Source organism: Procambarus clarkii, chromosome 64, assembly GCF_040958095.1.
Source record: "Procambarus clarkii isolate CNS0578487 chromosome 64, FALCON_Pclarkii_2.0, whole genome shotgun sequence".
In the NCBI taxonomy this organism is placed as follows: Eukaryota; Metazoa; Arthropoda; class Malacostraca; order Decapoda; family Cambaridae; genus Procambarus; species Procambarus clarkii.
In genome coordinates, this window is record NC_091213.1 from 810,537 (window position 1) to 882,625 (window position 72,089).

General features: G+C 40.9%; 1 protein-coding gene across 1 annotated transcript; it reads right to left on the reverse strand.

Moving 5' to 3' along the window:
* Nucleotides 1-14,948: 14,948 nt before the first annotated feature.
* On the reverse strand, nt 14,949-48,867 carry LOC138354691 (uncharacterized). The gene is made up of 5 exons (XM_069309051.1): nt 48,795-48,867; nt 47,829-47,911; nt 19,580-19,712; nt 17,944-18,099; nt 14,949-15,946 (listed from the first exon to the last, which is right to left on the reverse strand). The coding sequence occupies exons 1-5, from the start codon at nt 48,801-48,803 to the stop codon at nt 15,842-15,844; spliced, it is 486 nt and encodes a 161-aa protein (XP_069165152.1). The 5' UTR covers nt 48,804-48,867; the 3' UTR covers nt 14,949-15,841.
* Between the last annotated feature and the right edge of the window lie 23,222 nt (nt 48,868-72,089).

The following is a 72,089-nucleotide window of genomic DNA, read 5'->3' on the forward strand; positions in this document are numbered from 1 at the left end:
TCTTTCCAATCATAACTCCCAGATCCCTTTCGCAATCCGACTTCGCAATCTCAACACCATCTAGCTCGTATCTTGTAACTCTATCATCATTACCTAGCCTCAGAACTTTACATTTATCAACATTAAACTGCATTTGCCAATCCTTTGACTATTTCAAAACCCTATCTAGATCAACTTGAAGTCCTCCTCCGAATTAATTTCCCTACCGATTTTCGTATCATCGGCAAATTTGCAAATGTTGCTACTCAAACCTGAATCTAAATCATTTATATATATTAAAAACAACAGAGGACCCAGGACAGAGCCCTGAGGTACTCCGCTAACAACATTATCGTACTCTGACTTAACCCCATTTATACTAACTCTCTGTTTCCTTTGGAATAGCCATGCCCTAATCCAAGTTAATATAGCACCCCCATTACCATGAGCTTCTATTTTTTTAATTAGTCTTTCATGTGGCACTGTATCAAAAGCTTTGCTAAAGTCAAGGTACACAACATCACAATCCTTACCACTATCAACTGCCTCAACTATGCTGGAATAAAAAGTTAGCAAATTTGTTAACATGAATGGCCATTTGTAAAACCATGTTGCGACTCATTTTTTAATTTATGTTTTTCAAGATGGAGACGAATTGTATTTGCAGTTATTGATTCAAGTAACTTTCCCACAATAGACGTTAGGCTAATTGGCCGATAGTTTGACGCAAGTGATCTATCTCCTTTCTTAAAAATTGGTACCACATTAGCTACCTTCCATGACTCTGGCACTCTGCCTGACTCTATTGATTTATTAAATATGGTAGACAGTGGCTCGGAAAGCTCCTCTTTGCATTCTTTAAGCACCCTGGCAAACACTTCATCCGGCCCTGGGGATTTGTTTGGTTTTAGTTTTTCTAATTGTTTAATTACATCCTCCCAGGTAACTGCTAAACTAGTCAACCTGTCCTCATCCCCACCCACATAGACTTGTTCGGCTGAAAGCATATTGTTAAGTTCTTCTTTAGTAAATACAGATATAAAATATTTGTTAAAAATGCTACTCATCTCCTTGTCATTATCCGTTATTTGACCTGTCTCTGATTTTAATGGACCTATCCTTTCCCTAGTCTTAGTTCGATATAACTGAAAAACCCCTTTAGGATTTGACTTTGCTTGCTCTGCTATGCGAACTTCATAGTTTCTTTTTGCTTTCCTAATCTCTTTTTTAACATTTCTAACCAGTTGTATGAATTCCTGTTCTAAACTGACTTCCCCATTCTTAATCCTTTTGTACCAAGCTCTCTTTTTACCTATAAGGTTCTTTAAATTATTTGTTATCCACTTTGGGTCATTAGTATTCGATCTATTCAATTTGTATGGTATACTACGTTCCTGTGCTTTGTTTAGAATATTCTTAAATAAGTTATAAGAACATTACAACAAAGGTAACTGCAGAAGGCCTATTGGCCCATTCGAGACATCTCCTATTTATAACCACCCAATCCCACTCATATACTTGTCCAACCCGCGCTTGAAACAATCGAGGAACCCCACCTCCACAATGTTATGCGGCAATTGGTTCCACAAATCAACAACCCTGTTACTGAACCAGTATTTACCCAAGTCTTTCCTAAATCTAAACTTATCCAATTTATACCCAATGTTTCGTGTTATGTCTTGTGTTGATACTTTTCATACCCTATTAATATCCCCTTTGTTATGTCCATTCACCCACTTGTAAACCTCTATCATGTCACCCCTAACTCTTTGCCTTTCCAGTGAATGCAACTTAAGCTTTGTTAATCTTTCTTCATATGAAAGATTTCTAATTTGGGGAATTAACTTAGTCATCCTACGCTGGACACGTTCAAGTGAATTTATATCCATTCTATAATATGGCGACCAAAACTGAACTGCATAATCTAAATGGGGCCTAACTAGAGCAAGATATAGCTTGAGAACCACACCCGGTGTCTTGTTACTAACGCTGCGATTAATAAATCCAAGTGTCCGATTTGCCTTATTACGAACATTTATGCATTGATCCTTTTGTTTTAAATTCTTGCTAATCATAGCTCCCATATCCCTTTTGCAATCCGACTTCGCAATCTCAACACCATCTAGCTCGTATCTTGTAACCCTATCATCATTACCTAACCTCAGAGTTTTACATTTATCAGCATTAAACTGCATCTGCCAATCCTTCGACCATTTCAAAACCCTATCTAGATCAACTTGAAGTGATAGTGAGTCCTCCTCCGAATTAATTTCCCTACCGATTTTCGTATCATCGGCAAATTTGCAAATGTTGCTACTCAAACCTGAATCTAAATCATTTATATATATTATAAACAACAGAGGACCCAGGACAAAGCCCTGAGGCACCCCACTTACAACATTTTCCCACTCTGACTTGACTCCATTTATACTAACTCTCTGTTTCCTTTGGTATAGCCATGCAATAATCCAGCTTAATATAGCACCCTCAATACCATGAGACTCTAACTTTTTAATCAGTCTTTCATGTGGCACTGTATCAAAAGCTTTGCTAAAGTCAAGGTAAACAACATCGCAATCCTTACCACTATCAACTGCCTCAACAATGCTAGAATAAAAAGATAACAAATTTGTTAAACATGAACGGCCATTTATAAAACCATGTTGCGACTCAATTATTAATTTATGTTTTTCAAGATGAAGACGAATTTTATTTGCTATTATAGATTCGAGTAACTTTCCCACAATAGACGTTAGACTAATTGGTCGATAGTTAGACGCAAGTGATCTATCTCCTTTCTTAAAAATTGGTATCACATTAGCAACTTTCCAAAACTCTGGCACTCTGCCTGACTCTATTGATTTATTAAATATGATTGACAGTGGGTCACAAAGCTCCTCTTTGCATTCTTTAAGCACCCTGGCTAACACTTCATCCGGCCCTGGGGATTTGTTTGGTTTGAGTTTTACTATTTGTTTAAGAACATCCTCCCTGGTAACTGTTAAACTCGTCAACCTGTCCTCGTCCCCACCCATATAGACTTGTTCGGCTGAAGGCATATTGTTAAGTTCCTCTTTAGTAAATACAGATACAAAATATTTATTAAAAATACTACTCATCTCTTCATCACTATCTGTTATTTGACCTGTCTCAGTTTTTAATGGACCTATCCTTTCCCTAGTCTTAGTACGATATAACTGAAAAAACCCTTTAGGATTTGTCTTTGCTTGCCCTGCTATGCGAACTTCATAGTTTCTTTTTGCTTTCCTTATCTCTTTTTTAACATTTCTAACCAGTTGTACGAATTCCTGTTCTAAAGTGACCTCCCCATTTTTAATCCTTTTGTACCAAGCTCTCTTTTTACCTATAAGGTTCTTCAAATTCTTTGTTATCCACTTTGGGTCATTGGTATTCGATCTATTCAATTTGTATGGTATACTACGTTCCTGTGCTTTGTTTAGAATATTCTTAAATAAGTTATATATTGAATCCACATCGAAATCCCCATTTACGTCACCTATCGCTGGGTTCATGTCTCGCTCCAAGACCGGCCCCCACCCCATACCCAAGACTTTCCAATCAATTTGACCCAAAAAATTTCTAAGGCTATTAAAATCAACTTTTCGAAAATCTGGCACTTTAACAGAATTTTCTCCTACAGGTCTATTCCATTCTATGCTAAATCTGATTTCTTTGTGATCACTGTTCCCTAGCTCACTCCCTATTTCGATGTCATTAATTTGTGTTTCCCTGTTAGTTAACACTAAATCTAAAATATTATTTTCCCATGTTGGTTCCTTAATGTGTTGCGTAAGACAGCAATCGTCAATTAATTCTAGAAAATCTTCTGCTTCACTATTCCCTGTTTTGTTCAACCAGTTTATTCCACTAAAATTAAAGTCACCCATGACGTAAATACTGTTAGATCTAGATGCCCTAGATATTTCATCCCATAGATGCTTTGCTTCCATTCTGTCTAAATTTGGTGGCCTATATATAACTCCTATTATAATATTATTTGCTTTTTCGTATAATTCTATGCAAATAGTTTCTGTGTGTGGCTCAGTTAGGATTCCCTCTTTGAGACTACATTTCAAATTGTACCTAACATATATGGCTACTCCCCTTCCTCGTCTAATATATCTATCTGTGTGAAATAGTTTAAATCCATTTTTTTGATATTCAGCTAATAGTTCTCTATTCTCTACATTCATCCACGTTTCGGTAAGTGCAATAATATCTATTTTTTCTGTGCAGACAAGAGCATTTAATTCGTTAATTTTATTTCTTAGACTTCTACTGTTAGTGTAATATACCTTAAGTGAATTGTTATTTTGAGGCCCTTCTCTTTCCCTGATCATTTTGCCAATTCCTTTCTCCCACAAACACGTACTTTTATTATCTCCTTCCTCCAAATCAATTCCCATACCTCTATCAGCTAACAGTTTAAACCCAAACAAACACCTCTAACCACTTCTTCCAACGAGTTCGCAACAGCAACAACCCCAGCTCTCGATAGATGCACCCCATCAGGAGCATACATTCCATTTCTTCCATAGAAGTGTTCCCAGTTGTCTATGAAAGATATTGCATTTGATTTGCAATATCTTTCCAGCCGGCAATTGACACCAAGTGCCCTCGATATCCATTCATTTCCTACTCCCTTTCTTGGAAGAATGCCACATATGATCGGGATTCCTCCCTTGCTCCTAACTAATTCAATGGCTGTCCTGAATCTCTGTATTAGTTCCTCACTCCTAACTCGTCCAACATCATTACCCCCTGCACTAATACTAATAATGGGTTTGTTTCCATTTCCTAAAAAAGATAACAAATTTGTTAAACATGAACGGCCATTTACAAAACCATGCTGCGACTCAATTATCAATTTATGTTTTTCAAGATGAAGACGAATTTTATTTGCTATTATAGATTCGAGTAACTTTCCCACAATAGACGTTAGGCTAATTGGTCGATAGTTAGACGCAAGTGATCTATCTCCTTTCTTAAAAACTGGTATCACATTAGCAACTTTCCAAAACTCTGGCACTGTGCCTGACTCTATTGATTTATTAAATATGGTTGACAGTTTGTCACAAAGCTCCTCTTTGCATTCTTTAAGCATCCTGGCAAACACTTCATCCTAAAATCTTATGGAAATCGACTCTCCCGGGACGCCCTAAGGATAGCAAATTCATTTGCCGTGTTGGAGGATGAGTGCTGTGGTGAGCCTGCAGTTCACTCGGAACAGAAATCAGCGAGGAGCGGCGGAGCGCAGGCCCCTCAAGCTGCTCAGAAAGTTAAGGAGGTACCGAAGCGAATATTGGTTGTGGGAGATTTCCAGGTGAGGTATTTAGACAGAACGTTTTGTGCCAGAGATAGGGGAAACAGATTAAGGGTTTGCTATCTGGGAGCTGGAATTGGTGATATTGTTGGAAACATGAATGATATTTTGACGGGAAATGGGAACAAACCCATTATTTGTATTAGTGCAGGGGGTAATGATGTTGGGCGAGTTAGGAGTGAAGAACTAATACAGAGATTCAGGACAGCCATTGAATTAGTTAGGAGCAAGGGAGGAATCCCGATCATATGTGGCATTCTTCCAAGAAAGGGAGTGGGAAATGAATGGATGTCGAGGGCACTTGGTGTCAATTGCCGGCTGGAAAGATATTGCAAATCAAATGCAATATATTTCATAGACAACTGGGAACACTTCTATGGAAGAAATGAAATGTATGCTCGTGATGGGGTGCATCTATCGAGGGCTGGGGTTGTTGCTGTTGCGAACTCGTTGGAACCAGTGGTTAGAGGTGTTTGTTTGGGTTTAAACTGTTAGTAGATAGTGGTATGGGAATTGATTTGGAGGAAGGAGGTAATAAAAGTATGTGTTCGTGGGAGAAAAGAATTGGCAAAATGATCAGGGAAAAAAAAGGCCTCAAAATAACAGTTCACTTAGGATATATTACACTAACAGTAGAAGTCTAAGAAATAAAATTAACGAATTAAATGCTCTGGTCTGCACAGAAAAAAAAGATATTATTGCACTTACCGAAACGTGGATGAATGTAGAAAATAGAGAACTATTAGCTGAATATCAAATAAATGGATTTAAACTATTTCACACAGATAGATATATTAGACGAGGAATGGGAGTAGCCATATATGTTAGGGACAATTTTAAATGTAGTCTCAAAGAGGGAATCAAAACTGAGCCATTCCAACGAGTTCGCAACAGCAACAACCCCAGCCCTCGATAGAAGCACCCCATCCCGAGCATACATTTCATTTCTTCCATAGAAGTGTTCCCAGTTGTCTATGAAAGATATCTCATTAGATTTGCAATATCTTTCCAGCCGGCAATTGACACCAAGTGCCCTCGACATCCATTCATTTCCCTTCGTCCATTCGACAGATTGGAGGAAGTTTCAGGAAGCTCTCGAAACTTGGCACCAAAACTACACTCCTCCTGACAACACCGAAGAAATGGAAAAAGGTTTAGTTAATACAATACATAGAGCAGCGAATCACGCCATCGCCAAGAGGAAAACAATTACCCAACAACACAAGGACCATTGGTATTACTGTGATAGGATCAAAGAGCTATATAACAGACTAAATCATGCACGAAAGAATTTCAGAAAAGATAGAACCGAAGCTAATCTAGGACTTCTTAGAGCTGTCCGAGATCATGTGCACGAAGAAACAGCAAAATTCAGAGAAGAAAAGTGGCTCGAGTGGTGTGCCAAGCTAAATCAGCATACGTCCTTGGGCGACATCTGGAGGCAGATCAACAAGGCCAAAGGAAAAACGCCTCCTGCTCCGCCGCACCATGTTCATCCAGAGCAAGAAGCAGAAAGGTTAGCAAATCTATTTGCTTCAAGAGCCAGTTCCACTCAACTTCCTCAAGCAACTCTGACTCACCAACGAAGACTTCAAGCAGCAAGGTGGAAAAAAATAGATGATGCTTTAGCCTTACCTGACGAACTAGACCATCCTCTCAATCTGAAAGAACTTCGAAGTGCTACAAAGAAAACTAAAAATACAGCTCCAGGCGAGGACAAAATCACTTACAACATGATAGCCAAGCTAGGAGAAAAGGGTGAAGAAGCCTTCTTGAATCTCATCAACAGAGTATGGGTGACAAGAACCCGACCACTCTCTTGGAACAGGGCAATTATAGTTCCCATTCCAAATCCTAAAGACCCAGGAAATCCAAGACCCATCTCACTAACAAGCTGTCTGGCCAAAACTGCAGAAAGCTACCAAAAGCCAAACTTCTTAACTATGCAGACGACTTTGTGGTCATCATCAATGGCAAAGGTGCAAGGAACCATGCACAAAAATGCCTAGATATTATCAGCAAGGAAGCGGAACGCATAGCAGTGAAAATAAACAGCAATAAAACAAAAGCAATGGCCGTTAAAATGAGAACTCAAGACATCAGACTGGCAATACAAGGACAAGAAATTGAGTGGGTTACCTCTTTTCAATACCTAGGAGTCTTAATAGACAACCAGTTGAAATTCACTCAAGAAATTGAATATCTTCGGCAACGCTGTAAAGTCAGAAACTCATCTTTGCGCTCTTTGACCAGTCTTAGAGAGGGTGCGTCTCTACCAGTACCCAAAATGTACTACGTTCAAGCAGTTAGGTCACTCATCGACTATGCTGCTCCTGCTCTTACATGCCTCAGTAATAACCAATGGGAGAAACTGGAAGTATCTCAAAATGATGCTCTGAGAATAATGCTGGGAGCACCTATATGGACGCGTAGAGAGAACCTTAGAATGGAAACAAATTTACCAACATTAGAAAATAGGATGAAACAAAGGATAGCCACCATAATAGGAAAACTTACTGGAACAACCGCCAGACTGTCAATCAAAGACAGCATACAGAGATCCTTTCAGAAAAACCTACAGTATAGAACAAGCTCATGGATGGATAATGTGGTCAAGATTTTAGAGAAAATGGACCTGAAATGGACCATTAAAAACAAAGGGGAAGATAGACCATATCAACACTTTCTACAGCCGCCTCCATGGGCAGAATCGAATCTAAAGATAATCATTGAAAGATAACCAGTTAAAAAATCAGCATGTGACCCGCAGAGGCTCAAGGAAGTAATAGAACAACAAATGGAAACTATTTCTAGACCCACAACGACTCACATCTTCACAGACGGATCAGTTGATCAAGAAAAAGGTTCTGCTGGGGCAGCAGTTTACACTACCAACCATGAAGCTTACTGGAGCATGAATAGTGGGTGCTCAACATTGCAAACAGAATTATATGCCCTGAAGGAGGCAATAAACTATACAATTGAGAATAATTTACATGATGTCATCATTCATACAGACTCTAAATCTTCGCTCCAGGCATTGTTATCCAGTCAGCACAGTGATAATATACAACTCACAGAAATTCAACATATAGGAAAAGATGCCCATAATCGAGGGCTGTCAATCACCCTAAATTGGATACCAAGTCACATTGGCATAGATGGTAATGAAAAGGCAGACTCACTAGCAGAAACTGCCACTGCTCTACCTGTTGTACAGGTTCAAATACCTCCAAGTTTCTCACAGATAAAGGAGCAAATCAAGAAGAAAATATTCTCAACTATCAAAAGTCGCTACAGAGCCAAAGTAGCTGAAGGAAGATCCACTGCGATATGGTACGAACAAGCCACTGGTTACTCCTCTTTCAAGCCTGACAAAAAGATATCCAGAGACATTGCAGTAGCCATACACAGACTCAGACTTGGTTACAAGTGCTGCTGGGAGGTAATGAACCCAATAGTTAAAGAGTGTCACATCTGTGAAACTGAAGCAGAGGCGCCACTATTGCACTACTTACTGGAATGTGAAGCTACTGAACCCCTGCGTATCAAACTCAATACTAATCCAACGACAGCATCTGCATTAGGTGCACATTCCACCGCGACTACAATGATTAGAAAATCATAGAAAGAGATTGTTGAGGAATGGGACTCATTAGTGAGCATTCTGCATCTACATCCGCCACCAAGATAATGTTAATAAAACAAGATTAAAACCTGTGCACTAAAACAGAAGCGATAAATAAGCAGGGAAAAAGGAGAAGTCTCCTCCTCCATTTTAAACTTAGACCCAAATATCACAGGAAAAAGGTTATCATGTATAACCAAACTCAATTACGGGCTCACCATAGCCCGTGCTACATGGACACTTCGCCCTGAGTAGCTAAATCTTTAACAACAACAACAACAACTCAAAGATGCAGGGCTAACCATAGCCCGTGCTACTTGCCCCGCTCCTGTGCCAGGTAAGTTACGGGCTCGCCATAGCCCGTGCTGCTTGGAACTTGTTCCGAGTAGCTGAATCTATAACAACAACAACTCAAAGATGACGGGAGACATCTCCCGTCCAAGGTTCAAGCGTTCCTTGAGGCTGTTCGGAAGATCGACCCCACCATAATACCTCACGATAATATGCTGGGAACGATATAGTCAAAAGAGAACCAGCTTGTTACTGTTGTTGACCAAATAAATATTTTACTCGAAAATACTCGCCTTGGTTTATTTTGGGCGCTAACAATGGTCTCATTTATGTCTACGAAGTTGATAAGGTTGACGGGTCGCTGGGAAAGCGTTCTCTGTACCATAATTGATCTTGTCAGTCACGAGCGATAAGGATACTGCATGGATTTCTGCACATTAGTTCCTGAAGTATTTAAACCGTTTATTCTAAGGATGTTCACTGATAATCAACTGTGTCCCAACCCGTTCCTTCGTCTGGAAATGATTCGCATTATTGCCATGTGGCCAAAGGAGTATCTGGAGGATGCCAATTCTCGCATGAAGGATGTTAACGGGCTGGTTGTATTATAGATTGTTTGTTGGTTGGTGTTGTTGTCGTCGTTGATCCTTCTCTACGGACAACCCAACCCACAACTCGGTAGAATGCTTATACCTCTCTAGGAGATCACACTAGGCGCTTCTGGCCCTTGGAGAGGGGCTCAACGTCACACATTTAGGGGATGCGGCTCCAACACTTAGCCTCGTTGTCACGTGCACACACCCACTCGAGCCGCTGTGACTCCCCACTCTCTCTCCTTATGAGATATGATCTCCTCAATCCCCATTTGACTTATTAGTATTACCTTCTACCCTGTTCACAGCAGTGGTTCTTGGTTCTTTCTCTCTCTCTCTCCTTCTGTACTATTTCATGGGAAGCCTCACTAGGACAAGGTCAAATACCAGCAAATTTGAATACATTTACTGGACAGAGCACATACACAATACATACACACATATAATAATAATGAGTCCTATACTCTATACTATTACAATCAGGTTGCACTCCAATACAACCAGAACTCTATCATCAGCTTATCAAGTGGTATCCTATCTTCTGATTCCCCACCTGATACTATCTACCTCTTCAAGTAGATCAAGTCTTATACTACACTGTACACTGTTGCATTATCATATATATATATGATAATGCAACATATATATATATATATATATATATATATATATATATATATATATATATATATATATATATATAAAAATATATATATATATATATATATATATATATATATATATATATATATATATATAAATATATATATATATATATATATATATATATATATATATATATATATATATATATATATATATATATGATAATATATATGATAGTATATTAATAGGGTATATATATATTATTAAATATGACCGAAAAAGTAAGATTAATAATTCTAACACGAATTTTCTCGATCTTTCGTACATTTCTTTTCACTGTTGGTGGTAATTCAAAAATCAATTCTCCAAAATTCATTTTTATTTCTAGTCTGACGCGAGACTTGAGCGCGTTTCGCAAAACTTATTACATTTTCAAAGACTTTAGTTTACACATACACAACTGAATAGAACTTACACATCTCCGATTTGTTTATATCTACATTTGAGTGAGGTGGATGGGGTGAGGTGGTATTAATAGAGTATTAAATTCATCAACACAAGACAGAACACGAAACAATGGGTATTGAATGGAAGTGATTGTAGAAAGCCTATTGGTCCATATTTCTTGATGCTTCTATATTGGAGCGGAGTCTTGAGGTGGGTAGAATATATATATATATATATATATATATATATATATATATATATATATATATATATATATATATATATATATATATATATATATATATATATATATATGTGTGTGATAATGCAACAGTGTAGTATAACATTATCATATATATATATATATATATATATATATATATATATATATATATATATATATATATATATATATATATATATATATATATATATATATGTGATATATATATATCTATAAACGTGTACAAAGAAAATCAGCATGTGAATGCAATAACATATATCAGTATAAATGTTCCTTGATACTCAACAATGATCAATCGATCACTCTATCAGTCCTAGAACACATACATCCGTGGGTAATCCAGCCTACGACTGTAACTCTAAACTTCAGTATAAAACACTCCTTGACATAAGAATGCAAACAACCACTCACCTCCCACTGCGTCTTGCATGCTAATGACAATCAAACACTATCAACTCCCTACAAGTAATCCACCAGAACTTCCCTTCCACCTCTGGAAGTTCACTACCCTGATATCTTCAGGTTCTTCCGGGCTTCACTACCAGGATCCTCTGCAGCTCCTCCAGGCTGCTATCATGAAGTTTCCTTGAGCAACTACGGTGCTTCACCCTTCTGCTAGGGTCCTCCACAGCTCTCTTGGCTGCTACACCATGAAGTTCCCTCGAGCAACTATGGTGCTTCACCACCTCTACAGAAGCACGTCACACTCCTCTTCACTGCTTCTCCTCACAGCTCGAGGTCCTCTGTTCCACTACCTTGGAGTCTCATCAACTACTCCTGTGCTGGCTTCGAAGTTCTCAGCAACTTCTTCCCCAAAGACAAACCACAGATTGTCTCGTCGAGGGCGCTCCTCCCTCTGACGGAGCTTGGTCAGGGCGCTGCCACGGCCCACGATAATGCCTCTGGGCGGTTTAATACTCTCCTCGTCGACCAGGACTTGAGACCACACGTCCCCAGCTCGATTCCACAGCTGGTACGTCTGCACACTTCTCTTCTCTTCGAGATATATCACTAGGGGTTCCCTTCTGACGGGAGCTCAACGGAGCGCGGCTTTCCCCCTGCGATGTCTGGCCTCAAGTGAGGTCAAAGCCCTCCAGAAGCGAGCCTCACACCTCCAGCAAAATGTCCACATCTCCTAGCCAGTCATTTATCTGTTTTCTTCTTCACTGCCCATAATCTCAAATTGTTATTTAAATCCTACCAACTATTTTACGTATGTGTTATCGCCTCTATATTTCCTATACCTTCTAGTTAGGTCAGGCTTGCTGAATAACTCTCAAGGGGAAGACTCGTTTCTCCTGTAGGCTGAGATCATAACAGTTGCCACAGGTTCATAATTGGAGTTGCATCACCTTGAACCTAATGACACTAAGTTGAGTTTAACTGTCTCTGTTGCCAAGTTGTTGCGCATCCTTGAGACAAATTGCAAGCTAGACGCTGTTGCAGCTTCAGCGACGCGCCTAGTGAGGTGTCTGGAGACTGGATCAGAAGTAGTGTTTTTGAACCGTATTGTTCAGCTGGGACAAAAGGCAGAGGCATCGCGGGAGATATATCTTCTAAATGATCACCAAATTTCTCAAACTATAACGTCGTTTTGTAATATCTGTTATATATATTTAAGGCGCTGGTGGTTGACCTAGCAACCTCTTCGGCGTATAAGGTTCCTAGTCTTGCAGAATCCGCTGCATCTTCCCTCGTTACTGTCACCGATTCATTAGTTCCAATAAACTCTAGGTTGCGACAACAAGATGCAAAAATACAAGTAAAGATATTCACAAGTTTGGACAACATATACAGAGCATTGCAAGAGAAATCGACATCTGTTTCTCGGGTGTTGCGCCAGAATCACGCCCAGGTCCTGTCTTCACTCAACAAGCAGGGAGCAGAGTCAGGACTCTATTTCAACCACTTCCCAACTCTCATTGAGGAGTCGACGGAGGACTGGCCGGAGAGGTTCGTGGACAGTGTGACGGGAACAGTGATGGAGGCGCCGGTACTGTTACACTCGTCCAAGATGGTGGTGGACGAGTCGACGCTGGTCCAACTGCTGCTTACACCCCACCCATCCGACCCCTTCACGAGATGCCTTCTGGACCACGGCTCCTACACTCGCCTCCCCGACCTCCAGGCTGACATTGTTGCTTGGGAGAACTCTACCATTGGAGTAAGCAGTAGCGAGAGTGATGTTAATAACGACACCAGAAACGACTATGAGATGACGAGAGAGAACGACAGCGTCGCCAGGAACATTGATAACTTTGAAAGAGACAATGTGTACAGTACACATGTAGACATCAACAGTTGTGAACTGCGTAAACTGCTTTCGTAGTTTGGGTAGCTCCTATAATTACTTTTTTTCGATGTTCAGTAAATATAGAACAAATCCCGTTAATGTGATTTCTTTATGCACTGAAATCAATAAATTATGTAGTTTGTACATTCGTATTTTAATAAATATATATCTATAGGAAATTACAATTGCAGTGATCTATTAATCCTAATCATTTTAAACAAAATACCACTCGTCATCATCTTGAAAAACAGATTAATAAATTAGTTACAACATCGTTTTTCTAATGGCCTTCGATATATAACAAATTTGCTTTGATTTTATTCCATCATAGATGAGTCATTTGATAGTAAGGTAAGGTTTGTGATGTTGTGTACCTTGACTTTAGCAAATCTTTTGATTCAGTGCCAAATGAAAGACTGAATAAGATAGAGGCTCGTGGTATTGGGGATGCTATATTAAGTTGAATTAGGGCATGGCCAAAAGAGAGAAACAAACAAAGAGTTAGTATAAATGGAGTCAGCCAAGTCAGAGTGGGAAAATGTTGTAAGTAGAGTGCCTCGAGGCTCTGTCTACCTCTTGCTTGATGGGCTTCTGGGAGTTCTTCTACTCCCAAAGCCCGGTCATGCACAAACGAACATTTCCATTTTTATTTATATAGATGGTAGACAATGGCTCGCAAAGCTCCTCTTTACATTCCTTTAGCACCCTGGCAAACACTTCATCCGGCCCTGGGGATTTGTTTGGTTTGAGTTTTACTATTTGTTTAATAATATCATCCCTGGTAACTGATAGACTAGTTAACCTGTCCTCGTCCCCACCCACATAAATTTGTTCGGCTGAAGGCATAATGTTAAGTTCCTCTCTAATAAATACAGAGATAAAATATTTATTAAAAATACCACTCATCTCGTTATCAGTTATCTGACCTGTCCCAGTTTTTAATGGACCAATCCTTTCCATAATAACTACAACTTCCCTAATTCCCTAGACTACATTTCAAATTTTCCCTAACATATATGGCTACTTCCTTTCCACGTCTCATATATATATGTGTGTGTGAAATAGTTTAAATCCATGAATATGATATTCAGCTAATAGTTCTCTGTTTTCTACATTAATCCATGTTTCAATGAGTGCAATAATATCTTGTTTTTGTGCAGACAAGAGCATTTATATCGTTTAATTTGTGTCTTAGTCTCTTACTGTTCGTGTAATTTACATTAAGAGTGAACAAATCTACAAGGGCCGCAATGAGGGTTCGAACCTACGTCCGGGATAATCACCAGGTGCGTCCGGGATCTGGGGCAAGATTCACTAAGGTACTTGCGAATGTTTTTCTTAGCGCCTTCTTAGCGGTTATGTCGGTATTCAGGTAGCCACACTAAGAAGGAAAACCTTCGTAAATTTGCTCCGTCATCTAAGTGTGCTGTCGACGGCAATCGAGGGCAGTGAAGAAGGTGTTCCAATGTATCCGCCCTCTCAATACGGGTAAGGGGCTCGATAATAAACCAATGAAACTCATATTAAATGCAATATTAATGTTTATTGTATACACTGTCTTTAATATGTTTACAAATTGTATTAGTAAAAGTAATAACTATAATTTTCATAAGTTGTCAAAATTTGCTCAATACAGATTTTTTATCAGTCTAAACAGAAACCGATGACAAGATATTATTTAAATTAACTAACAGTGGAAATTTACACAACTCTAGTTTGCATTTTTAAACTGTATAAAAAAAGAAGTAAATTTTACAAGAATAAGTTTTCACATAAATCAACCCTCAGTGATGTTATTAATATATGACCTATAAAATTAACAATATTGAATCTGCTTAATAAAGGTTGATCTTGTTAAATGTATTCAATATATTTAAAAATATTTAGTATTTGGCCTAATTAATTGGGCCAGTTGACCTAGTTAACAATGATTGATCCGGTCAACTAGCTGACCTATACTTATCAATCACTTAACCCGTTTGCAATTAAGGGTGTACATTTTTATTTAGTCATCGGTTTATATATAGTTAACGTTAGTTGAATTATTTAACAATTATTAACTTTAAATAATTAGCAATCTTATATCCTGTTAGTAATAGCTAATCTAGTATTCTAGGTAATTTTGGATCTTGTTAGCAATAGTTGTCCTAATTCTCCATGGTTTTTTGTTAGCTACGAATGACCTAGTTAACAACTGGTTAATCAATTAACAGCGAATGGCATGATACACACACTGATTAATTTAGTTAATTCAAATTTAAGATTGGGCTAGATGAAGCAGGGAGAGGTTGCAGGGATTGGGGTCAAACGGGACTTGGAAGAGGTGGATAGGGCTGGGATGGGTAGTGGTAGAGAGGTTAGATACTGACTGGAAGGGGGTTGGGGCGGTGAGGTTCGACAGCACAAAGGACTAGACTCAGGGGCACCAGGATGGCCTGGTTGAGGCGGCACAGTTGTCGTTAGGATGGAAGAATGTGTGGGGGCCAACGATGCACTTCCAGCAGCACAGTCTACCCAGATACTGCAAAAAACAATATCTCTCTTATTACAATATAATACAATATGCCGCTTAATGCTTATATTAATTAAAGAGAGAGAGAGAGCTCAGGCCTATACTCTATACTAACGATTACATATGGAAAAATAAGAATCACCAACTGCTACGTGACTCATTAATCAACAACTTTCAGCAATATCATCCTGGGGTTGGCGATATCAGGTCACAGCTGTGGCTGAGAATACAACGACGATGATGATAACATTATAGCATGATATTGCAACTAGGATATAGACGAATGGGTGGCAGAAACATTGTGTTCAGTGATGAACTTGACAGTTTGGAAATGAAGTTTGAGTCCTCAATGACAATGAAGAACAACGTACGTAGCCTAGCAAGCATGGCAGCCAAGAAATGTACAGGCCTCGTGACAGCTGGAGGTGTACATCCTATATGAAACAAGTTTGCTATCATCTGAAGTATGCACCGCTCTCCTGGCCGGCCTGCTCCTCATCTATTCGAATAATTTAATAATAATAATAATAATAATTCATTGTGTCGGGGGACAGGCAGCCAATTTATACATAGAGTACATGTTTGGCTTATATCGAGGTTTCTCCCCCAGGGTCGAATTACTGATCCTCCCCAGAATGTAACCCCACAACAATTATGCTGACTATAAGTGGCTGCAGTCGAGCTAGGCTCCTGGTCCCGCCTTCCGATCGTTCTTAGATTAATGCAATGACTCATTTATATATAACTGCTGGGTACCTATTTACTGCTAGGTGGACAGGGGCATTAGGTGATAAGAAACGTGCCAAACTATTTCTGTCCTACCTGGGATACGAACCCGGAATTCTCGGTTAAGTCGAGAACGATCCCGACTGTACTACCGGGACCCTTAATTCTGGACAATGTGGAGAACCACGCGAGAAGGCTCATCTCTATAGTCTTAACCTGTATATGAAAGCTTTCAGTACCAGAGAATACTGGCTGGCGGACTTAATGTTATGTACAAGGCCAATATTCTCAAGGTTCCCCATATGGTCCAACTTCGTGGACAACACATAGACGGAACCACAACACAAGGCGCTCAGCAATCAACAGCCTCATGCTGGATATGCCTTTCTCAACATCACTCCGTCAGCAGTCATTCTTCAGAGGCTGTCTCACGTTTGGAACATGTTCACTCAACATTTAGATATGCGGGAAGTCAAACCAAAAGATCATATGAAGACCTTGGTGCTTCGCAACCCCAAAGGGTTTGGAAAAGGCGGGAAAAGGGAAGACACAGTTGGTTCCTGGTTCATCCTGTAATTTACACGAAAGTAACTTAGCATTAAATTAATTTATTCCTATTGGAAACCTAATAATAACCGTAACACATACGTGAGTTTCTAGGGTCAAATGAGCTGTTGGAGGATAACAACTTGCAGTTTCATTAGGAACATAAACCCCACTCCTAGTGAACCCTAGTTTTAGTTAAGAAAAATGATAAAGGGAGACTTCCATCCACTAAGGATCATTCCGTAAGCGATTATTCATGTGGTTGTCTAGTCCCCACAAATACAATATTTAATAAATTAAGCCAATTGGCCATCTACAATGGGAAGAGGGACCTTTGACAAGCCACCGGCTCCCTGTCCTCGTCGAGACCACTAGAGAGATGGTGGTCCTCAGGATAATTCAGGTAAAAACTTGTTAGTATCTTTGTAGCCTAATATTAAATAAAATATTCACATTGAAAATAAAACTTACTATAGATCTTTTTATACAGACTCTCAAGCCTTACCAAGAACACTAAGCGCGGTTGTGACTTTGCAAAGAACGTAATGTATTCATCACCATTGTTACAGCCGACTGGTTACAGGACCTACTGTACTTTCTCGTGTTTAAACAAATAAATTAAATGAGAATTTCCATTGAAACATTTTTGCCAATCCTAGTTTCAGTTTGAAAATTAAAGAGAGAGAAAGTGAGGGGTTAAAGAAGAGAGTGTGTGTGTGTAGTAGTGAGCTGACCGTAGAGCCTTCCTTGCCGCAGTTGCTGGCGACGTAGTGAGCGTGGACCTCTCCTGCGACACCTGGTGGCAGGTCCAACCCGAACAGTTCACAAAGCTTGACGGTGGTGTTGCCAGTGATGGGGATTACAGTATCTCCGAAGAGTTTCTTGACATGCTGAAAAACAAATTACAGAAATGAATTCAAATACAGGAATGCAAGTGTGAAGCAGCTTCCAGTACGCACCAATCATTATGCCGCCCAGGGAATTCTTCAAGTTACTTAATCCTCCTGGTCATATTTACTGAAAGTTTACTTTTAAACGTCATTGAGACTTTAAGCCTATCACGAAACTTAAGCAGACTTTAATACGTCTCGAACATTTCTCCTCCCAGGCCTCGTACCCTTTCTCCAGCTCCAACAGCAACGGAACAACCACCTATAAACTTAACAGGTACTCTGTTCCGGACAATGGTATACCTCATCATGTTACATGGAGGCAACGTCTTCTCTTGCCACCTTTGGGCTAATTCTTAGTGTAGTCCGTGATAGTACCGACGTCTGTAAGACGTTGGTCTTTAATATTTATGCTTCTCTTATATCTGCATAAGTAGGCCTATACAGTGTTAAAGTTATCATTCTAATACTTCAGCCCGTTCTCCTGTTTTGGTAAGAAGGTTTTCTCATCCTTATAGGAGGAATGAAGGCTATAGTATATATACCGAGGTACAACACAATTAGAAAGTAGAAATCGGTACTATTTAATTTGGACAAACTGGAAAAATATTTTCTACTTATGTTGCGAAGACAAAGTAAACTAACCTACCCTGACCTTCCTAGATCTAATACACGCTATCTGAGGCCTAGTATAGTACATATGTGTGCTATTCTAGGCCTAGGAAGAGTTAAGTTTGTTTTTATTCTCATTTTTTTTTGACTGTAAAGTGAATAGTACAAAGTTCTACTATCTAATTGTTTAGAAAGTCAATCTTTGTACTATGGTACACATAGTTACAAAAAACTAATATCTAAACAGGAGAATGGGTTAAATATTTAGCTATATATTTTACAAATATATTTCACCACTAATTGTATGCCATATATCATTACTCCTGTCAGATTCAAGTTATTTATGGCTGTACACCTGTTCAGTCCAGGCAGAGATGTGAAGATTTGTATGAATATCCACCAATTAAAATTCTAATGTTGTCGTTAATGTTGGTAATGCATATATATATATTAGTCAGGGTTGGTCGTAGAAACATCAATGGCGACGATATTTACCGCGCGTTTCAGTATCCCTCAACGTCTGTGGTAGAAAGTAAACTAAAAAAGAAAACGTCCTCTTTTAAAGTGATATTAACACATAAAAGTCTCAGGCGTCGCCCACCTCCGTAATGAATACAGACATCAATTTAAAGGGGAGGGAGCGATTAATAACATACAATAATACAATATAATTAAACGTATTGACATGGATGAAAAAATACAAGCTTTTCGAAAAGTTTAGGAAGTTACCGCACCAGGCTATAAGAGTTCAGAGGCGGACCCAGGAGAAATAGCCTAAGCTACTCTATCCCTTTGAGATGTATTTTCTTGTCGCAATAAACATACTTGAACTTGAACAGGTGAACAAAGAGAGCCAGTCGGCACTCACCCCCAGCAGGCCAGCGGGACAGTCTCGCCTGGCTGTCTGGCAGGTGGCCCAGGGGAAGCCTTTCACCCTGAAGTCGTCCACGTCCTTCGTCACCTTCCCGCTCGTCGTGGTGAGGATCACGTCCACGAAGCACCTGGAGAAGGGGAGGTTATCTTGAGATGATTTCGGGGCTTTTAGTGTCCCCGCGGCCCGGTCCTCGACCTGGCCTCCACCCCCAGGAAGCAGCCCATGACAGCTGACTAACACCCAGGTACCTACTTACTGCTAGGTAACAGGGGCATAGGGTGAAAGAAACTCTGCCCATTGTTTCTCGCCGACGCCTGGGATCGAACCCAGGATCACAAGTCCAGCGTGCTGTCCGCTCGGCCGACCGGTTCCCGGTTAGACCGGGGAGCGGGAAAGTGCTCGACAAATTAGCAGGTAGGCTTCAGTTTATATTCTTGCCCTCATGTTCCTTCTTAGCTGTTGTTGTTGTTTTAGATTCAGCTACTCAGAACTAAAAGTTCCAAGTAGCACGGGCTATGGTGAGCCCGTAGTGAACTTATCTGGCACAGGAGCGGGGTGTCCTTCTTAGCAGTTCTTATCTAACACTAGCAGGAAAGAGCATCGGCTCGTTGGATGAACCTTTACAGTTGTTGGTCATTTAATTATGATTCCTGTGGTTGGGGACAGGAAGCCTGTACTTAGGGTTATGTACCAGGATGCAACACAACTATTGCCAAACTCCCGCCTATGCCTGCTTAACTGTTAGATTAACTTGTTTTATTTATTTATTTAGTTATGCAAAAGTTCTTACAATCTTGTAAAGACACTAGTACGCATAGCGTTTAATAGCGGCACGAGGTGAAAGGAAACATGCCCAACTGTTTCTGTCCTGTCCTGGGATTGAATCCCGGTCCCTCTGCTGCAGCCGAGGACGTAGACCACTGCGCAATAACTCCCATCCCCGTTGTTGTTTAAGATTCAGCTACTGGGAACAAAAAGTTGCAAGTAGCACGGGCTATGGTGAGCCCGAAGTGGACTTACCTGGCACAGGAGCGGGGCTGTAACTGTCATCAAGGGCCTGACAGCTGAGTGGACAACGCTTCAGATTCGTAGTCTTGAGGTTCCGGGTTCGATCTCCGGTAGAGGCGGAAACATACGGGCAGATTTTCTTTCACCCTGATGTTCCTGTTCACCTAGCAGTAAATAGGTTCCTGAGAGTTAGAGAGCTGCTAGGGGCTGCTTCCTGGGGGTGTGTAACAAAAGGGAGGCCTGGTCGAGGACCTCAGCCCAGAAATCATCTCAAGATCTCAAGACAGATCCCCATCGTTCCCTTCTTATTTGCTGTTATAACTGTGGATACCCCCCCCTCCCCTCACCCCTGTAATTTATCCTCGTGATTCATTAACTAATTCATCTCTTATTCACATCTTCGCATCTAGCTTCTATGTTTGTTTTATTGCTGCTCAACCTAAACATTTTAACTGTCTTCCTGTATTGAAAATTCCCAATCGAGCCGCCGCGCTTGTGAGGGAATCTAGATTCCCTCAGCTAGTTTTCCTAGTTTCTAGATTAGGCTAGTCGCTCTAGGGACTCTAGAAACTGAAGCTTTCAAACTAACATATACTTGTGGGGTGTTGAATGAAAGCTTATGCTAAGGACTGTCGGTTGGGACTGGTTAGAGGCCTGTGATTGCTCTGTAGAGAGAATTACAGAAATTTTCCTGTTTCTGTGAAATAGGATGAGGAGGTGAGAGTGAAGTGGTATGAGAGGATACTTGACTCAAACCGTTAGAGGTGGGGGGAAGTGGGGTGACCGTTGCCCCCCCCCCCCTCACCATGTGAGTCAGTGCGCCACTGTCTTAGGCCTCCCCCTCCTTGTGACGTCACGGGACGCCTGAGGGTGAGTGAGGCCTGTGATTCGGGTAGGCATGTCTGCTTCGAGCTGTGTTTTGGCGCGAACGGCTGTGATTGGTAGCGGCACGAGGGAACAGTGCTGGCTTCCTGCTGATTGGTCAAGACAAAGTAAGGGGGAGGTATGGGCATTTTGAGTTTCCTTAGCCCGCGAAATCGTCAGTTTGAGCAGGGTAGCAGGTGGACGAGGACGTAGTTGGGTGGAGGGGGGGGGAGTTTTCCCCCTCCACCCCTGTTAATCGCGGACGTTACCGTGTTGTCCAGCAGGGATGGCACTCCTGCCATCCCGGGTTGTGTCTAGGCCCAATTTTCGTGAAATTTGGGGCCGATGAGGTACGGAAGGACCAGTAAAATAGCCTCAGAGACAGTGGGCACCCATGAAGCAGCTGGCAGAGCCTCATGGTGTAACAGGTGGTTCAAATAACCTGGCTAGTGTTGATGGACAATTGCCGGAATACAGGCAGGGCCTCCTATGTAATTGTGGTGAGATTACAGGCCCATGTTGGACTTTGAATTCTGCAAGGCGTCAGTGTTGGGACGCTGCCGGCCATTGTCACCCCAGTGTAGAGCAAGGCAGACTCTGGTTTGCTGGAGTTGTTGGTGATTCCCCATCCACGTGTGTATGCCCGGGGGCCACCCACCCGCCCGCCCGGTCCGGCCACCCACCCGCCCGCCCGGTCCGGCCACCCACCCGCCCGCCCGGTCCGGCCACCCACCCGCCCGCCGGTCCGGCCACCCACCCGCCCGGCCACATGGCTCGGCCAACCCGCCTGCCCGCGCGCCAGCTACCATCCCCCCCCCCCTCTCAGCTCGGGAGGGGCGCTGTGGGCCACGCGGTGGCCACATGCCTTGGCCACCCCCTTGGGCCACTTAGCCACTTTCCCGGGACAGCCTAGGGCCACATCTTGTCAACGCACGAGGAGCAAGCTAAGTGTTGACAGCCCGAGAGGTAGTGACCTGGGAAATGAGTGAAATGTGAGGAAAACGTGAGTACAATAGCCAGTGTAACAGTGTCCCAGTATTAGGGGAAATTCACGGTAAAGCTGAGTTGTCCCATAGCCCTGCCAGGCTAGGGAAGCAGCTGAGAGACAGCTGTCAGTGGCACGTCCAGGTGACTGGTAGGGCGGTACCTGGAGATAGATGTTGTACACGACCACACTGTAGTTATATATATATATATATATATATATATATATATATATATATATATATATATATATATATATATATATATATATATATATATATATATATATGTGTGTGTGTGTATACTGACTCGAGTATGTAACCGGTCAGTGTAGAGATTTACCATATAAGTGATCCAGCCTGTCGATTCTATATAATCGTTCAGACTTGATTAATACCATAGAGTACCGCATATAAATTGTATCATTAGAGGTAGGCAGGCCAGGTTGCAGGGATGTCAGTGGGGGCCCTGATGTCTGTGTAGTTAGTTACATTTACCTGATGATATAATTTTCATTGATTATGTGAATGCCATTTCTATGTGTTTATTTGCATGCTTTATGTACAGTGCTGTGTGGTGAGTCAGTAGATGTGATTGCTGACTGATTGCCTAATGATGTCATTAGCATGTGGGGTATGCTGATGGCATCATTATGTTGCAGGTTTGTGCAGTGTTGTTATCAGTTTATACGATATTATTGCCCTGGGAGCTGTGTTGAGGGTTTAAGGGACCTCTAGGATTATTCAGGGTAATTCACAGTACTTAATGAGAGCAGGCAGTTGATTTGGTTGATTGCCTTGCTTGAGGTAAGTGTGTGCTCACAGTAGTCCTTTGCAACGGTTGCAAGATAAGGGGGGCAGTAATATTGGTATACTCTTGTTGTTGCACAACCGTGTGTCATTATTGTGTGGGCACAGTAATTAACGAGTTGCAGTAGCCGCAACCGTATGTGGGCAGTGCATTTGTGTTGTTGCATGCCATTGTAGTGTGACCTATGCAACACTGGGGTTACTTTGTTTAAGTTGTGTTGAGGACTTAAGGACTCAGTGAGTTAATAATTGGGGAATTAACTGGATAAGGGGTGCACACTTATTGTGGAGTGAGTGAGGGCTGTTATGAGAGAGAAATGCGTTGAGCTTGAGTGAGATACGTCTCGGGAGCAATTAATTGTCCGCGTGACAACTAATTGACCACTCTAGCTAATTATGTAATTAGCCTTCTCATCATGAATTCACGTAGTGGGAGAGGATCTGTCAGAGTCTGTCAGTATTTGTGTTAACGTAATTTGCTCGAGACTAATTACCTTTCTGGGTTATAGCGATTAGTGGCTCATGTTAATTAGTGGAGTAATTAATGTCTGGAGGGCTCAGATGACTCGGTAAAGCGAGGTCATGGCGCTAGCATAAATCGTTGTATTAATCATATCCTGTCTGAGGACAGTGAATTAATGACACTCTTGTTAATTAGGGGTAATTAACTCCTTTCCCGTGAATTCACAGTGTTTGATGAGACCTGCTTAGGCAGTGCGGAGTGAGACGTATTTATGGATGATTAATTATCGGTCCTGGTGACAGTTAATTAATTGCTCGGAGTTAATTAGGGTAATTAACACTCACTAGTAATTTTTTGACGCAGACTGTTGAGAAGCTACCAAGTTAGGGTAGGCTTAGTTAACGTAACTCAATAGGGATGTAATTAGTGGTCCGTTTGACCTTAATTTAGAATTACTCACTGAATACTTGCTAGGAGTCAAGTGTGATGTAATATAAGTTTGAGTTATTGTTAACAAGAGAGACAAGTGTTGATGATTAACGTAGAGTATCATCATGTTGTTGTCTAGTGTGAGACAATTGTTTGTGATTACCGTAGTACTTTGTTGCTGACTGCTGCGATCAGTCAATTAACGTGATTAATCACTTAAGGCAATTTCTTTTGGTTGTCGTCTGGTGACGAGAGTAGAGTAATCTAGGGATTTGTGGAGCTGTGTCCCAGAATCCCGCCTTGCCTGTCTTTGTTCACTGTTTACAGTGCAACTCCTTGTAGGGAGTTGCAAAGAGTGTTCACACTGGGTTGCGATAGGGGGAGTCACTGTTGGACTACCCGCCTAGTTACGTGGGTCTCTCCTGGGGGGCGGGAGGACCCCTAAGCTTGTGATTATAGTAGCTGTCAGGGAAACCGAGACACTATTGATTGCATGCTTGTGTCTTCAGTGGATATCCTTCATTTGTTCAGTTAGTTCATGTTGTGAGCCCGAAGTGTCAGCAAGATGGAGCCTGCTGTCACTTCTCGAGGGGCTGTTAAATAGCTGTGTTGCAAATGCCACTTGATGGACAATAACGTAACCATTCGCTGTGGTGTAACTTAGTCTGTGATATTTTTCTTTGATTTGCAATATTGCGTCATCAGTGGGCACACCTGTGTTCAGGTTAGTTCAGTATGCAGCCTCACAGCAAGGGTTGCTATTTAGCTGTTTGTTATCGTGCCACTGGATGGACATTAACGTAACGTAAACTCGGTAATGTAGTAGTTAGTCTCTTGTTATTAATAAATTGTTATGTTATAGAAAACGGTCTTTGATGTCAACCCTTCAACCATATTATTCCACCATATTTCTGCATATTACGATTAAATGTTGATGTGATCTTGATAAGGACGGCTGTTCTTGGGAATTCGAATTACCAATTCATAGCGCCACATCAAATATAAATATTTGATTGTGAGAACCCGTCGGTTACCCTTTATTAGTTTTAACGTCCTGTTTAACTAGGAGGAGCCAGCGGCCTATTGTGGACAGGTTTTCACCCCTAGTGGTGGAAGGCCTGGCGGTTTGCTCCCGCTTTTCCTTTTTCTATTGGACTCATGCTTAACTGCCGGGAGCAGACTTTAAACTTGTAGTCCACCTCCTAAGGGAGGTAGGCGTAGAAAATAATCTCACAGCGCTCACCCGCATCGAGCTCCGCGACTCCGGCCTCAAGTTCCATCTCAACGTCTACGAAACTGCTGTATCCAAGACTACTTAAATAAATAAGAAACCCCATTAAACACTGTGTATCTAATCTACCCAACAACGTAACATAATCGTACGTTGCAGGCTCACCATAGCCTCTGTTACATGGAACTTTTTGATCTGAGTAGCTGAATCTAAAACAACAACAACATAAGAGGAACTGTCATTCTGGTGAGGTAAAACGGTAAGAGGGAAGACTGCAGGATACCCAAGCAAGATATAGAGTGCATGTATGATCGGACAATTTTATGGGCTCACTATAGCCCGGTTATCTTGCGATGATTTCTGGGCTCAACGTCCCTGCTGCCCGGTCCTCGACCAGGCCTCCTTCATTCGGTCCTCCTCCTTCAGGTCCTGTGCTACATGGAAAATTTGTTCAGAGTAGCTGAATCTAAAACAACAACAGCAACGTCGGGACAATTGGTTGCGAAACTTCAGTTTAAACAAATGCATGGTCATGAAAATGGAAATAGGCAAAAGAAACCCAGAAGAACAATATTTAACGAAGATGAGGAACCAACCAGTATCAATAAAATTAAACACCACAGAGCAAACACAGAACTATCACTGAAGGCTCACATAAATATAATCACGTCAGCAGAATATGTAAGCCAGGAGAATATCAGAACAGCACTCTGGAACAATTACAAGGATGCTTTCAGAATTATTTTTATAGTATTCGTCTAACTAATGCGTACAATTCACCGACCAGCTAAGTTCCTTGATCAAGTATTTTTCCTTTCATCCCCTGGGAGGGGGAGTTCTGTAGCGAGTAGATTATCCCAATAATATACTCGCTCCAAACGCATTGTTAATATTCCTGTCAACCTTTGGAGATGAATGAGGTGAGGCGTTGCCCGGGCAACACGGTGAGGTGTTGCCCGAGCATACAAGCAGCAGAATAGCAAACATTAACACTCACGGGAGACATCTCCCGTCACGCAGGGTGCAGTCGCACCTCCACAGATCTACAGTATCATCTTTAGATACTGGTAATGGCTCATAAGGGCCACCACTTATGGCCTATTCATGCCCGTGCCACCTTTTGGATGGCTTAATCTTCATCATCATCAAACATTAACTAGCCTACTTTCAAGTGTGGTCTAGAGCAGACACTTGCGAGATACTGTACCAACGCTCAGTGCGCTCAACTCACACCAACGTATCACCTGTGTACTTCTGTATATTCGACCAAATATATATATAGTATCTTAGTGTCTGTGTTTATTTGTCACCATACTTTACGTAACAATAGAATTGCGTTGCGTTGTGTTGCTCCTGGCAGTATGGGTTCGAGTCACTTCTGGGGTGTGAGTTTTCAGTCGCATATAGTCCTGGGGACCATTCAGGCTTGTTCGCATTTGTGTTCCTTACGTGTGCCCAAAAGAATGAGGTGATTTGATAAAATGCTATACCCAAGATTACCATCCGAGTGCCGACAGGGAAGTGGTTCATATAGCTTCGGCTATCACTTCCTTTTGTCCGGTCGTGAAGGTCAAGCGGATTAAGGCGTCCTGTAGATACCAGTTGCGTTGCTCCTGGCAGTATGGGGTCGAGTCACTTCTGGGGTGTGAGTTTTCAGTCGCATATAGTCCTGGCGACCATTCAGGCTTGTTCACATTTGTGTTCCTCACATGTGCCCCAAAGAATGAGGGGGATTTGATAAAATGCTATTACCACGATTACCATCTGAGTGCCGGCGGGGAAGTGGTTCATATAGCTTCAGCTATCACTTCCTTTTGTCCGGTCGTGATGGTCAAGCGGCTTAAGACATCCTGTAGATACCAGCTGCGCTACTCCTGGCGGTATGGGTTTGAGTAACTTCTGGGGTGTGAGTTTTCAGTCAGTATATAGTCCTGGGGACCTATTCAGGCTTGTTCGCATTTGTGTTCTTCACGTGTGCCCAAAGAATGAGGTGATTTGATAAAATGCAATGACCAAGATTACCATCCGAGTGCCGGCGGGGAAGGGATTCATTTAGCTTTGGCTATCACCTTCCTTTTGTCCGGTCGTGAAGGTCAAGCGGATTGAGGCGTCCTGTATATACCAGTTGCGTTGCTCCTGGCAGTATGGGTTCGAGTCACTTCTGTGGTGTGAGTTTTTAGTCGCATATAGTCCTGGGGACCATTCAGGCTTGTTCGCGTTTGTGTTCCTCACATGTTCCCCAAAGAATGAGGTGATTTGATAAAATGCTATGAACACGATTACCATCTGAGTGCTGGCGGGGAAGTGGTTCATATATAAGCTTCACCTATCACTTCCTTTTGTCCGGTCGTGATGGTCAAGTGGATTAAGGCGTCCTGTAGATACCAGTTGCGTTGCTCCTGGCAGTATAGGTTCGAGTCACTTCTGGGGTGTGAGTTTTCAGTCGCATATAGTCCTGGGGACCATTCAGGCTTGTTCGCATTTGTGTTCCTCACGTGTGCCCCAAGGAATGAGGTGATTTGATAAAATGCTATGCCCAAGAATACCATCCGAGTGCCGGCGACGACGTGGTTCATATAGCTTCAGCTATCACTTCCTTTTGTCCGGTCGTGATGGTCAAGCGGATTAAGGCGTCCTGTAGATACCAGTTGCGTTGCTCCTGGCAGTATGGGTTCGAGTCACTTTTGGGGTGTGAGTTTTCAGTCGCATATAGTACTGGAGACCATTCAGGCTTGTTCACATTTGTGTTCCTCACGTGTGCCCCAAGGAATGAGGTGATTTGATAAAATGCTATGCCCAAGGTTACCATCCGAATGCCGGTGGGGATGTGGTTCATATAGCTTCAGCTATCACTTCCTTTTGTCCGGTCATGATGGTCAAGCGGATTAAGGCGTCCTGTAGATACCAGTTGCATTGCTCCTGGCAGTATGGGTTCGAGTCACTTCTGGGGTGTGAGTTTTTAGTTGCTTATAGTCCTGGTGACCATTCAGGCTTGTTCGCATTTGTGTTCCTCACGTGTGCTCGAAAGAATGAGGTGATTTGATAAAATTCTATGCCCAAGATTACCATCCGAGTGCCAGCAAGGAAGTGGTTCATATAGCTTCGGCTATCACTTCCTTTTATTCGGTCGTGATGGTCAAGTGGATTAAGGCAGTCCTGTAGATACCAGTTGCGTTGCTCCTGGCATTATGGGTTCGTGTAACTTCTGGGGTGTGAGTTTCCAGTTGCATATAGTCCTGGGGACCATTCAGGCTTGTTCGCATTTGTGTTCCTCACATGTGCCCCAAAGAATGAGGTGATTTGATGAAATGCAATGCCCAAGATTACCATCCGAGTGCCGGCGGGGAAGGGGTTCATTTTGCTTCAGCTATCACTTCCTTTTGTTCGGTCGTGATGGTCAAGCGGATTAAGGCGTCCTGTGGATACCAGTTGCGTTGCTCCTGGCAGTATGGGTTCGAGTTACTTCTGGGGTGTGAGTTTCCAGTTGCATATAGTCCTGGGGACCATTCAGGCTTGTTCGCATTTGTGTTCCTCACATGTGCCCCAAAGAATGAGTTGATTTCATAAAGTGCTATGCCCAATATTACCATCCGAGTGCCAGTGGGGAAGTGGGTCATATAGCTTTGGCTATCACTTCCTTTTGTCCAGTCATGACGGTCAAGCAGATTAAGGCGTCCTGTAGATACCAGTTGTATTGCTCCTGGTAGTATGGGTTCGAGTCACTTCTGGAGTGTGAGTTTTTAGTCGCATATAGTCCTGGGGACCATTCAGGCTTGTTCGCATTTGTGTTCCACACATGTTCCCCAAAGAATGAGGTGATTTGATAAAATGCTATGCCCACGATTACCATCTGAGTGCCGGCGGGGAAGTGGTTCATATAGCTTCGGCTATCACTTCTTTTTGTCCGGCCGTGACGGTTAAGTGGATTAAGGCGTCCTGTAGATACCAGTTGAGTTGCTCCTGGCAGTATGGGTTCGAGTCACTTCTAGGGTGTGAGTTTTCAGTCGCATATAGTCCTGGGGACCATTCAGGCTTGTTCGCATTTGTGTTCCTCACGTGTGCCCCAAAGAATGAGGTAATTTGATAAAATGCAATGCCCAAGATTACCATCCGAGTGCCGGAGCGGAAGGGATTCATTTAGCTTCGGCTATCACTTCATTTTGTGCGGTCGTGAAGGTCAAGCGGATTAAGGCGTCCTGTAGATACCAGTTGCGTTGCTCCTGGCAGTATGGGTTCGTGTCACTTCTGGGGTGTGAGTTTTCAGTCGCATATAGTCCTGGGGACCATTCAGGCTAGTTCGCATTTGTGTTCCTCACGTGTGCCCCAAAGAATGAGGTGATTTGATAAATGCAATGCCCAAGATTACCATCCGAGTGCCGGCGGGGAAGTGGTTCATTTATAGCTTCGGCTATCACTTCCTTTTGTCCGGTCGTGATGGTCAAGTGGATTAAGGCATCCTGTAGATACCAGTTGCGTTGTTCCTGGCAGTATGGGTTTGAGTCACTTCTAGGGTGTGAGTTTTCAGTCACACATAGTCCTGGGGACCATTCAGGCTTTTTCGCATTTGTGTTCCTCACGTGTGCCCCAAAGAATGAGGTGATTTGATGAAATGCAATACCCAAGATTACCATCCGAGTGCCACCGGGGAAGGGGTTCATTTAGCTTCAACTATCACTTCCTTTTGTCTGGTCGTGATGGTCAAGCGGATTAAGGCGTCCTGTAGATACCAGTTGCGTTGCTCCTGGCAGTATGGGTTTCAGTCACTTCTGGGGTGTGAGTTTTCAGTCACATATAGTCCTGGGGACAATTCAGGCTTGTTCGCATTTGTGTTCCGCACGTGTGCCCCAAAGAATGAGGTGATTTGATAAAATGCTATGCCCAAGATTACCATCCGAGTGCCGGCGGGGAAGTGGTTCATATAGCTTCGGCTATCACTTCCTTTTGTCCGGTCGTGACAGTCAAGCGGATTAAGGCGTCCTGTAGATTCCAGTTGCATTGCTCCTGGCAGTATGGGTTCGAGTCACTTCTGCGGTGTAAGTTTTTAGTTGCTTATAGTCCTGGGGACCATTCAGGCATGTTCGCATTTGTGTTCCTCACATGTGCCCCAAATAATGAGGAAATTTGATAAAATGCTATGCTCAAGATTACCATCCGAGTGCCTGCAGGGAAGTGGTTCATATAGCTTCGGCTATCACTTCCTTTGGTTCGGTCGTGATGGTCAAGCGGATTTAGGCGTCCTGTAGATACCAGTTGCGTTGCTCCTGGCAGTATGGGTTCGAGTCACTTCTGGGGTGTGAGTTTCCAGTTGCATATAGTCCTGGGGACAATTCAGGCATGTTCGCATTTGTGTTCCTCACATGTGCCCCAAATAATGAGGTAATTTGATAAAATGCTATGCCCAAGATTACCATCCGAGTGCCTGCAGGGAAGTGGTTCATATAGCTTCGGTTATCACTTCCTTTTGTTCGGTCGTGATGGTCAAGAGGACTAAGGCGTCCTGTAGATACCAGTTGCATTGCTCCTGGCAGTATGGGTTCGAGTCACTTCTTGGGTGTGAGTTTCTAGTTGCGTATAGTGCTGGGGACTATTCAGGCTTGTTCACATTTGTGTTCCTCACATGTGCCCCAAAGAATGAGGTGATTTGATAAAATGCTATGCCCAAGATTACCATCCGAGTGCCAGCGAGGACGTGGTTCATATAGCTTCGGCTATCACTTCCTTTTGTCCGGTCGTGATGGTCAAGCAAATTAAGACGTTCTGTAGATAACAGTTGCTTTGCTCCTCGCAGTATGGGTTCGAGTCACTTCTGGGGTGTGAGTTTTCAGTCGCATATAGTCCTGGGGACCATTCAGGCTTGTTCGCATTTGTGTTCCGCATGTGTGCCCCAAAGAATGAGGTGATTTGATAAAAGGCTATGCCCAAGATTACCATCCGAGTGCCGGCTAGGATGTGGTTCACATAGCTTCGGCTATGATTTCCTTTTGTCCGGTCGTGACGGTCAAGCGGATTAAGGCGTCCTGTAGATACCAGTTGCATTGCTCCTGGCAGTATGGGTTCGAGTCACTTCTGGGGTGTGAGTTTCCAGTTGCATATAGTCCTGGGGACCATTCAGGCTTGTTCGCATTTGTGTTCCTCACATGTGCCCCAAAGAATGAGGTGATTTGATAAAATGCAATGCCCAAGATTACCATCCGAGTGCCAGCCGGGACGTGGTTCATATAGCTTCGGCTATCACTTCCTTTTGTCCAGTTGTGATGGTCAAGCAGATTAAGGCTTCCTGTAGATACCAGTTGCGTTGCTCCTGGCAGTATGGGTTCGAGTCACTTCTGGGGTGTGAGTTTTCATTCGCATATAGTCCTGAGGACAATTCAGGCTTGTTCGCATTTGTGTTCCGCACGTGTGCCCCAAAGAATGAGGTGATTTGATAAAATGCTATGCCCAAGATTACCATTCGAGTGCCGGCTAGGATGTGGTTCATATAGCTTCGGCTATCACTTCCTTTTGTCCGGTCGTGACGGTCAAGCGGATTAAGGTGTCCTGTAGATTCCAGTTGCATTGCTCCTGGCAGTATGGGTTCAAGTCACTTCTGGGGTGTGAGTTTTCATTCGCATATAGTCCTGGGGACCATTCAGGCTTGTTCGCATTTGTGTTCCACACATGTTCCCTAAAGAATGAGGTGATTTGATAAAATGCTATGCCCACGATTACCATCTGAGTGCCGGCAGGGAAGTGGTTCATATATAGCTTCGGCTATCACTTCCTTTTGTCCGGCCATGACGGTTAAGTGGATTAAGGCGTCCTGTAGATACCAGTTGAGTTGCTCCTGGCAGTATGGGTTCGAGTCACTTCTGGGGTGTGAGTTTTCAGTCGCATATAGTCCTGGGGACCATTCAGGCTTGTTCGCATTTATGTTCCTCACGTGTGCCCCAAAGAATGAGGTAATTTGATAAAATGCAATGCCCAAGATTACCATCCGAGTGCCGGAGCGGAAGGGATTCATTTAGCTTCGGCTATAACTTCATTTTGTGCGGTCGTGAAGGTCAAGCGGATTAAGGCGTCCTGTAGATACCAGTTGCGTTGCTCCTGGCAGTATGGGTTCGTGTCACTTCTGGGGTGTGAGTTTTCAGTCGCATATAGTCCTGGGGACCATTCAGGCTAGTTCGCATTTGTGTTCCTCACGTGTGCCCCAAAGAATGAGGTGATTTGATGAAATGCAATACCCAAGATTACCATCCGAGTGCCAGCGGGGAAGGGGTTCATTTAGCTTCAACTATCACTTCCTTTTGTCTGGTCATGATGGTCAAGCGGATTAAGGCGTCCTGTTGATACCAGTTGCGTTGCTCCTGGCAGTATGGGTTTCAGTCACTTCTGGGGTGTGAGTTTTCAGTCACATATAGTCCTGGGGACAATTCAGGCTTGTTCGCATTTGTGTTCCGCACGTGTGCCCCAAAGAATGAGGTAATTTGATAAAATGCTATGCCCAAGATTACCATCCGAGTGCCTGCAGGGAAGTGGTTCATATAGCTTCGGTTATCACTTCCTTTTGTTCGGTCGTGATGGTCAAGAGGACTAAGGCGTCCTGTAGATACCAGTTGCATTGCTCCTGGCAGTATGGGTTCGAGTCACTTCTTGGGTGTGAGTTTCTAGTTGCATATAGTGCTGGGGACCATTCAGGCTTGTTCGCATTTGTGTTCCTCACATGTGCCCCAAAGAATGAGGTGATTTGATAAAATGCTATGCCCAAGATTACCATCCAAGTGCCAGCGAGGACGTGGTTCATATAGCTTCGGCTATCACTTCCTTTTGTCCGGTCGTGATGGTCAAGCAAATTAAGGCGTTCTGTAGATACCAGTTGCTTTGCTCCTGGCAGTATGGGTTCGAGTCACTTCTGGGGTGTGAGTTTCCAGTTGCATATAGTCCTGGGGACCATTCAGGCTTGTTCACATTTGTGTTCCTCACATGTGCCCCAAAGAATGAGGTGATTTGATAAAATGCAATGCCCAAGATTACCATCCAAGTGCCAGCCGGGACGTGGTTCATATAGCTTCGGCTATCACTTCCTTTTGTCCAGTTGTGATGGTCAAGCAGATTAAGGCTTCCTGTAGATACCAGTTGCGTTGCTCCTGGCAGTATGGGTTCGAGTCACTTCTGGGGTGTGAGTTTTCATTCGCATATAGTCCTGAGGACAAATCAGGCTTGTTCGCATTTGTGTTCCGCACGTGTGCCCCAAAGAATGAGGTGATTTGATAAAATGCTATGCCCAAGATTACCATTCGAGTGCCGGCTGGGATGTGGTTCATATAGCTTCGGCAATAACTTCCTTTTGTCCGGTCGTGACGGTCAAGCGGATTAAGGTGTCCTGTAGATACCAGTTGCATTGCTTCTGGCAGTATGGGTTCGAGTCACTTCTGGGGTGTGAGTTTTTAGTCGCATATAGTCCTGGGGACCATTCAGGCTTGTTCGCATTTGTGTTCTGCACGTGTGCCCCAAAGAAGGAGGTGATTTGATAAAATGCTATGCCCAAGATTACCATCCGAGTGCCGGCGGGGAAGTGGTTCATATAGCTTCGGCTATCACTTCCTTTTGTCCAGTTGTGATGGTCAAGCGGATTAAGGCGTCCTGTAGATACCAGTTGCGTTGCTCCTGGCAGTATGGGTTCGAGTCACTTCTGGGGTGTGAGTTTTCATTCGCATATAGTCCTGAGGACAAATCAGGCTTGTTCGCATTTGTGTTCCGCACGTGTGCCCCAAAGAATGAGGTGATTTGATAAAATGCTATGCCCAAGATTACCATTCGAGTGCCGGCTGGGATGTGGTTCATATAGCTTCGGCAATAACTTCCTTTTGTCCGGTCGTGACGGTCAAGCGGATTAAGGTGTCCTGTAGATACCAGTTGCATTGCTTCTGGCAGTATGGGTTCGAGTCACTTCTGGGGTGTGAGTTTTCAGTCGCATATAGTCCTGGGGACCATTCAGGCTTGTTCGCATTTATGTTCCTCACGTGTGCCCCAAAGAATGAGGTAATTTGATAAAATGCAATGCCCAAGATTACCATCCGAGTGCCGGAGCGGAAGGGATTCATTTAGCTTCGGCTATAACTTCATTTTGTGCGGTCGTGAAGGTCAAGCGGATTAAGGCGTCCTGTAGATACCAGTTGCGTTGCTCCTGGCAGTATGGGTTCGTGTCACTTCTGGGGTGTGAGTTTTCAGTCGCATATAGTCCTGGGGACCATTCAGGCTAGTTCGCATTTGTGTTCCTCACGTGTGCCCCAAAGAATGAGGTGATTTGATGAAATGCAATACCCAAGATTACCATCCGAGTGCCAGCGGGGAAGGGGTTCATTTAGCTTCAACTATCACTTCCTTTTGTCTGGTCATGATGGTCAAGCGGATTAAGGCGTCCTGTTGATACCAGTTGCGTTGCTCCTGGCAGTATGGGTTTCAGTCACTTCTGGGGTGTGAGTTTTCAGTCACATATAGTCCTGGGGACAATTCAGGCTTGTTCGCATTTGTGTTCCGCACGTGTGCCCCAAAGAATGAGGTAATTTGATAAAATGCTATGCCCAAGATTACCATCCGAGTGCCTGCAGGGAAGTGGTTCATATAGCTTCGGTTATCACTTCCTTTTGTTCGGTCGTGATGGTCAAGAGGACTAAGGCGTCCTGTAGATACCAGTTGCATTGCTCCTGGCAGTATGGGTTCGAGTCACTTCTTGGGTGTGAGTTTCTAGTTGCATATAGTGCTGGGGACCATTCAGGCTTGTTCGCATTTGTGTTCCTCACATGTGCCCCAAAGAATGAGGTGATTTGATAAAATGCAATGCCCAATATTACCATCCAAGTGCCAGCGAGGACGTGGTTCATATAGCTTCGGCTATCACTTCCTTTTGTCCGGTCGTGATGGTCAAGCAAATTAAGGCGTTCTGTAGATACCAGTTGCTTTGCTCCTGGCAGTATGGGTTCGAGTCACTTCTGGGGTGTGAGTTTCCAGTTGCATATAGTCCTGGGGACCATTCAGGCTTGTTCACATTTGTGTTCCTCACATGTGCCCCAAAGAATGAGGTGATTTGATAAAATGCAATGCCCAAGATTACCATCCAAGTGCCAGCCGGGACGTGGTTCATATAGCTTCGGCTATCACTTCCTTTTGTCCAGTTGTGATGGTCAAGCAGATTAAGGCTTCCTGTAGATACCAGTTGCGTTGCTCCTGGCAGTATGGGTTCGAGTCACTTCTGGGGTGTGAGTTTTCATTCGCATATAGTCCTGAGGACAAATCAGGCTTGTTCGCATTTGTGTTCCGCACGTGTGCCCCAAAGAATGAGGTGATTTGATAAAATGCTATGCCCAAGATTACCATTCGAGTGCCGGCTGGGATGTGGTTCATATAGCTTCGGCAATAACTTCCTTTTGTCCGGTCGTGACGGTCAAGCGGATTAAGGTGTCCTGTAGATACCAGTTGCATTGCTTCTGGCAGTATGGGTTCGAGTCACTTCTGGGGTGTGAGTTTTTAGTCGCATATAGTCCTGGGGACCATTCAGGCTTGTTCGCATTTGTGTTCTGCACGTGTGCCCCAAAGAAGGAGGTGATTTGATAAAATGCTATGCCCAAGATTACCATCCGAGTGCCGGCGGGGAAGTGGTTCATATAGCTTCGGCTATCACTTCCTTTTGTCCAGTTGTGATGGTCAAGCGGATTAAGGCGTCCTGTAGATACCAGTTGCGTTGCTCCTGGCAGTATGGGTTCGAGTCTCTTCTGAGGTGTGAGTTTTCAGTCATATATACATATATATATATATATATATATATATATATATATATATATATATATATATATATATGTCGTACCTAGTAGCCAGAACGCACTTCTCAGCCTACTATGCAATGCCCGATTTGCCTAATAAGCCAAGTTTTCATGAACTAATTGTTTTTCGACGACCTAACCTACCTAACCTAACTTTTTCGGCTACCTAACCTATAAAGATAGGTTAGGTTAGGTTAGGTAGGGTTGGTTAGGTTCGGTCATATATCTACGTTAATTTTAACTCCAATAAAAAAAAATTGACCTTATACATAATGAAATGGGTAGCTTTATCATTTCATAAGAAAAAAATTAGAGAAAATATATTAATTCAGGAAAACTTGGCTTATTAGGCAAATCGGGCCTTGCATAGTAGGCCGAGAAATGCATTCTGGCTACTAGGTACGACATATATATATATATATATATATATATATATATATATATATATATATATATATATATATATATATATATATATATATGTCGTACCTAGTAGCCAGAACTCACTTCTCAGCCTACTATTCAAGGCCCGATTTGCCTAATAAGCCAAGTTTTCCTGAATTAATATATTTACTATAATTTTTTTCTTATGAAATGATAAAGCAACCCTTTTCTCTATGTATGAGGTCAATTTTTTTTTATTGGAGTTAAAATTAACGTAGATATATGACCGAACCTAACCAACCCTACCTAACCTAACCTAACCTATATTTATAGGTAAGGTTATGTTAGGTAGCCAAAAAAAGCTAGGTTAGGTTAGGTTAGGTAGGTTAGGTAGACGAAAAAACATTAATTCATGAAAACTTGGCTTATTAGGCAAATCGGGCCTTGAATAGTAGGCTGAGAAGTGCGTTCTGGCTATTAGGTACGACATATATATATATATATATATATATATATATATATATATATATATATATATATAAACAGGAATTTCTATATGTTTATATATATATATAAACAGGAATTTCAGAAGGAGTCCTTCTGAAGATGTATTAATATACGAAAGTACTTAAGGAAATTCCTGTTTCATTTTTCCTCCGTGGTCTGACATTGTCATATATATATATATATATATATATATATATATATATATATATATATATATATATATATATATATATATATATATATATATATATATATATATATATATATATATGTCCTTCCATGTCCAGCCAGGTCCTTCCCAACAGGATCAGCAGGTGGGTTCACAGGACTAAAACCCAACCACCTCAAGCAAATGCTCAACCCTGCACTGGGTGACATTGCAAAGAACCTCTTGGTGGAACTAAACAGATTCACCAACACATGTCTAGCTGGCAACATACCAGCGACCATAAGACCTATCTTTTTTGGAGCATCTCTCTGTGCTCTAAAGAAAAAGGATGGAGGGATCAGGCCAATAGCTGTGGGCAATTCTCTCCGGCGTCTCGTCGCAAAGGCAGCTGCTAGAACAGTTAGTGATGCAGCGGCCAACATGCTGAAGCCAAAACAGCTCGGGTTCGGCATTCCACAAGGGTGTGAGGCGGCAGCCCATGCAGCTCGAGCCTTCATCGCCAACATCGCTTGACCGTCACGACCGGAGAAAAGGAAATGATAGCCGAAGCTATATGAAAAGGCCCTTATCAAGCTAGATTTAAAAAATGCCTTCAATTTGGTGCGGAGGGATGCTGTACTCCGTGCGGTTCATAGTCATTTCCCTTCCCTCTACCCTTTTGTACATTCATGCTACAGTATGGATCTTAAGCTACTTTTTGGCGAACATGAAATTGACTTGCGAGAAGGCGTCCAACAGGGTGACCCCCTTGCTCCTCTCCTTTTCTGCTTAGTCATCAAACAAGTCACAGAGGTCCTGTCCAGCGAGCTTAACATCTAGTTCTTGGATGATGGTACCCTAGCTGGTTCCCAAGACTCAATCCTGGAGGACATCAGAAAAATCCAGGAGCAAGGTGCAGTTTTAGGCCTCACCCTGAACCCTTCTAAATGTGAAATAATATGTTCCAACCAGGGCATCGTAGAGAGAATAGAGGGTCTTCTGCCAAATATCCATAAAATTAAACCTGAAGACAGCACACTCCTAGGAGCTCCCCTGGGGTTGAAAGCCATCGATGAGGTCCTTGATAAGAAAATCGCCGACCTTAAGAGGATGGATGGGAGGATTGAGGATATTGATGCTCATGATGCACTCTACCTCATCACCAGATGTCTGTCCCTCCCCAGGTTAACCTACTTTCTGAGGTGTTCACCATCTTACAGTAGCCAAAAACTAAGTGAGTATGACCGGTTGCTGAAATCAATGCTAGAAAAAGCCCTTAACCTCTCTCTCGATGACCTACAGTGGAAACAAGCCTCTCTTCCCGTAAGACTTGGGGGCCTCGGAGTTCGAACAGCAACGCAAATCACTGTTCCAGCCTTCCTGTCCTCCTTATCAGCATCCGACGACCTTGTGAAGGAAATTCTACCTGCCCACTTACATCAGCTGGCAGGTGTACATAATCCCAATTTTACACACTATGCCAGAGTGGGCCTTCGTGCAGGCCAATCACCTCAACCACCATCCCCAAAAGCCCACAAGCAATCCAGCTGGGATGGCCCCATTGTAGACCAAGTTGCTGAAGAGTGCCTGGGTGCTGCAACAACACAACACGACATTGCTCGCCTCACAGCAGTAGCAGCACCACATGCAGGGGATTTCCTTTTAGCAACCCCAATGTCGGCAACTGGCACGCGTCTCACACCACACGCCCTCTGAATTGCTGTGGCCCTCCGCCTTGCTGCCCCAATCCACACCAGATATAGGTGTATTTGCGGCGAGGTGGTGGCTGACAGGTACGGCCACCATGGCCTACTCTGCCAAAGCACAGGGGGATGGCACTCGAGGCACAGTGAAGTTAACGACATCATCAAGAGGAGCCTCACCACAGCTGGATGCCCAGCTGAAAGAGAGCCCCGTTACCTAACGCCCCGTAACTCTGATGCTCTTATTGGTCGCCCGGATGGCATCACAGTGAACCCCTGGAAGAATGGCAAGCAGTTGGTATGGGACTACACGTGCGTATCAACCCTGGCTAACACCTACATTAACCTCAGTGTTGCACAACCAGGTGGCGCTGCCACCCACAGGGAAGCAGCCAAATCCCGTAAGTATAGAGAACTGGATCACCACTACAATTTTGTCCCCATTGCTTCTGAGATACTCGGCGCCTGGGGTAAAAGTGCTACCAGTTTTTTGAAGGAACTGGGTTCTAGGCTCATTGAAACAACAAGGGACCCAAGAGCTGCAAGCTTTCTTTTCCAGCGCCTCAGTGTGGCGATACAGAGGGGAAATGCGCACTGCATCCAGGGTTCCTGCCCGCCATCTGAGGAGCTGGAGGAACTCGACAACCTATGATAACCATCTTTGTAACCCATATGTAACTCCTTTTTTGTAACAAAGTTCAAATAAAGTAAATATATATGTGTACATACAAAAGAATGGGGGTGGTAGGAGAAGATAATATTAGTGTTCAGTGAGAAACCACAAGGTCTCCTCTGAATACTTTTTATTTTCTTCTCCGAGGCTATGGGTCCCCACATTGGCACCAGAGGTGGTACCCTCACAAACTTTAAAATTTTATATATATATATATATATATATATATATATATATATATATATATATATATATATATATATATATATATATATATATATATATTATATATATTATATATATTATATATATTATATATATATATATATATATATATATATATATATATAACTAAGTTGAAATAGAAGTTCTCCAAAACTCATTTCCGTACTTTTAAGGTGAGGAAAAGAAGTGATTTACTATAGAGTGTATTACACTTATTTATACAATTTGCACAACGTTTCGAACCTCCATGGTTCATTCTCAAGTGAACAGATCTTACAATGCTGGTTGATTTTATACCCGCACTGGGTCAGGTGATAATACAATAAAGGTGAAAACATGGGAGGATACATAAGGGATAAATGTGAGGTGAAACATAGAAGTAACTGCAGAAGGCTTATTGGCCCATACGAGACAGCTCCTATCTAAACACAAAGATTAATCCAGTGTAATTGGCCTGTTATGTTGGACATTGTCTTCTGTGTTGGCATCGTTATGTTCTGGTCTTGTCCTTACTCTCATGGTGGGTAGAGTAAATAGTTCCGTGATTTGGGTGTTCATGGTAGGTTGTTCTATTCTTATGTGAATTGCCTCAAGAATTTGTAATCTTCTTGCATCTTGGGTTTTGTCTATTATGCAGGTATTCTTGTTCAACATTTCTCTTGTTAGAGTGATGTCATGGGCTTGTCTCATGTGATTCCTAGGGGCACCGGATTGAAGACGGCATGTCAAACGCCTCGTCAGCTTGGTCGACGTCATACCTATGTACTTAGATTGAAGGTTACATCCTTCGTGGGGGCAAGTGTACATGTATGCAACGCTTGACTGCTGTAGAGGGTTCTCCGTCGGCTTCGGGCTGTTTTTGATAAGGAGTTCGGAAGTCTTCTTGGTTTTGTAGAATATTATCAGGTTTATGTTTTGGTTAGGAGTAGTGCTTTTTACTCCTTTACGGATTATTTCTTTCATTATTCTTTCCTCTTTTATATGTTCACTGTGCATGGTTGATTTGTAATATAATTTTATTGGAGGTGTTGTTGTTTCTGTTCTAGGTTCTGGATTATACCAACGGTCCAAGTGTCTTCTCACAGCAGCGTTTATTTCCGCGTTGCTATATCCGTTGTTCACCAATATCTGAGTTATTCTTTCAAACTCTCTACTCACGTTGCTCCATTGAGAGCAGTGGGTAAGCGCTCGACGAATATAAGCATTGAGAACACTAGCTTTGTATCTTTGGGGGCACTTACTTCTACCGTTCAGGCATAATCCTATGTTGGTGGGCTTGGTATATACGTTGGTGCTTAAAGAGGTTCCTGTTTTTGTTATTAGTACATCCAAGAATGGCAGACTGTTATTTTCACTATTTTCATGTGTAAATCGGAGTACTGACTCTCTCTCTAGGTGTCTTTTTAGGTCAATTAGTTCATCTGAGTCTTTTACTATTACGAATATGTCATCTACATAACGGCAGTATACAGTTGGTTTTTGTCTGCTACTGAAGACCCTATCTTCGATGGTTCCCATATAAAAATTAGCAAATAAAACTCCTAAGGGGGAGCCCATTGCTACTCCGTCTATTTGTAAATACATGTCTCCTTGTGGACTGATGAAAGGGGCTTCCTTTGTACATGCTTCGAGAAGACTTTTCAAGTGTGGCTCAGGTATGTCTAATTTGGGGGTGCTCTCGTCTCTGTATACTCTGTCCAGTATCATTCCTATGGTTGTGTCGACTGGGACGTTGGTAAAAAGGTATTCGACGTCCAGGGAAGCGATGATTCCATCGGGCTGGGTAGATTTGATCAATTCTAGGAAATCTGCTGATGATTGTAGACTAAACTTACTTGGAGTGTATGGAGTTAGGAGTTCATTAAGTTTCTTTGCCAGGTGATAAGTTGGGGTTGGTATTTGGCTGATTATAGGGCGTAGTGGGTTACCTGGTTTATGCGTCTTAACATTGCCGTAGGCATATCCTAAGCCATAGTCGCCTTGAAGTTTATTGAAATGCACACTACCTTTCTTTGCGTTGATTGCTGTAATTGTTTTGTTTACTTTCCGCTTAAGGTCTTCTATGGGGTTCCTCGTGATTCGTTGAAATTTGGAGTCGTCACTTAGGATGTCGCTAATTTTGTTCATGTATTCATGGGTAGGAATCAATACATATGCTGCTGTTTTGTCGGCTTTTCTTATTGTTACGTCTTTCAGATTTTTTAGTTGTTTCGCTGCTTCTTTGAGTCGTTGGGTTAAGATTGTAGATGAATATGTTCCTCGTTTTTTCCCTGCTTCTGCAAGTAGTTCAGCTTGAAGTGTGTCCGTGGTGATGACTTTTTTGTTGTCTTCTAGCTTATGGATATCGTCCAGAAGCATTTCGATTTCCAGGCGTTTTTGATGCATCTTTGGTTTAGATAAGAAGATATGCTTAGATATGCTTATATTTAGATATGCTTATATTCGTCGAGCGCTTACCCACTGCTCTGAATGGAGCAACGTGAGTAGAGAGTTTGAAAGAGTAACTCAGGTATTGGTGAACAACGGATATAGCAACGCGGAAATAAACGCTGCTATAAGAAGACACTTGGACCGTTGGTATAATTCAGAACCTAGAACAGAAACCACAACACCCCCAATAAAATTATATTACAAATCAACCATGCACAGTGAACATATAAAAGAGGAAAGAATAATGAAAGAAATAATCCGTAAAGGAGTAAAAAGCACTACTCCTAACCAAAACATAAACCTGATAATATTCTACAAAACCAAGAAGACTTCCGAACTCCTTATCAAAAACAGCCCGAAGCCGACGGAGAACCCTCTACAGCAGTCAAGCGTTGTATACATGTACACTTGCCCCCACGAAGGATGTAACCTTCAATGTAAGTACATAGGTATGACGTCGACCAAGCTGACGAGGCGTTTGACATGCCATCTTCAATCTGGTGCCCCTAGGAATCACATGAGACAAGCCCATGACATTACTCTAACAAGAGAAATGTTGAACAAGAATACTTGCATAATAGACAAAACCCAAGATTCAAGAAGATTACAAATTCTTGAGGCAATTCACATAAGAATAGAGCGACCTACCATGAACACCCAAATCACGGAACTATTTACTCTACCCACCATGAGAGTAAGGACAAGACAAGAACATATCGATGCCAACACAGAAGACAATGTCCAACATAACAGGCCAATTACACTGGATTAATCTTTGTGTTTAGATAGGAGATGCCTCGTATGGGCCAATAAGCCTTCTGCAGCCCCTATGTTTATCCCTTATGTATCCCCCCATGTTTTCACCTTCATTGTATTATCACCTGACCTAATGCGGGTATAAAATCAACTAGTATTGTAAGATCTGTTCACTTGAGAATGAACCATGGAGGTTCGAAACGTCGTGCAAATTATACAAATAAGTGTAATACACTCTATAGTAAATCACTTCTTTTCTTCACCTTAAAAGTACGAAAATGAGTTTTGGAGAACTCCTATTTCAATTAAGCCCTGATGCTAAGAAAATAGTTAGAGGGATAGAAGCCCTAAACCAGAAAATAATAAATACAGAATATGCGGTCATATTCAATGAAATATGTTTGAAAGAAAACCTGCTGCCAGTATACACCAATATATATATATATATATATATATATATATATATATATATATATATGTATATATATATATATATATATATATATATATATATATATATATATATATATATATATATATATATATATATATATATATATATATATAGTTTGAGTATTTTATTAATCAAACAGATATAAGTATAACAATACCCAAAATACAGAGCAGAGCTGAAGGGAAATTTTGAGGTATAGTTCCTGAGCCCATTATATCAACCTCTGTTACTCTCTTCCACTACTACTGACACCATAGGTAATTGGGTATAGGTTGTGTAATAAATTAACTAAACTGCAACAAAATAGTAACTAGCCTTGTGTATACTCACGTGGATATTATTTTTGTTATTCTGTTCTTGAAAAGTTCAGCAGTATTGTTAGTTTTACTTTAACTATTCAACTGCCAATTTATTTAATAGGAATTAATGTGTTAAGAGGTAGCCAATCCTTACGAACAGGAATTGGCCTGTGTTTATCATTGTTTCAGTGCCAGTTTGAAAGTAATTTCTCAACTGCTTCGTCTTATTACAGTTGAGTAAATAGTGTTTGAGGGAATGTCCATTTGGTCGTTTACAATATTTGGAGCTCTTTCTGCAGTGTTGCGCCTAATCTCCCAAGCGTATAGATGATCTAATCACAGTCTAGTGTGACGTAGAACATCCTTGGTGGTGTTTATACTGAAGGTGCTTGTGCCTTGTACCTGGTAACCTCTCTGGCAGTTGATGGCCCGGGGTAGTGTTTCAGAGGGTTGTGTGTTGTTCTAGCAGGCATCGTTGTTTCCAAACTAGTTTAGATATCTAGTGCTGGCTGGTATATTGGCATCTACATTATCTGGACGTGTTCCCTCTCAAACTAATTTATTCGCAATTTCGATTTCAGAGCTCATTACATGATTTGTGACCCAGGTACAATTACAACTTTCGTTCCTTGTATATAAAAATTCTGGAGGAGGAGGACTGTATAGTTATTAAGTTTACACTGTCTGTACCATTACGGTTTCTTAGGGCTGGAAATGCTGTTTTCGAGTCAGTGTTTATCATTACATTGTTACGATGGTTGTCATACACATGCCCAAGGGACAGTTTGTTATCGAACATTTCCACCTGCAATGTGTAAACACTGTTTATCAATCTAGCTATTAGAAGATGAAGACAGGCAGAAAGCTGCTGGTGCATGAGTGGTCTGTTGATCTACCATGTTGTGGTTTATATCACGTGCGTTGTACTCACCTAGTTGTGCTTGCGGGGGTTGAGCTGCGGCTCTATGGTCCCGCCTCTCAACTGGTGTACAGATTCTTTAGCCTATTGGGCTCTTATCATATCTACATTTGAAACTGAATAGTCAGTCTCCACCACATCACTGCCTAATGCATTCCATTTGTTAACTACTCTGACACTGAAAAAAATCTTTCTGTCTCTGTGGCTCATTTGGGTACTAAGTTTTCACCTATGTCCCCTTGTTCGTGTTCCACCCATTCTAAATAGTTTGTCTTTGTCTACTCTGTCAATTTCGCTAAGAATTTTGTAGGTGGTGATCATGTCTCCCATACTCTTCTGTCTTCCAGGGACGTGAGGTTCAGCTCCCGCAGCCTTTTCTCGTAGCTCATTCCTCTCAGTTCTGGGGCTAGTCTGTTGGCATACCTCTGAATCTTCTCTAACTTTGTCTTGTACACCCTCCGTCACTATGTGATGGAGTGCGAAAATATACGTGAATTCAGAGACAATTCTATAAACAATGTTCCAAAGATGTGTAAATATTTCATTCAAAATGATCTGCTACCAGAAATTTTAGCCAAATATCCCCAGTTTGCTAACTGTAGGTAGTAATTAAGTGACTGTAACCTATCCACCGCTGCCCACTGGACGGGGGGCGGTGTGCAGGACAAACATATCAATTGTGACACTAGCTCTCCACATATGTCAGTTGCTTAATTTAGAAACTGAACTTTTGGTCGGTCTCGAACCCTTTGATGATGTTACGCCTTATACTGAATTTCGTAACTAGCTCATCAAGATTGTAACTTGCTTAGCTAAATGAATTGTGGGGTTCAGTCCCTGAGCCCATTATGTGCCTCTGTAACCCTTTCCAGTACCACCCACAAGATGGGTATGGGGTGCATATTAAATGAACTAAACTAAAAAAACTTTAACTATAACTGGGTATGGATTCCAGGCTGGAGCTGCATATTCCAGGATTGGTCTCACATAAGTGGTATACAAGGTTCTGAATGATTCCTTACGCAAGTTTCCAAAAGCAGTTATTATGTTGGCCAATCTAGCATATGTCGCTGACTATATCTTTTTGATGTGGGCCTCTGGGAACAAGTTCGGTGTGATATCAACCCCCCAGATCTTTCTCGCTATTAGACTCTTGCAGGATTTCACCCCCCCCCCCCCCCGATGGTACTTTGTACTTACCTAATTGTGCTTGCGGGGGTTGAGCTCTGGCTCTTTGGTCCTGCCTCTCAACCGTCAGTCAACTGGTGTACAGGTTCCTGAGCCTACTGGGCTCTATCATATCTACACTTGAAGCTGTGTATGGAGTCAGCCTCCACCACATCACTTCCTAAAGCATTCCATTTGTCTACTACTCTGACACTGAACAAATTCATTCTAACGTCTCTATGGCTCATTTGGGCACTAAATTTCCACCTGTGTCCCCTAGTGCGTGTGCCCCCTTGTGTTAAAAAGTCTGTCTTTATCTACCCTATCAATTCCTCTGAGAATCTTGTATGTGGTGATCATGTCCCCTCTAACTCTTCTGTCTCCCAGTGACATAAGGTTTAATTCACGTAGTCTCTCCTCGTAGCTCATACCCCTCAGTTCTGGTACTAGTCTGGTGGCAAACCTTTGAACCTTTTCCAGTTTAGTCTTATGCTTGACTAGATATGGACTCCACGCTGGAGCCGCATACTCCAGGATTGGTCTGACATATGTGGTATATAATGTTCTGAAAGATTCCTTACACAAGTTTCTAAAGGCCGTTCTTATGTTAGCCAACCTAGCATATGCCGCTGATGTTATCCTCCTGATATGAACTTCAAGGGACAGGTCTGGCGTGATGTCAACCCCCAGGTCTTTCTCTCTCTCTGACTCTTGCAGGATTTCATCTCCCAAATGATACCTTGTATCTGGCCTCCTGCTCCCGTCACCTAATTTCATTACTTTACACTTTCCCGAGTTAAACTTTAGTAGCCATGTTCATTTAGAAGCCATTTAGAGTACTGGAACACGTAGTGTTCCTTTATGTAATTTACGCGCAGTGCATTGTGTTGTGTCTGAATTATGCGCAGTGCATAGTATTGTGTTTGTGTACTAACGCGCAGTGCGTGGTGTTGAGTATGTGTACTCACGTGCGGGGGCATAGTGTTGAGTATGTGTACTCACGCCCAGGACATAATGTTGAGTATGTGTACTCACACCCAGGTCATAGTGTTGAGTATGTGTACTCACACCCAGGGCATAATGTTGAGTATGTGTACTCACACCCAGGGCATAATGTTGAGTATGTGTACTCACACCCAGGACATAATGTTGAGTATGTGTACTCACACCCAGGACATAATGTTGAGTATGTGTACTCACACCCAGGGCATAGTGTTGAGTATGTGTACTCACGCCCAGGACATAATGTTGAGTATGTGTACTCACACCCAGGTCATAGTGTTGAGTATGTGTACTCACACCCAGGGCATAATGTTGAGTATGTGTACTCACACCCAGGGCATAATGTTGAGTATGTGTACTCACACCCAGGACATAATGTTGAGTATGTGTACTCACGCCCAGGACATAATGTTGAGTATGTGTACTCACGCCCAGGGCATAGTGTTGAGTATGTGTACTCACACCCAGGGCATAATGTTGAGTATGTGTACTCACACCCAGGACATAATGTTGAGTATGTGTACTCACACCCAGGACATAGTGTTGAGTATGTATACTCACACCCAGGACATAGTGTTGAGTATGTGTACTCACGCCCAGGACATAATGTTGAGTATGTGTACTCACACCCAGGTCATAGTGTTGAGTATGTGTACTCACACCCAGGACATAGTGTTGAGTATGTGTACTCACGTGCGGGGGCATAATGTTGAGTATGTGTACTCACACCCAGGACATAATGTTGAGTATGTGTACTCACGCCCAGGACATAATGTTGAGTATGTGTACTCACACCCAGGGCATAATGTTGAGTATGTGTACTCACGTGCGGGGGCATAATGTTGAGTATGTGTACTCACACCCAGGACATAATGTTGAGTATGTGTACTCACGCCCAGGACATAATGTTGAGTATGTGTACTCACACCCAGGTCATAGTGTTGAGTATGTGTACTCACACCCAGGACATAGTGTTGAGTATGTGTACTCACGTGCGGGGTTCCGCTGCAGCACGAGGCACCATCGTCATCAGAACTGGTAACAACAGCAACATTTTCCAACACCTTGGCCCTACCTGTTGGTGTACAAGTAAGAGTTAAACAATACTGAGCGTTTGTGATGAGAGATGGAACTACACCTGAACTTTTCTCTATTTAGACGAAAATGAAATTTTATCTTTTTTGGAACTCTCTCCCAATCTCCTTCCCTCTACATCCTCTTTCCATCTTTCTTATAACTAATGAGTATTTGATGTATAGTAACACGATTTATTACATTTATTAAGTAATATAATGTAACAACGAGATGTCCAATCTTGGTGATTATGGAGGGTAATGAGTAAAACCTAATGTCCTTAAATTAGTATAATGAAAAATGTTATATTTAGAGATATTTTCCACTTCCTCAGTTCATGCCTAAGTGATGACCACGGTCAGGACTTAACAAGGATTTACGAAACCTGTACATCTTTCCTTAATCTTGGCGGCTTTGTTTACATTTATTTTAAACAGGTTTTCCAGCTTTCAAATTTGACAGCGCGAGGTTAGTATTGTTATAAACAACCTTGGAAGTTCTACGCAGCTCATAAAAGCATTTAATAATGTACCTTAATATACTTTCTATAACATATATAAAAATTTTGAGAATCGAGAATCCCAAGTTCGATTCCTGTGCGCTACTGAAATTTTGATTTTCGCTTCATTATGCGAGTAAAGTGATAACTGCCGTTAAAGCAATTATCACACAGTAGTATGCTAACCATTCCATAGTATAGTGTATACTATAGATAATTATTTTTATATAAAAAAATAATTTTAGATAATTATTAACATTAGTTAAAAACCTCTGTTGTAAATTAGTTTTGTTACTTATTTTCTACTTAAATGCTATTTTTTTTACCTTGATATTTTTCTTTGGGTGTGTGACACACTGAACATATACACACAAGACTGACTTACTGGAATCATGTCAGAGTAAGAGGCGCGTGATGCTCCCCCGCTGGCAGCTGGACGTGTACTGAGCACTCTTGCTGGCCGCAGGGTTGCCAGATTCAAATTGCTAGAAGTAGCGAGCTGACGGTCTAAAAGTAGCGAATTTGTAATAAGAGTAGCCCAATTTTTTGCTTAGTGACTGATACGGGTTTCAAAGTAATCTATTATGATATATAGAGTACATTAAACGATTTTTATTATTTTATTAACATTATCTCTGCATATATATATTTAACCAATATGATAATAGGATAACTTACCAATATTTACTGTTTGAAGCTTAATGGGTGTGAAGTCCTTCCACGTCTTTACAGTTGAAGATTACCAAGATCTTGATCTGCATCCACAACCTCGTTCTTGTATATTGCAGACTCATATTTAGGCACTGACATGAGTGGTTCAAATGACGAGCAACAAGTTACATTTTCTTCAAGATATGTTTTGATTCTCAAGTTGATCAAGATTCTCAATCTTGATTCTCAAGACTGATGTCAAAAGCTCAAGTCCCATTCCCATTCAAGATTTCTCAGTTTAGTTTTCACAGACGTTACTCTCGAAAATATCCGTTCAACCAGGGCATTACTGATTGGCACGCTGTATATTTTCAACACAAACTCAGCGAGGTCAATCAGTATGGGATCGCCAGCAGTGTTCTTGACAGTTATTGTCTTGGTCTAAAATGACGATTCAGATGTCGGAATTTGTCCCTTACAAATGTTGGACTAGTCAATGGTTAACAGTAGGCGCCACTGACTTTCAATTTCACTAAGGTTTAATTGGTCAGCTAATACTAACGGAAGTTCCGAAAATGGTGGCCATGTAAGCTAAGGCATATGATAGGTAACAGATTTTTCACCTTTTTTTATAGTTTCAACATTACTTAGAATACGAGAAAGAAGCTATTTGCAAGCTTTCATTAAAAAATTTATCGCATCTTTCTTGAACATTTTGAAACTTTTTCTGGGTTGTAAAATTGTTTTGTCTGTTAGTAGCCAGAAGTGCTGAAAATTCGTAACCAAAGTCCACTTTCTCCAGGAGCAGATACATAGAAATGTAGTCCAAATTAACATGAAGCTTTGCATGATGAGGACGAAAGATTCTTCTGAGTATTCCAAGAGTGAAGTTTTCTAAGGCAGTGTGAAGGCTATACTGATCTGCTTTATCTTTTGATAAAGTAAATTCATCCTTTCAAAATCTTTTAGGATTGGATTGAGACATGTGAAATATAGCTTATTGGACGGATCAGCGTACATTGAAAATAGTTGCCTTGCAACATATTTATCACAAGAGGAAAAAGCTATTTGGTAATGAGTTGTTAGAGAACCCCACTGATCAAACGGCCGCTTTACACTACCGCTCCTTGCCAACCATCGTCTTCCTGACAAAGGTATTAACTGTAAGGGATCTTTCCCATCATTTATCAATCTGTAAATTTCTAGATAACTTTCTCCGCTTAATGAAGATCTGTGGAACCAGGTGTAGCTTTTGGGATAAAGTATTATTAACAATTAAGGTTGGGAAATCTATTGCCCCTGGGGAGGAAATTTAAATTTTTTAATTTTGCCCCGAGGGGCGAGTTTATTGGGCAGCACCACTCATCTTGTGAGTGGACACACCGCCATAGCAGCATGTACAACACTCCCCAATAGGAAGAAAACCCGCTGGGTTGTTCATCCTGTCACTTGTACCCAGACACAGCTGGGACTTGCTTAACTGTCTCAAGTGAACAGCTTATCAAACAAGAAGATTAACATCTATCAACCCTTAAAAGCTTACCTTATCTTGCGGGTGCAAAATGGGGAAATCTTTTAAGAACAGTATCAATATTTGACAAATAGTGTTTTCCTAACTCAAACAATGTGGGGTTTATTATTCTACACATATCTCTAATGTCTCTCAGGTGTTCACATTCACGTAGATAGTGGTCAAGGCGGTGTCCATCACTCTCACCACAGATTCTGCAACTCCGCTGATCAACTGTTGTTTCCATTCCATATCTGTAAAGGATATTTGTATCCAAGACGGATTCTCGCTATTACTGATGCCGGCTCCACTACTCGCCCTCTGCAACACCACATATAACACCCTCTGTACAAAAATTTTTATTGTTAAAGAAATAAAAAAGATCACAATTTATGATACTGGGAAATTTATAAAAAATAACAAATAAGTAATAGAAAGCATGGGAACGAAAACGACAATGACTAAACAAGAAGGTTTTGATTTATGTTTGATTTTGTTACAAAAATTAACTTGGGTCTAGTAAAATTATATTACATTAATTACTAATTTATTTAGGTCTAGTTTTGCCTATGTAGAGCAGAGTTAAGGAATATTAAGCATCTTTAGATTATGTCAGTCACCAAAATTATGCTCATAAACGAGCCTTTAATTATTTAAAATTTCGAATTGTGCATTGTATTATATTTCAGACAAGAGTTCCATAAATCACTGAAGTCCGGGGCCAGATTCACGAAGGTACTCACGAATGTTTTTCTTCTTAGCTACGAATGTTTTTCTTCTTAGCGCCTTCGTGGCGGCTACGTCGGTATTCAGGTAGCTACACTAAGTCGAAAAACCTTCATAAGTTTGGTCCTTCATGTAAGTGTGCTGTCGACCACTCGTAGCTTTACGTAAACTGGATATAACTCAATTTTTCTCTACTACATAACACTGGGATCGATTTTAATATAAACAAAAGATTAATAGTTGGCGAATCTCGTGAAGAGGAGTCCTTCGTGTTAGTTATATATGCATTCTCTGCTTGAAACTTGAAGTAAATATGTCTTATGATAGTAGAAGTAGTTTTATAATAGCAAGATATTATACCAGTAGTCATTAAGTAAATAAACACTGGTGAACATGAAATATGGGAGAAGGTTATGAGCCCTGCCTGATGGGAACATTTACTATCACCAAATGCCCCTATTCACCTAGTAATCAGTAAGGGTGTACCTTAGCTATACATACACAGTTTTAATTTATTTTGTTTGGTTTTATTTTGAAATTAAATCTGGGTGAGACATAAAAGAAAAATATTCTGCACAAATGATGTTAGGTTAGGGTAAAAACTTCTCATTGAATACTTGAACCTATAATTATGACTATGGACTATTAAAGAAGAGATAAGGAAGTAGGGGTTCAAGACCTCTTCCTGTTACACAATTTGGGTGTGTGGAACCAGTAATTATCAAAAGAAGGCACCATGCCTGGGAGGCTATGTAGCAGTAAGGCAGTGAAGTGAGGCAGCTACTTATTTGAGGAATGCTTATTTTATTTACCTTATAAGTTGAGGCAGCCTATTTCATTTGAGGAATGCTCAGCTGATTCCTCTACATTTAGCATGGAACAAATTTGTGTCCAAGACCTCTTCCTGTTACACAATTTGGCTGTGTAACAATCAGTAAGTAATTATCAAAAGAATGCACCAAGCTGGGAAGGCTATATAGCACCATTGTGTGTGTAGCAATAAACCTATTTTATTTTAACAAATAATGCACCTGTGAGAAACAAATCCTGTCGGCTGTAAAAATATTGATGCAGTTTTTTAAATAAAAAATTAATGAAAGAAATATTACTGGTTTATTTTTATCCTATCTTTTTGTACTATGTGATAAATTGAGACATAATGCACAATTTAATGAGTGGTTCAAAAGAAATATGACTACTGTATTACATATCAACATGAGATCTTAATGATCCATGGTTAACATGATTTAATAAGGATAATATTGGTAATAACACAAACTATAATTTAAAATCTTTATTACTGATACTTTTGTATTAAGAAGCTTAGGTATACATAGCAATGTGCTGCTACCGTATTCTATATGGAAAATTACACAGTGTAGATAAAAAAAAAAAAAAAAAACTAGCTATAAGTTCATCTAATACTCCCTTCTCACTGGATGGTTAGTCATACATGGAATCAGGGAAGAAAATACCTGCCTCAATACAAAAAACAAACTCTGACTAAACAATAACTTTGTCGGAATCCGACACACACACACACACAGCCTCGTAGGGGGGCCTCGTAGCCTGGTGGATAGCGCGCAGGACTCGTAATTCTGTGGCGCGGGTTCGATTCCCGCACGAGGCAGAAACAAATGGGCAAAGTTTCTTTCACCCTAAGTGCCCCTGTTACCTAGCAGTAAATAGGTACCTGGGAGTTAGTCAGCTGTCACGGGCTGCTTCCTGGGGTGTGTGTGTGTGTGATGTGGAAAAAAAAAAAAAAAGTAGTTAGTAAAACAGTTGATTGACAGTTGAGAGGCGGGCCGAAAGAGCAAAGCTCAACCCCCGCAAAAACACAACTAGTACACAACTAGTAAACACACACATAACATAGTATTCCCTTTTTCGTTTTCCCTTCAGGAAAGAAAATGGGATACTCCATGACGTCATCGATGTCACGTATATTACAATGTTCTAAAACTGTTCATACAACAGTTTGGTATCTAGATTTAACAAAAAAGTAATCAACATTACTGAATATAATTATTAACACCAAAATGTAGCTTGATTCCCTTGTTAATGTAAAATTACTTGAGGAGTAGAACCAGGCTTTCAGGGGCATTGGTAGCCCAGGGCGTCACTTACTGACGCTCCCACTCACAGAACAATAACAAACAAAGAGTGCTAGTGTGTTGTGTTACTGGTCACATTGGATAGACCTACTCTGTCCCAAGAAACTACCATAGCGACACCACTGATTCAACTAGAGCACTCCAGTATCCAGCTTATCAAGTATTGTATATTTGAAATTATAGTGTGCACATTTTTTCATTTATAAGATAGTCGGTTATATGTATGGAAACCCCAACCACAATGTACGTGTACTCCATTTTACAGCCCTCACACTTCATGTCATACCTGTAATAGATATGTTTAGGGAACTTTGATTAATTCCTTGCATCCCATACAGGTAAATTGTGATAGGAGCAGCAAGAAGCTGTGCAGACAGTTGGACCATACACATAATATAACAAGCTGTTTGCCAAGCCTTGTAGACCTCCCACCAGCCGCCATTACGTGGCACAAAGAAGCATAGGGCCCCACCCAGATTGATACTACATATACATAGCCTTAGCAGGCCCCTACTACAGGAAGAGCTAAGCCCTCTTTGTTATAGTAGTATTAGTAGTCATAATTCATAATTATTATGAGTAGATTAGACCACCATATGTGGTATGATATAATATTATAATAAAGGGTAAACAATTGGTAGTTTAAGAAGGAGCCATCTCAAAGTGATTTAAGCTACCAATTGTCCCCCCAACAGTGTGTGAGATAATTTCAGGCAGTTTAATCAAGTATATACAGTTCACTCAATTAATTCTTACTTACTAAGAAAATAAATAAGACAGAACTTTATCTTATTAAAGTCAATTTAAAAAAGGAGAATAGCTGCCTGGAGTTTCCCCACATTATTTCGTCCTTCGAACCGGATATAATATACATAACATTAGTCCAATATTACCTATACACATTATAGCAGGAAGACACTGCTATATTTTTTTATTTTTTCTAGCCTAACTTTTCAATCTCATAGCAAACAGAACTTACAACTAGCACTATTATTGTTCTGAGGCCTGTGCCAAAGGAACAATTGTGTTTTTCATTACAAGAGGTTGATAAGAGGCTACTTTAATTATAAGTTACTTATAAATGTTTTTGTAATTTTAAGTATATATAAACATTACTTTAATATTGCATCATTACTGCCATTACTGTAACAATTGCTGCATGCCACATTATTTGTGGGAAATTTTTACCCACCATATCTAATTATCATCTAAGAAAGTATAATTTCTGTATCATATCAAAATCATATCTAAAATCATATCAGAATCATTATAGATTCATTATACAGCTTGATCCTAGAAGATAATGCCACTTGGATCCCGTACGCATAGGGCCCTATAGATGCCTACGTGACTTTGTGCATGATCTCTCATGGATCCAGAAGCTTCTAGAAGGACTTTTTAATTAAAAAATTATTGGAACATTGATTCAATATCCGGTAGGGATAAAAATCGAATCCTTAATAAGAATCAGTGGTACTATCAAGTACTACTTATAATCTTTATATCCTATATCTAATTATATTATAATCACATCTTATCTCAATCATAAGTCTAGACTGTAAAAATAATCAATCAATATTCATAGAAGACTTCTGTGCTCTGGGAGCATGGGAGGGGATCTGAGTGAGAAGCGCCCACGAGAGCCCAGGAGGACCGCGCGTTTGTTGACAACTGTGAACACGTGTGATGGATCCTTAGCGAACATTACCAGCTCAAGGACACCTTATCTAATATAATTATCACCAGTGAACACTCTCTAGAACTGGGGGAGTACCTGGACAATATCCACAAGGAAAATCCTAGAACATTTATATAAAATAGGAGTGTATAGTGGAGCTCACAGTGACACGGTTTCCACCACCTTCATTCCTAATCTTCATCAACTATCATTCTTCTGCAACTGCAGGGAAAATCACATAGCAACGCTACCAGTACATCATACAGCAACGCTGTGACAAAAAATATCGTGCCTAAACTCAACAAGAGAAAGTTAATCAGTCTGGCACCTTGTCAGACAAGGCACTCCGACTGGCAGAGAAGTATATTGAAGGTTATTTTGGTATATGATTGGCCAATTGTATGCTTGTGTGACTTTAATATCCTATAAATCTGTCTGTCGGTTAAAAAGCGAGGCAAAGCCTCATATTTCAGTAAGTTTATTAATATTGTAGAAGAGCAACAGGTCCTTATCCAAGCACTTGACCTCATGAGTGTCCAGTTATGTCAGAAAAGATTCAGTCGCAATGCGTAAATATAGTCTCATGAGTGTCCATTGTGTGGAAAAGGATTCAGTCAAGCTGACTGTACCCTAATCAAATAAATTGAATATAAATATGTCTGCATATATATTTGAATATATAAATTAGTTAACAATTGCTTGCTTAGTTAATTTATAAGTTATCATACAAGTTCATTTAATTGAATATAATTTCTAATACTTAGTTAAGTGCTCAGAGTACATTTAAAGTCATTTATTATACTTTTGCAATTTAATTTGTTGTTTATAGTATAAGAACCTATTCAGTTGTGTCCAGACCACGGTTGTATGCGGTCGCAAGGTTGGCGCTCTTGGCGTCCGCTGATTGGTGGGAGGTGGAGTATTGCCCCACACTCTTTGTTTTCGCATGTGGTGATACAGGATATTGTGAATTTGTTCTCGATTATTGACAGCATCAAAGAAATGGCTGAGGCGGTATGCCTAAGTGGTAGTGAGGAGGACAGACAAGATGATAACAGACCGTTTGAAGTAGTAGTGAACAGAAAGAAACGGAGAAATAATAACAGACAGCGAGACAGTGAGTGACGATGAAATTACAAAGAGACCAAAGAATGAGACCCTACTCTAATATCTAATATCTAGTCACTAGCAGTGCAATCTTTTCTTCAAAAAACTCTTGGCCTTTATAATACCCACTGTCTTATGCTTACAAAACAAGTCACAACCAAAAGGCTCAACAATCCCTGGCTTACAAAGGGAATACTTAAATCTATTAATAAAAAACATGACCTTGAGAAGAAGTATAGGTTAGGAATTGTCTCCAAAGAGTTCTCAAAGAATTACTCATTATTGCTATCTAAGATAATTAGACGAGCCAAAACTAAATACTACGAAGATAAATTTACCCAAATAAAGAGCAACATTAAAGAAACTTGGAGTACAATTTCACAAATATTGGGATCAAAGAAGTCTTTAAATAACAAACCGACTCTACTGTCTAATAACGATGGTCAGCTTTCAGCCTCTGATTCTGCTATTGAGTTCAATAGGTTCTTCTCTTCCATTGGTTCATCCCTTGCAAATGATATTCCATCTTCCAGTACTGACATTAAGGACTATCTTACAGGTAACTATCCACAGTCTCTGTACCTAAAGCCTATTAATTCCACTGACGTCAATGAGATAATCCTTTCCCTTAAAACCAAGTCTGGTGCCCTTGAGGAGATACCAACTTTAATTTACAAAAAAGCCTCCAGACCTTTAGCCCCGGCTATTGCTTTGCTCTTCAACAAGTCACTTGAACTCCAAACCTTTCCAGATATTCTAAAAAAAAGCGAGAGTAACGCCTGTCCACAAATGTGGTGATCTCACAGATGTTAACAACTACAGACCTATATCAATCCTGCCAAACTTGTCAAAAAATTTTTAAAAACTAATCTATAAGCAGCTTTACTCATATCTAGCCAAACTCAATATACTTAGCCCTTGCCAATATGGCTTCAGACCCAAAAAAAGGACTAATGATGCACTTATTAGTATGCTTAACTCGATTCATACAGCTCTTGATAAAAATGAGTTCCCTGTTGGGTTATTTGTGGACCTTCGTAAAGCTTTTGATACTGTCAACCACCAAAACCTTCTTAAATTACATCATTATGGAGTCAGAGGACACTCCCTACAATACCTCAAATCCTACCTTACTGACAGGCTCCAATATGTTTCTGTGAATAATACAATTTCTCCCACCCTACCCATCAACATTGGTGTTCCTCAGGGCAGCAAACTTGGCCCTCTCCTCGTTCTCATCTACATGAATGACCTTCCAAATACCTCCCAACACCTCAAACCAATTCTATTTGCTGATGACACAACCTTCATTTACTCCAGTCCTGGCCCCCTTGCTCTAAGTGCCACAGTAAATACTGAGCTAAATAAAGTCCATCTTTGGCTAACTGCCAACAAACTCACCCTTAACATTGACAAAACTTTCTATATTCTGTTTGGCAATAAATCCTCTAATCAAATAAATCTCAAAATAAACAATACCCAAATTTGTAACAAATTAGATGGCAAATTCCTTGGCATTCTCATTGACCACAAGCTGAATTTCCAGGGGCACATTCTAAACATATCAAAAAAAGTTTCAAAAACTGTGGGCATTCTTTCTAAGATCAGATATTATGTACCACGCCCTGCCCTGGTGACTCTCTATTACTCCCTTATCTATCCATATCTCAACTATGGTATTTGTGCTTGGGGCTCTACTACCCAAAATCACTTGCGTCCTCTAATTACTCAACACAAAGCTGCTATTAGGACAATATCCAACTCTGGCCCCAGGCATCACTCGGTGCCCCTGCTCAAATCTCTGAATATGTTAGACATTAAGTCACTGCACATTCTCTCATGTGTATTATACATATATAAAACGCTAAACTATAATGCCAATCCTGATCTCAAAAGCTTCATAGAAGGATGTAACAGAACCCATGAGCACCACACCAGAAATAAATACAGTTTTGATATTCCTAGAGTACGACTTAATCAAACTAGAAATGCTCTACAAATCAAGGGGCCCAGAATGTGGAATGACCTTCCCAACCATGTTAAAGACTGTACCTCTCTCAACCAGTTTAAGTTAAAAACGAAGCTATACCTAATAAATTCCCTGTAACCTACCTTACCCTTCTATTGTCAACCAATGTCTGTTTTTTTTAAAGAGCGCTGTTTGTCGACATAATTGTATTTGTGCTGCTTTTTCATCTATGTTTTCATTTCTTGTTCTCATTCTACTCATTATGCTCAATTAGTATTAAGCTTGTCATTTAAGTTTATCATGCCCGAAACGCTTTGCGTAATAGTGGCTTTAGGCATTGTATGTACTAGCTCTACCTAGAAGTCAACCATTCTTTGTAAAAATTTATTTTATGTATGTACCTTACCTAAATAAACATTTTATTTTATTTTATTATTTTTATTTTATTTTTTTTACTCAGCAAGACTCAAGACAAGCAATTTACTAGAAGGAAGAGGCTGTTGTTCCCTACAACATGCCAATTGAATTTCCACCAAAAGCTAGAGTGGACGGTACGTCTAGCTAAATAATAATAATAATAATAATAATAATAATAATAATAATAATAATAATAATCTTTATTTAGGTAAGGTACATACATAAAGAGATTTACAAAGTTTGTTGGCTTTATAGATAGAGCTAGTACATACAATGCCTAAAGCCACTATTACGCAAAGCGTTTCGGGCAGGAAAAACATTAATGACTAAAGCTTAAAACTAATGGGTAAAAAGAAAAGATGTGATGAGTACATATAAAAAATAGAGGTAAAAGAGGGGGGAATATTGTTGAAAAAGCAGCACAAATACAACTACAAATTATTACAGAAAATTACATTCAAACAGCGTTGATTTGAAAAACAAAAAAACAAAAAATATACATGGGTTGACAACAGGGGGGTAAGGTGGGTTACATGGAATTTATTAGGTATAGCTTCGTTTTTAACTTAAACTGGTTGAGAGAGGTACAGTTTTTAACATGGTTGGGAAGGTCATTCCACATTCTGGGCCCCTTGATTTGTAGAGCATTTCTGGTTTGATTTAGTCGTACTCTAGGAATATCAAAACTGTATTTATTTCTGGTGTGGTGCTCATGGGTTCTGTTACAACCTTCTATGAAGCTTTTGAGATCAGGATTGGCATTATAGTTTAGCGTTTTATATATGTATAATACACATGAGAGAATGTGCAGTGACTTAATGTCTAACATATTCAGAGATTTGAGTAGGGGTACCGAGTAATGTCTGGGGCCAGAATTGGATATTGTCCTAATAGCAGCTTTGTGTTGAGTAATTAGAGGACGTAAGTGATTTTGGGTAGTAGAGCCCCAAGCACAAATACCATAGCTGAGATATGGATAGATAAGGATATAGAGATATGGATAGATAGACAATGTTTGGAATACGAACCACTCTTCAAGGAGGGTCTTCACCGGCCCTACATAACAGTTGGGACTGAACAGGCCGTGGAACGCCTCACGACGGTTGGTTTTGAAAATGTAGTGATGGTTCCTCCAGAAGAAGGTATGTTGCACACAAAGATCATAGTTTTCAAGTTTCCAACTTATTTGGATCCTGACTGTCTTCTTCTTAACAATGATAATGTTGTCTGGGCAAAGAGGAACAGTGTTCGTGGTGACAAACAAAGCCAGGTTGTTGCCTTGGTAAAGGGTGATTCGCCGGAGAAAATTTTTGTGCAAGGACTAGGCTATAGGAACGTTGCAAAATACGTTGAGGAGCCCATACTGTGCATGAAGTGTTCACGTTAGGGACATATGGCATGGAAATGCCAGTTTGACCCCAGGTGTCGGTATTGTGGGAAAAAAACACGACTCGCGAGAGTGTAGAGTCAAGATTGAAAGAAGTGAAAAAATCGTCCCATTTTGTTGCAACTGTCGAGGCAGCCACAATGCTGGTTCCTCTCTATGCCCCATGAAGCCTCATCTGAAAGAGACTAGGACGGGTCTTACAAGCAGGATAGATGTATCCTCGCAGCAAGGAAAGATTGTGCAAGAGGAACATGGAGGAAACAGTTGGAAGCCAACGACATGGCTACGGGGCTATGATCAATGTGTGGGAAAAAGGGACGGAGAAAGTAAAGGCGAGCTTAGGGAAAGTACATCATGCAGTGGAAAAACTGAAACCTTGTGACGACAAGGTTCAGGACAATATGGTCACCTCTGAGGTTGGTAATCAAATTTTGGAGTATCTAAAAAAACTAGATAAGAGGATTGAGGCAATGGAAAAATTGGCTATGGAAGGTAGACGGGGTGAAGATGGTGGTGAAACAGGACGTGTAATTGAAAGTAAAACGGGACGTGAAATGGAAAGTGAAACGTGCGTAGAAGAAAGTAATGATGTGCATGAGGTAACGATGATAAAGGATAGTCAGGAGAATACACTTTCTAGTAGTGTTCGCGGTGTTCAACCTCCTGTTGTGACAAATGGTGAAAGAACGGTTAAAGTAAAACGGGTTACAGAAATAACAAAAAAAATAGATATGAATAATATTACCTTCGATGTTGGTAGTAGTTGTGAAAGTGAGGAGAAAGAAAAATGTTACTGTGTTGGAAGGAAGTTTCTAAGGTACTCTCGTATCTCATGGAATGTGACGGACAGGGCAAAGGTAGTTTTATTATTAATCATGGATGAAAGTAAATTGAGAATATTATCTTGGAACATTAATGGATTAAAATCTAGAGCGGTGGATGTACACTATTAATCTCTTAGAGAGAATATTGACATAGTAGCACTCCAGGAAACTGGGGATACGGATGGTAGCATTCTGAGGCTAAATGGCTATAGAGGCTTTCACTTATATGCTGATGGAGGAACTAGGGGGGTCTCATGTTATGTCAAAAGTACCATACCTGCCGAGATAACTGGAATCCCTCAGAGATATAGAGGTATTGAAAGTATTAGCTTGCGGATACAATTTTGAGATATATACAAGAGTTGTTACATTCTTGTACAGCCACTAGTACGCGTAGCGTTTCGGGCAAGTCCTTAATCCTATGATCCCTGGAATACGATCCCCTGCCGCGAAGAATCGTTTTTTCATCCAAGTACACATTTTACTGTTGCGTTAAACAGAGGCTACAGTTAAGGAATTGCGCCCAGTAAATCCTCCCCGGCCAGGATACGAACCCATGACATAGCGCTCGCGGAACGCCAGGCGAGTGTCTTACCACTACACCACGGAGACTAAAGGACCGAGAATTAAATTTCATTAATCTATACATCTCTGACAGCTCCCTTGATTTAAGATACTTGCCAGATTCCTTCTTTTCTGAAGATACACTTGTGGTAGGGGATTTTAATGCCAGACATCCAGCTTTAGGATCAAGGGGTAAAGCAAATAGGAATGGTTGCAGATGGTACCAGTTTTTGCAGGAACATGAAGATGTTCAACTGCTGGGCGAGCCCTCTCCTACTCATTTGAGGGGAGGGAGATTAGATTATGCTTGTTTAATAAATGCTGAGGGCATAGAGGGGAATTGTCTTACTGTGGATGAAATGCTAAGTGATCATTTTGCATTACAAATACAGCTTAAACTAGATAAAAAGCATGCCTGCCTTCAGAGGAAAAGGTTAAAGTTAAATGAGGGAGAATTAAGGGGTCTTGTTGGCCATATTAAGTCTTGGTATGATACTTATAAGCCAGTTTCGGCAGAAGCATTTTATGAAGATTTAATTAAGGAGGTAGATGTATTTAATGCAACATTGAACCGGAAACCATCTAGTATAAAAAGGCATCCCCCGAAAAAAGAAAATTATACACATGACAAGATGCTTAAGGGGTGGACATTAACAATGAGGAGAGCTCACAGGGATTGGAATAGGAATGGTAGGACTGAGGAAGGGAAGAATGCTTTACTGGCAGTTGCTAGGCTGTGTGGGGAGAAGAGAAAGGAAATTAGGAGCAAGTATTGGCAGGAATTTGCAGAGAAAGTTGGGAGTAACAGAAACTTGAAGGAAATCTGGCAAGACGTAAATAAAATAAGGGGTAAAAAGCATAATTTTGTTGCACATCCAGACCCGCAAGGAATTGCAAATGGGCTCGTAAATAAATGGGCGGAAGCTGCCAAACTTAGTTCATTACCCGCTGTAACGAGAGAGTCATTAGATTCTTGGAAAGATCTAAGAAAGGATTTTATACTTATAGCAGGTAACAGTGGTGATGTCACTTGCACAGGTATTACCAGAGAAGAACTAATAACGGCGATTAAAGTTGGGAAATCTACCGCCCCTGGGGAGGATGGAGTAACTTATGAAATACTTAATGAACTTGCCATTATGACGAAAAGCCCACTTTTAGACTCTTTAATATTAGTTATAAAGAGGGCAGTATTCCCAGTAAATGGAAAAAAGCTATGATCAGCCCTATCTCTAAAGCCAATGGAGAGTATAGACCTGTGTCTTGTTACGATATATCGTATCGTGTTATTTCATCGCACAAAGGCACGATTATTTAAGTCATACGTTCATTATTACAGGAAGAACGAGGTTAACAACCATGGAGGTCGTTAACGGTCAGCACGGTATGGCTCGTCCGGTGGCGGGAATTTCTGTTAGCCAATCAGAACCACCGGGCGAGGTAACGTGTGCTGGCCGGAGCATGTGGAAAGACAGACATCTACTCCCCTCCATTGAGTCAACAGGCTGTCGTCGCGTTTGGATGTGTGACCAACGGACCCAATTGTTAGTGTGCTCCACCTTCACAAAGGAAGAGGACCTCGAGGCATGGTCGACGTTCTTGAAAGTTATGGAAGATAACAGCTTAGAGATTTAGAGGTCGGCGTGGAGGTAACGTGCTGATTTTCCGAATAGTGGTCCAAAATTACGGACAAGTGAATTTATAAGTGGAAAGAACAATCGGATAAGAGACGACCATTTCGTGGTCGCAGTGTCTCTCTCTCTCTCTCTCTCTCTCTCTCTCTCTCATATAATATATATATATATATATATATATATACATTGTAATATATTGTATATAAGGTGATTAGAGATATATCCGAATATATCCATGATGAAGTTTTATACCATCTTATTTTCTTGTCCTTTGTCAGACCTCTGCACAAAGTGTGTCGCACCTGACAATAGGTCCGGCTGAGGCTGACACCTGTTCAGATTCATGTACCCCGTTGTAGTACAACGAAGCATAGGATAAACATTCAGAATAAACCTAAATTAAATGTGTTGGGTTGTCAACAGTTCGATCCCAACAGTCTTTAACCTCGTGTTTTTGTAAAATGATGGAGAGGATCATTTTAAATAGACTTTTATAAATAATAGGTGATCAGCTGTCTAGTAATTTGTTCGGGTTCCTCAAAGGAAAAAGTACCTCTGATTGTATTACTAAAATAACAAAAAAATAAATAAAATGTTTATTTAGGTAAGGTACATACATACAATAAATTTTTACAAAGATTGGTTGACTTATAGGTAGAGCTAGTACATACAATGCCTAAAGCCACTATTACGCAAAGCGTTTCGGGCATGATAAACTTAAATGACAAGCTTAATACTAATTGAGCATAATGAGTAGAATGAAAACATAGATGAAAAAGCAGCACAAATACAATTATGTCGACAAACAGCGCTCTTTAAAAAAAACAGACATTGGTTGACAATAGAAGGGTAAGGTTTATTAAGGTATTAAATGTCTAGCTAATGAAAATGATTATTATACAATTTTCATTGCTTTACAAGGAGTTTTTGATAAAGCCAACAAAGAGGTTAGTTTATATGAATTAGCTGGTCTTGGTGTTAAAGGGAAATTATTGCCCTGGATAGGGGATTATCTTTACGAAAGGAAGGCTCAGGTGTGGTATCAAGGTTGTATGTCAGGTGTGAGGTTTTTTGAACTCGGCACACCTCAGGAAGGAGTGTTGAGTCCCACACTGTTTAATGTACTAATGAATAAGATAGCATCTGAGAGATACTCAAATGGGGTAACTCCGTTCATATGTGCTGGTGATATTTTGTTGCAGGGCAAAGATATTTCAAAGGTTCAAACAGTGTTGGACAATTTCGGAAACCTGTGTCACCATATGGGACTGGTGGTTAATGAAAACAAAACTAAGTTTGAATGTAGAAGTCGGAGGCCCATTATATTGAAAATAAACAGTAAAAATATAGAGAGTTAATATATATAAATATTTAGGCATATACGTTGGATATACCCATGAGAGTTTGGAAGCTGAGATGAACAGACTGTTGGGTCAATGTCGGAAGAGATTACAACCTCTGAAGGCCTTGGCATGCTGTGGAAAGGGAGTGGGAGTCCCTGTGCTACGAATGATATACTTGAGTACTGTAAGATCTCTTATTGATTATGCTGCACCTGTCATTTCTTTTGGTAAAGGTAGGATGGGCAAGTTGGAGAAGGTACAAAATGAAGCCATGAGAATTATCTTAGGATGCCCAAGAAATGTTATGATTGAGATAATGAGGATGGAGTTGAATCTGCAGAGTATTGGGGATAGAATTGAAGAGATAAATTTAGCCTCTGCCATTAGATTAATGAGAGGTGGGGGAGCTAATGAATTAATCCTCTCGGTTCAAAAGGTGGGAAGTAGTGAACAGTGTATGATGAAGAAGAGAGTATATATGAATAAATTATGTTATAAAGTATGATGTTATTACAGAGTGTATTGCTGTGCCCAAGAGAAAATTTACACCACCATGGGAGGATTGTAATGTAGATAAAGTAATTATTCCCTTGCATAAGAAAAAAAGTATGTATGAAATAGGAGAGCTGAGGGCAACATATGATTGTTTAATTAGAAAACTGCCTACAGAAAACACTCTACATGTATATTGTGATGGGTCGGTAGCTAGGGATGGGAAGGCAGGATGTGAAGTCTTGATCAGGGAGAACACTGACATCGGCACTGTAGATACTGTTATTGGACGCCGCTGAACTGACAATGTCTCTTCAACGCAGGCTGAACTCCAAGGAGTATTAGCAGGATTACAGGAAGTAGTCAAATGTGGTAAAAATGCTTGTTTCTTTATTGACAGCAGAGGAGCGTTAGAGTCTTTAAATAGCAGACGCCCAGTATATCAGAATATTGTGATAGAGTGTAGAATGTTAAGAGACTAGAAAAAACTGGGTATAAAGTAAGATTCATGTGGATCCCTTCACATGTGGAATACTGTTGAATGAGGTAGTTGATGACATAGCGAAGAGAGCCACTGAAAAAACTCTTGTTGATGTTGTATGTCGGTTAACCTTGAAACAAATAAAAACAAGAATCAAGATGATTCAGGAGGGTGAAGAAATGATAAAGAGAATGGCAATGGTGGACAGTAGTAACACACTTAAGAATTATTCAATAATAAATACAAATTCGTCCTTCACTTATGGTAAAGGCACTTATGGTAAAGGAAAGTCTACTTGGAAGGATTCAATTTACATGAGATTAAGATTAGGATACAAATATATCTGGCAATACGGTGTTGATGTCAGTGAAAAAGATAAGGAGTGTAAATTATGTAGTATGCCGCACGCCCACACCTTAGAACATTATGTATTAGAGTGTCAACTTATTGAAAACTATAGAAATAAAGAAATAAATAGTGTACCACATCAAATTGTTTGGATGTGTGATAATGGTATGATAGACAGTATATTTAGGAGCTACAAGAATTTTGCCCCGAGAGTGTAACAATTATATGCTGTACTTACTATATAAACCTGCAATGTTAAATGGGATTCTTGTAATGTTATTTGTCTATTTGTACTCACTGAATTTGTGCGCCCCCCTGAGGGACTTGAAGTAGAGGGGGGTAGAAATAGCCTAAGCTACTCTATCCCTTTGAGATGTATTTCTTGCTTATCTCAATAAACATACTTGAACTTGAACCTATTGGCTGTTAATAGTTATGGTGCTAGGTTAGATTATGTATGTTAAAATCCCTGATTTAAACAGAGCCAGTGTTCAGTCATATAACTGAATTTATCAAATCTTATCCTTGTATAATATACAAGCTGATGTGAGATCCCTGTCTACAGGTGGACTGGAACTTCTATCAACTAATTCATTCACCCCACCTGTCCCTTACAGCCCACAATCTGTCATTAGGAAAAGAGGAGCTAGGATTTACGACCCTAGCTAGAGATTTTAGGAATTAATTTGCAGACAGTAATTTTTTAATTTAGTTCAGTCCAAGTTGTTACAGCCCTCTCGGGTCGTAACCGGGTTCTTACTCTGATGTTGTTAGAGGAAGGGTATCCGGCCCCAAGCCAGTAGTGGCTTTCAAGGGATGTGATCCGTAACGCAAGTAAATTAAAGGGTAAGGGAAAGAAAGTCAAAAACTTAATTATATAATTAATACCTTCACCATAAATACGATATAAGAAGATTACACGGGGGGGGGGGGTATAAACACTATTATATACACTGTTGTCTTCTTCTGAAGACTCTGGATCTTCACGGTGCCAAGCTTTTGGTGCTCTCGTGGCCTCACGACGAATCCTTCGAGAATCTTGAGTCTACCCCGGCCACAGGCCAGCCAAAACACAGTTCCACTGGGGGCACCATCGTGGAGGCCGTCAACCACAAGTCCAGCAGATAGCTGGCAGGTTCCAAATCAGCGACGCTGGTTAGGCCACTCCACGAGCGATACTAGGGTCGCGCCCTAGTCAGGAGCCTCGTGTGATACCACAGATCACTCTCCTTTCCACAACACCCCAGTGGTTAAGCGTCTCCACCAGTCAGTCCCGGGTATGACAATCCTTCAATTGCCGCTTCACAGGCAGGGTAACACCACAGTGTTCATCCGGGGGGGGGCGACTCACAGCTGCTGCAGCAAACACTTGGTGACGAGACGGCTGCCTTGGGTAGACTGATCCAACTTCCATTACAGCAGTCCCAGGTCGACTCTGTAAGCAGACACGTCATCAGAAACAGGGACACACTAAAGCACCTCACTTACAGGCTCAGACCCAAACGCCCACCTATCCACTCCATAGATGGCGTTGTCGTCTGAGCACCACCTCACCAGAGGTCAGCAGCGGCTGTGTTGTGAGCTGAACAGGACTGGAAACTGGCCCTCGTGGCCAGTACACCTCGTCCTCACCAGGTGTCGTCGTCCATTTGGAGGGGGTTTCGGGAGCTGACCCACAGATGGCGCGGTCGTCACTGCTCCGTGCTCGGACGCTGGATTCGGGTCCGTAACACAAGTCTCTAGTAGTCTCTTCTTATATCAATCCCAGCAGGATTTTCCCACATTAATGGTCCTTCGAAGCTAGATATTTATTGGTCATTCGTTTACCAAATATCATTCCAGCAAATACATAAGAAACTTCTTGAGTTTGCATTGGAATAATTTTCACATATTCTAGCCTAACCTAGCTATCGGCCAATATTTATCATAGCTATATATCTAAGTAAACATATTGTTTGCAGTGGCTTAAGCCACCATATCCATTAACTAGTAAGCATTCATATCATACTAATATTGTTCTGTGTTAAGAAACCACAGTACTTAAGTATATCAGTGTCAAAGACACAACTGCATCTTAATCATAAATACCATCTACCTCACTTGTGGTAACATTATATACATATTTAAGTGTATTATTTAGCATTATCTCTAATCAACTGATTTTCAGAGCTGCTCATTACATAATAATCCTTTAAAAAGTATTTTTATCACTGTAAGAGCATTTCATTACAATCTAACTATAATCAACTGTATCAAATCCTATTACAGGTAAAACCAGTAGACATTCTACTGTATTTTATCAAGCAACTATTAAGGTAACAGATCTTGTAATAACTTTGCAAAAATAGTGCCATTTACTATTTTTTAAAAATTATTACAGGATTTACCAATTTGCCGTATTCGTTCATTCGGATCACAAACCAAATTATTACAGTACCTTTGATAATTGAACACCTGCTACATCCAGATTCCAGGGAGGAAATGAAGGACGATCTTTGGAATCATTACCTAAGTACACAGGAAAGCTCATTTATCAAAACACATTAACATCATACATATTTATCAGAAAAAAGAAAATATCTCGGAATCTCCGAAACTCGGAAAAGGTCAAAATGGCTGACAGTATTCCACCAGCAGCTGAAACAGGAAATAGAAGGACACTTATTGGTCTACAAAATCACCTATCTCAACTGATTGACAAATGTCAAAAGTTGGCTAGACAACCATCTCCTGATTTAATAATTCTGAATACCAGAGTAAAAGCAGCTGTTGAAAAGTATGGACAAATCAAACGCCATGCAGAGATTTATCTAACAGAAATGGCTACTGCAGATTTAACCCGAAGGGTACTTCAGGAAATCATTGCTGAAATGACAATGTATGAAGATAAAATCCAAGATCAACTTGATCCTTTAATCAAACAAATATCTCAAGCAGGAACCCAATCCAATGTGAGCTCATCCACTCAACAGAGCAATGCAACTATCACACATATAGCAGCAGAGCTCCCAAAGGTACATTTACCATATTTTGAGGGCAAGGATGAAGACGATTGGGATACCTTCTGGAGAGCCTTTAATTCTATAATAAACTCCAAATCTTCTCTCAAAAAGGCGACAAAGTTTCAATATTTACAAGGCCAGTTACGAGGAGAGGCAAGGCAGGTCATTGCTAATTTGTCATTAACAGATGATGATTACGACCATGCCTTACAGTTGTTACAAGATAACTACAGTGATAAGGAGATTGCAATTGCCCGTCTCTCATATAAATTATTGGATTTACCCTCTCCAAATAAAAGTTATGAGTCACTACAATCATTTCGATTGTCTATAGAATCAATCATCAAAGCCCTCAGTACAAAAGTACCTGTAGGAAATGCAGAGTGGCTTACAAAGTTAATCATTCAAAGGAAACTTCCTAATGAGGTCATAGACAGCCTATGCACCCATTATAACACCAACATCTTATCACAGAGCCAAATCTTTGATGGACTTCGAGCTTACGTACAAAGATTACGAAGCCGAGGAAAACTTAGATCACAAGAAAAAATCACTAAAAGTGAATCCACGGACAAAAACGAAAATGTCCAAATTGGCAGTCAAAAATCAAGGCAACATAACTCCTCTTCTACAAAGTGGAAACAGAGAAATATTGACTCTTATGCTATATCCCCCACAGTTAACAGAACTGTAGGAAATAAAACTCCCAAGACAGATAAGACAAAAGGAGCTGCAAGTGCCCCAAAATGTTTATTCTGTCAGGAAGCACATACCATTTATCAATGCACAGTTTATGAAGACCGTGCCAGTCGAATCAATCGACTGAAATCTCTAAACAGGTGCATCCGTTGTCTACGGAAGCACGATACAAGTGAATGTAATACTCAGTTGCAGAACTGCCAATATTGTCATAAGTGTACATCACACAGCACTCTGTGGTGATATCAACTCCAGATCACAGACATCCAATAATCAACCTGTATCTCAGGCAAAGCCCAAAGATGATAACACAACAGCCATACAATACTGTGCAGTAATGAGTAATGTCAATGCCTTAGATACAGAAATTGTTACAACAGCCATATTGCCTACTGCACAGCTAGAACTATGCAATCAAGGAATTTGTATTCAAACAAGAGGCTTTTTTGATCAAGGTTCACAGAAAACCTTTATCAGTAAAAAGATGGCAGAAGATTTACAACTTAAATCTTCAAAGCAAATATCTACATCCATATCAGGGTTTTTTACCAGTTCAGGTCGTAGAACTTTTCCGGTAGTACAACTCATTGTCTGTCTAGGTACATCCCAAAGGACAGTCGAAGCCATAGTAGTTGATAAAATTCCTACTGAAATGGAAGTGACTGGTCTGGCAGCAACAATTAAATTCCTAAAAGAAAAAGGAATCCAATTAGCAGATCCTCTACTCGATTCTGACTACATAGGGGATATCGGAATCCTGATTGGAGCTGACTACTATCATCGATTCATTCTGGGATCAGAAGAATGTATGGGTATGAATATACTCAAATCAGCAGGAGGCATATTGATGACAGGACCTATACTAGATCTTGAACCTTCAACACCTGAAAAATCACATCATATAGAAACTGTAATCGTGGCATGGCTAGACAAAGAACAGTCACCACTTAATATCCCCCACATGATTGATGATGGATTGGAATCTGTACATCAATTGTGGGAACTTGATGCCATAGGAATAATTCCTGAACAACCAAGTCCTGATGATGTCTGTGCATACAATCAGTACTTAGAAACTGTATAGTATCATGATGGACAGTACTGGGTAAGGCTACCATGGAAAATCAACCATAAAACCTTACCTACCAATTATCACATGGCTTATAGTCAATTTAAATCTCAATTAGCAAAGCTAAGAAAAAGGCCTGAGCATTTAAAACTCTATCATGAGATTATTGCTCAACAATTAAAGAATAAATTCATCGAAGTCGTGAAACACGACGATAAGCAAACAGGCCATTTTTTACCACACATGGCTGTAATGAGAGAATCAAAAACGACTCCTTTATGGATAGTTTTTAATTGTAGCTCTAAATCTGGACCCCAATGAACCAGTCTAAATGATTGTTTGCAAACAGGTCCAAGTCTAACTCAGAAATTGTATGACATACTGTTGAAGTTTAGACTTAACAAATATGCTTATTCAGCCGATATAAGTAAGGCCTTTCTAAGAGTTGGCTTGCAGGAATTAGATAGAGACTTCACTAAGTTTCTATGGGTAGAGAACCCAGAAGATAGCAATAGTCCTATAGTGACTTACAGATTCTCATCCGTTCTTTTTGGTGCGACAAGTAGTCCATTTCTATTGCAAGCAACTCTAGATACTCATCTGAAGAAATCATCAAGTCCCTATAAGGCTGAAATCAGTCAGAATCTATATGTAGATAATTTTCAAGGGACAGTTAACAGTACTACTGAACTGTTACAATTATATCAAGAGGCCAACAAGGAACTACAAGGTGCCAACATGCCACTACAGTCTTGGGCCTCTAATAATACAACATTGAATAATCAAATAGCAAAAGATTACTCTGAATATCACGTACCAGAATCACAAAAGGTGTTAGGTATGGAGTGGGATTTAATCTCGGACACAATTCAAATCAGAGCTGTACCAGTAAATTATTGCATTGCTACAAAAAGGGATTTGCTTTCACAAGTTAGCAAAGTATTCGACCCACTTGGTCTACTAAATCCTTTAACTATCAAGTGGCGTTTATTGGTGCAAGAAGCTTGGAAGGCTAAAGTTGGTTGGGATGATCCACTACCACTCCAGTTACAAAAAGCTTGGATGAAAGTGGCTCAAAAACAAACTTTAGTCGAAAAGATAATCTTTCCAAGACACATAGTCGAGGAAAATGATGAAGTATCACTACATGTATTCGCAGACTCGTCAGCCAAAGCCTTTGGAGCTTGTGCTTACTTAGTGACTTCTAATCAATTATACCTTATCACCTCTAAGGCCAGAGTCGCTCCATTAAAAAAGAGGACTTTGCCTTAGATGGAACTAACTGCATTGCTAACTGGCACACGCTTAGCAGTGCATATCAAACAAGTCTTGTCTACCATGAACATCAAAGATGTCATTATATGGTCTGACAATGAAGCTGTATTACAATGGGTACAAAATGACAACTGTCTGTGGTGTTTGTGTGTTACTGAGGAAGTCTTGGTTGTAAGGTTGATGTAAAGTCATGACTTGGTTACTGACTTAATATGATTACTTAATATGATTACATGACTAGTAGCTACCAAGCTTGGCGGGCGTCCTGTCTGCTCTATTGTTTACCTTCTCTCTCTCTCTGGCGTCCCAGCCGCCGCACATAGAAAACGGATGGTACCATTTTCTGTGAACATGACATCCCTCCTTTTCTTTAAAAAGAATGAATACAGG

Coding starts and splice junctions, on each gene's coding strand:
- LOC138354691 (XM_069309051.1), bottom strand. Junction 18,100..19,579: donor GTCCCGCTGGCCTGCTGGGG/GTGAGTGCCGAC, acceptor TTTGTTTTTCAG/CATGTCAAGAAACTCTTCGG. Junction 15,947..17,943: donor GCGGCAAGGAAGGCTCTACG/GTCAGCTCACTA, acceptor TGTTTTTTGCAG/TATCTGGGTAGACTGTGCTG.